Source organism: Dryobates pubescens, chromosome 2, assembly GCF_014839835.1.
Source record: "Dryobates pubescens isolate bDryPub1 chromosome 2, bDryPub1.pri, whole genome shotgun sequence".
Lineage (NCBI taxonomy): Eukaryota > Metazoa > Chordata > Aves > Piciformes > Picidae > Dryobates > Dryobates pubescens.
The window spans coordinates 51,801,520-51,862,467 of NC_071613.1; the positions used below are offsets into that span (position 1 = coordinate 51,801,520).

General features: G+C 50.1%; 1 protein-coding gene across 1 annotated transcript; it reads left to right on the plus strand.

Moving 5' to 3' along the window:
- Positions 1 to 24,061: 24,061 nt before the first annotated feature.
- On the plus strand, positions 24,062 to 60,223 carry PRPF40A (pre-mRNA processing factor 40 homolog A). The gene is made up of 26 exons (XM_054177557.1): positions 24,062 to 24,476; positions 26,932 to 27,069; positions 30,653 to 30,733; positions 31,900 to 31,930; positions 32,294 to 32,316; positions 33,560 to 33,637; positions 33,774 to 33,884; positions 35,907 to 36,027; positions 38,271 to 38,295; positions 39,107 to 39,409; positions 40,531 to 40,639; positions 41,898 to 41,962; positions 42,893 to 43,057; positions 43,964 to 44,072; positions 45,628 to 45,778; positions 47,656 to 47,789; positions 48,466 to 48,580; positions 48,726 to 48,817; positions 48,959 to 49,075; positions 50,459 to 50,596; positions 51,853 to 51,948; positions 54,561 to 54,647; positions 54,733 to 54,829; positions 55,019 to 55,080; positions 56,280 to 56,414; positions 59,632 to 60,223. The coding sequence occupies exons 1-26, from the start codon at positions 24,114 to 24,116 to the stop codon at positions 59,722 to 59,724; spliced, it is 3,039 nt and encodes a 1,012-aa protein (XP_054033532.1). The 5' UTR covers positions 24,062 to 24,113; the 3' UTR covers positions 59,725 to 60,223.
- Positions 60,224 to 60,948: the final 725 nt, after the last annotated feature.

Here is a 60,948-nt window from a genome sequence, read left to right on the forward strand (position 1 = left end):
TGAGACTTGCTCCTCTGCACACCAAGGGCACTGCCACAGCTTGTGCCACAGCTTGGGGGGCAACAATGCAGGGGTGGCAGCTGTGGGGGGGAGAGGCCAGGACAGGTGAGCCAACAAGTGCCCAACAAGGGATTGCAGCCCATGGATGGCATCTGCAGGGGCAAGCTGAGGGATGCCCAGGGCCAAGTCTCTTCTTCCCTGGCTGGTGTCCCAGCAGGACTCTGTCCCTTCTGCCTACCATCCCCATCCCTCTGTTCCTGAATCCACTTCCAGAATCCAGCTCCTGAATCCATTTCTTATCTGCTGCTGAGTCCAGTCTGGGACTTGCCCAGTGCCTGCCCCCAGTATCAGTGGTGCCAACGGTGCCCTCATTGCCATCAGGGGTAGGGTTCCCTGTTGGTTTGTGTCTCTTTGTCTCTCTCCCATGGCATTGTTCTTCTTTCCATCCCAGCTGGTTGAGTTTCTTTCCCAGCCCATCAGCTTCTCTCCCTTCCTCTCCTTCTCTTCCCTTTGGTAGGCAGAGGGCTTTATGGAGAGCCTCTGGCACTGCTCTCGTGGCCCAGCCCTCTCCCTTGGCATCATGTCAGACATAGCCATGAGCTTCAGGTATCAATGTTTCTCATTCAGCCAGTTTATTAAGACAGAGCCTAATGACCCCAAATGGGTCCCCTGCTCTCACACATTCCCTTCTGGCAGTGCCACCTCCAGAGCACAACCCTTTGCCCTTAGGCCCTGTGTCATCAGCTGAGCCCAAATTGGGATGCTCTGGCTTCAGCCAGGTGCAAACATGATGAAGTACTGCAGAGGCTCCTTGGCACATCACAAGGGGAAAGCAGGAGTGCCACCAGCACCGTCTGTCCTTCAGCCAATGCCCTGCCCACAGCTGCTGTCCTCACCCCTGCCCTCCCTCAGGCTGGAGGATTATTTTTGGGTTCTATATTTACCTCTTGTCCTCCTCCACTCCATGGGATCCATATGACAGCTTCTCCTAACTTCTGAGTGATAGGATCCCAGCTGTGTCTGTCTAAGGACACAAGGAGCAGGACCTGCTTGGAATGCAAGTCCTGCAAATGAGTCCACCCTGCCCTGCCTGCCAGCTGTCCCCAGCTCCAGAGCTGTGACAGAAGTGACAATTGTTGTTCTCCACCAGGAGGAGCTGGGATTCAACAACGACTTGAGAACAGTGTAGGGATCCTGCACCAGGGGAATAAGAACCTCCTGCACCAGTACAGGTGAGGAGGTGACCTGCTGGAAAGCAGCTCTACAGGGAAGGACCTGGGAATGCTGCTGGATACCAAGTCCCTTATGAGCCAGCAATGTGCCTGTGTGGCCAAGGAGGACAATGGTGTCCTGGGGTGCAGGAAAAGAAGTGTGAGCAGCAGGTCAAGGGAGGTCTTCCTCCCTCTTTGCTCTGCCCTAGTCAGGCTACACCCTAGAGTTGTGGGACCAGTTCTGGGCTCCCCAGTTCAAGAGAGACAGGGAACTGCTGGAGAGAGTCTGCTGAAAGCAATGAAGATGCTGAGGGGCCTGGAGCATCTCTGTGAGGAGGAAAGGCTGAGAGCCCTGGGGCTGTGGAGCCTGCAGAAGAGCAGCCCCAGAGGGGATCTGAGCAATGCTCAGCAAGAGCTAAAGGAGCTGTGGGGGGCAAGAGGCTGGGGCCAGACTCTTGGCAGTGGTGCCCAGGGACAGGACAAGGGGCAATGGGCACAAACTGGAAGCCAGGAGGTTCCATCTGAAGTTGAGAAGAAAGTTGTTTGGTGTGAGGGTGCTGGAGGCCTGGAGCAGGCTGCCCAGAGAGGTTGTGGAGTCTCCTTCTCTGGAGAGCTTCCAACCCCCACTGGCCATCGTGATGCTGGGCAAGCTGCTGTGAGTGCCTCTGCTTGAACAGGGGGCTTGGACTGGATGATCTCCAGAGGTCCCTTGCAACCCCTTATTGCCTGAAAGCATCCAAGCAATGACCACCACTTCTGGTGCATGCTGTGGATTTCACATGCAGCTCCCACTGTTGGAGCAGCGTGTCATCGCTCCAGGAGGGGAAGCGGGGTTGGCTGTTCATCTTCCAAACTTCTGCTAGGAAACAACACTGCCCAGCTGCCAAGAGCCATAAAAGAGGAGTATCTGAATTCAAAAGGCCAATCTGCAGGACAATGCATCATTCCCAAGTATAAATCATGACTGTTAATCCAGCTGAAATGGAAGAGTTTAAGGGGAAGCATCATTAAAAGCTGGCTGTTGGTCTTTCCTTATCTCCTTGAACACCATAAATGCTCTTATTGTCTCCTGACTCCACCTAATTGCAACTCAAAAGCTGTTGCCATGGATGCACCGAGGTGGGCAGGTGCTGGGTTCTAATTTTTATGAGTGTGTTTCAGTGCTTCTTTGTAGGACACAGGTGGAAGCACCTCTGGAATCCCAATGAGCAGTGAGGCGACACTCTGCCCCCAGGAGCAGAAAGCAGCCCTTCTCTGCTGCCTGCAAAGCCTCCCGTGGGCCTTCAGCTGCTCAGCCAGCAAAGGATGCTCTAGGGATGAGGAAGAGGAATTCAGAGGAAGGGAGCAAAACTAGAAATGGGGAGATTCAGCTTGGATGTCAGGAAGAAGTTCTTCCCCAGGAGGGTGGTGAGAGACTGGCACAGGTTGCCCAGGGAGGTGGTGGAAGCCTCATCCCTGGAGGTGTTTGCAGCCAGGCTGGATGTGGCTGTGAGCAACCTGCTGTAGTGTGAGGTGTCCCTGGCCATGACAGAGGGGCTGGAACTGGCTGATCCTTGAGGTCCCTTCCAACCCTGACAATTCTATGAGTCTGTGATTCAGAGGAGGACCCTGTGGGTGTGGGGTGACTTGCTGTCAACCCATGGCAGCAGCTGCTGCGTTGGGAGACCTCATTGCTCTCTACAATTCCCTGAAAGGAGGTGGGAATGAGGTGGGGGTTGGTCTCCTCTCCCTAGTATCAGGTGATAGAAGGAGAGGAAATGGCCTCAAATTGTGCCAGGCTGGCACCAGGTTGGACCTTAGGAGACTGATGGAGCAATAACTTCATTGAAAGTGCAGCCAGCAATCACTCTCTGGTGCTGAGCTTCATGTCAGGAGCTGCACCCATGGTCTAATAGCTAAACACAGCTTTGGGCTGCCATCCTGAGTCCCACCTCCTGCTCCTCACCTTGCATTAATGGGCTGGTGCCAGGGCATGGTGAAAGGAGAATCATAGAATCACAGAATTGGTGGGGCTGGAAAAGACCTCCAAGGTCATCCAGTCCAACCATCAGCCCAACACCACCATGGCCATCAAACCATGTCCCAGAGTGCCATGGCCACAGGTTTCTTGAACACCTCCAGGGATGGAGACTCCACCACCTCCCTGGGCAGCCTGTTCCAGTGCCTGACCACTCCTGCAGCAAAGAAATTGTTCCTCATCTCCAACCTAAACCTCCCCTGGTGAAACTTGAGGACATTTCCTCTCAATCTATCACCTGATAGTAGGCAGAAGAGACCAACCCCCACCTCACTCCAACTTCCTTTCAGGGAGCTGTAGAGAGCAATGAGGTCTCCCCTCAGCCTCCTCTTCTCCAGACTAAACACCCCCAGCTCCCTCAGCTGCCCTTCACCAGCCCTGTTCTCCAGACCCTTCACTGCCCTTCCCTGGACCCATTCCAGCAGCTCAATGTCCTTCTTGGAACAAGTGACCTAAAACTGAACCCAGTTCCTGGCACCTTCTCTCTGAGCAGAGCCAGATTTTCCCTGTAGCTCTAAGCCTTCTCTCAGCACCCAGCTCTCTGGAAGCACAGGGCAATGACAGTTGATACATTCCAATTGTGTGTCACCAAGAGAGTGTTGAGAGGTAAGGCTGTCATGCCTGGGGGGCATCACCATCTCTCCTGGCTTCTTTTTCACTCATTTGTGGGTTGAAAGTTGATCTCTCAGCCCCAGTCGTTCCACACAATATCATCCCCGTGGCCATGTCCAAAACATCTTTACAGAGAGGGTGCCGAGGCACCAGAAAGACAAGAAACAACAAGTTCAAGCTTGAAACATAGAAGGTTTCACCTCAACATGAGGAGAAACTTCTTTACAGTGAGGGTGGCAGAGCCCTGGAGCAGGCTGCCCAGAGAGGTTGTGGAGTCTCCTTCTCTGCAGACTTTCAAAACCCACCTGGATGCATCCCCAGCAGGAGCAGGGAGGTCATTCTGCCCTGTACTCAGCACTGGTTAGGCCACACCTTGAGTCCTGTGTCCAGTTCTGGGCCACTCAACTTGAGAAGCATATCGAAACACCTGAATATGTCCAGAGAAGGGCAACAAAGCTGGGGAGGGGTCTGGAGCACAGCCCTGTGAGGAGAGGCTGAGGGAGCTGGGGTTGCTTAGCCTGGAGAAGAGGAGGCTCAGGGGAGACCTTATGCTGTCTACCTGAAGGGAGATTGCAGCCAGGTGGGCGTTGGTCTCTTCTCCCAGGCAACCAGCACCAGAACAAGAGGACACAGTCTCGAGTTGTGCCAGGGGAGGTTTAGGCTGGAGGTGAGGAAGAAGTCATTCACAGAAAGAGTTATTGGTCATTGGAATGTGCTGCCCAGGGAGGTGGTGGAGTCCCCATCCCTGGAGGTGTTTAGGAAGAGCCTGGATGAGGCACTTGGTGCCACGGTTTGGTTGATTAGATGGTGTTGGGTGATAGGCTGGACTTCATGATCTCAAAGGTCTCTTCCAACCTGCTTTATTCTATTCCATTCCATTCCATTCCATTCCATTCTGTTCCTGTGCAGACTGCCCTAAGTGATCCTGCTCTGGCAGGGGGGGTTGGCCTCAATGATCTCCTGAGCTCCCATCCAATCTCTGATGCTCTGTGACACTGTGTGATACACTGGAACAGGTTACCCAGGGTGGTTACGCATGTCCCCTCCCTGGATGTGCTCAAGGCCAGGTTGCATGAGGCCTTCAGCAACCTGGGCTAGGGGAAGGTGTCCCTGCCCATGGCAGGGGGGATTACCACTGGATCATCTTAAAGATCCCTTAACCAACCCAACCCAACCCATTCTGGGATCCTATCCTTCGAAGTCGCTTCACTGTTCCTTCCCCGCAGAGCGTGCGAAGCCTTTCCCTGCACATCCTACAGAGTGCCCACAGGGGGAGGGGTTTTATTTCTTCTTTATTTTTTCCTTTCTGTTGCTTTTCTCTTTAATTTTTTAATTTTTAGTTTATTTTTAGGCTCTTCCAAATAATTCACAGCTTTGGATTAAACTTCCCTCTGCGTGGCGCCGGGAAGCAGTTGGCGTGCGCGGAACGTCTGTCGCCGGGAAGCGTGACCTACAAAAACTGGGTGATCATATCCTAAAGCAATGAATTATTCAGCTGCCTGCACATGCTGGAGATGTAAGGATGGCTTGGGAAATCCAGACTGAGCTTTTGATCCCACCACTCCTCCCCTTCTGGCGCTTGGCCCCTGCTACAGTCAGGGAAAGGGCTACGAGAGGGCAAACGAAAGCACAACGTGGAGAGGCTGAGGGAGCTGGGGTTGTTCAGCCTGGAGAAGAGGAGGCTGAGGGAGACCTCACTGCTCTCTGCAGCTCACTGAAAAGAGGTTGGAGTAAGGTAGGTTTTGGTCTCTTCTTCCTAGTATCAAGAGGTAGTGTCCTTACCTCCCAGGAGAGGTAGGTAATGTGTGGTAGATGCTCATTTTAACACCTGGGCTGACAGAAGATGTCCTGTACTGCAAAATGCTTCCTAAAATATTGGGGCTCTTAACTTGGTCCTTCAGAGATTTGTCTTCACAGGCTCACAGGATGTTAGGGGTTGGAAGGGACTTCCAAACATTGAGTCCAACCCCCCTGCCCGGAGCAGGAGCATAGAATCCAGCACAGGTCACACAGGAACACATCCAGATGGGGCTGGAAAGGCTCCAGAGAAGGAGACTCCACAACCCCTCTGGGCAGCCTGTTCCAGTGCTCTGTGACCCTCACAGTGAAGAAGTTCCTCCTCATGTTGTGCTGGAGTTTCTATCCATTGCCCCTTGTCCTAGTTTGGCTATCACAGTTGGACTCTGCAATCTTGAAGGCACCACAGTGAGCCTGGCTTCAATGCAAGGACCTGCTCATGGTGATGGGGCCACATCATTTGCAATTGAGCAAGGCATAATCACCCTGTGGCTACCCTGGCCTGAAACTGGGCCAGGGGAGGTTTAGTTTGGACATGAGGAACAATTTCTTTGCTGCAAGAGTGGTCAGGCACTGGACCAGGCTGCCCAGGGAGGTGGTGGAGTCACAGGTGGTGGAGGTGTTCAGGAAATGTGTGGTCATAGCACTCTGGGACATGGTTTAATGGCTGTGGTGGTGCTGGGTCAGTAGTTGGACTTGATGACCTTGGAGGTCATTTCCAAGCAAAACAACTCTATGATTCCATGAGAATTGTAGAATCATTTGGGTTGGAAAAGAACCTTAAGATCATCCAGTCCAACCATTCTCTAATTCTCCACAAGCTGGTGCTAAACCATGGCCCTCAGCACCACATCTCTGTATCTTTGAGACACCTCCAGGGATGGGGATTCAACCACCTCCCTGGGCAGCCTGGTCCAGTGCTTGAGAACTCTTTCAGTGAAGAAGTCTCTTGTAATATCCAACCTAAACCTCCCCTTGTGCATCTTGAGGCCATTTCCTCTTGTCCTGTTCCTTGGGAGAAGAGACCAACCCCCACCTGGCTCCAACCTCCTTTCAGGGAGCTGTAGAGAGCAATGAGGTCTCCCCTTAGTCTCCTCTTCTTCAAACTATACAACCCCAGTTCCCTCAGCTGCTCCTCACCAGCCCTGTTCTCCAGACCCTTCCCCAGCTTGGTTGCCCTTCTCTAGACCTCCTGACTTGGCCATCAGCCTGCTCAGGGAGCCTGTGCAAAGAGCTCAGCCTGGAAGCCATGCAGAGGACTGTCTAGTAAAATATTTCTTTAACTAAGCTGATGCCTGCAAGGCACCATTACGACTTCTAAATGTTCCTCCACTTTCTCCCTTTTCTCCTGGAAACTCAGCTTGGGGCTTGCTTTCATTTGCATTTTCTTCTGCTCATTGCACTGGGTGGGAGTGAGCAAATTGTCCTCAAAAGCTGCAGGTGAAACATGCCATGCTATTTTAGCTCATTAATTCTTCACTCTCTCCACGCTGAATGAGAATTGCTTGTTCCTTCAGACATTCAAAAAGATGCCTTCTTTGTCCTGCTTCGTCAGCAGTGAAATATTGTCTGTGTCTGTCCTGAGATGCTCACCAATTTGTTTTTCAAGCAATCAAAAACAAAAAACCACCTCAGAAAAACACCCAGTGCAGCAAAATCTGGAGAAGAAAGCAATAATGTAGCTCCTGGTGGGAGAATGGAGGGGGCTGCCCAGGGAGGTGGTGGAGGAGTCACCATCACTGGAGGTGTTTAGGCCTGGCTGGGGTGCTTGGTGCCATGGTTTAGTTGCTGAGATGGTGTTGGGTGATAGGTTGGACTGGATGATCTCAAAGGTCTCTTCCAACCTGGTTAATTCTATTCTATTCTAAATGTTGGAATGCCTCCTGCTGTACTGGTTTGGTCTTCAGCCCAGCTACCTGCTGAGGATTTCCAGCTGAGGGGTGCAGGGTTAGATATTGTTAGATGATAGGTTGGGCTTGATGATCTCAAAGGTCTCTTCCAACCTGGTCTGGTCTTCCAACCTGGTCTGGTCTATTCTATTCTACTCCATTCCATTCCATTCCATTCCATTCTATTCTACTCCATTCCATTCCATTCCATTCCATTCTATTCCATTCTATTCTATTCCATTCCATTCCATCCCATCCCATCCCATTCTATTCTATTCTATTCTATTCTATTCTATTCTATTCTATTCTATTCTATTCTATTCTATTCTATTCTATTCTATTCTATTCTATTCTATTCTATTCCACTCCATTCCTTTCCATTCCTTTCCATTCCATTCCAAATCCAAGCACAGAATGGTAGAGGTGGAAAGGGACCTCTGGAGATCACCAAGTCCATCCCCACCTGCCAAGGCAGGTTCACTGAGATAAGATCACCAGGAACACATCCAGGTTGGTTTTGGAACATCTCCAGAGATGGAGACTCCACCTCCTCTCTGGGCAGCCTGCTCCAGGGCCCTGTCAACTTTAAATTAAAGAAGTTCCTCCTCAGGTTTAGATGGAACTTCTTGTGGTCAAGTCTGTGTCCATTACCCTTTGTCCTGTCAGTGGGCACCACTGAGAAAATTCTGGTCCAATCCTCCTGACTCCCACCCTTGAGGTATTGATCAACATTGTGGAGATCCTCCCCCAGGTCTGCTCTTTTCCAGACTAAAATGCCCTAATTCTCTCAGTCTTTCCTCATTAGAGAGATGTTCTAGATGGTGCTGTGGTAGACAGAAAGAAATCCAACCCTTCTCCCAGTGGGACAATGGAGATATCCAGCAGGGAGAAGCACCGGTTGCTATCTTTCTGCTCTTGCTACAAAATAAATCATAGAATCATAGGGTGGTGAGGGTTGGAAGGGACCTCTGGAGATCATCCAGTTCAATCCCCCTGCTAAAGCAGGGGCACCCACAGCAGCTTGCCCAGCACCACAACAGCAAGGTGGGTTTGGAATATCTCCAGAGAAGGAGGCTCCACAACCTCTTTGGGCAGCCTGCTCCAGGCCTCCAGCACCCTCACAATAAGTTTCTCCTCATGTTGAGGTGGAACTTCTTCAATATAAGGAAATCATCAGAGAATGCTTTGGATTGGAAGGGACCCTTAAAGCTCATCTAGTCCATCCAATGCCCTTGCACTCAGCAGGGACATCTGCAACTGGAGCAGGTTGCTCAGAGCCCCAAACAGCCTGACCTGGAATGGTTCCAGGGATGGGGCATCCACCACCACTTTGGGCAGCCAGGGTCTCACCATCCTCATTGTGAAAAAAATACTTCTTTCTATCTTATTCCAAAATCTTTTAGTTCCAAAGCTGTGTAGATGTGGGGCTGAGGGCCATGGTTTAGTGGTGACCTGGCAGTGCTGGGTTCATGGTTGGAGCTGCGAACCAAACCGATTCTATGATCTTAAAGATCTCCTCCAACCAAAAAGATCTGATGATTCCTCAAGAGCCAGGTTTTTTTCTTGTCTTGTGAAGAGTCCAGGAGGGACTGAGATCTGTGTGACATGCTTTTGCCCTCTTGTACCATCCACATCCTCTTCATTTCACATCAGATTGGTGTGATCCTTCCCTTTATGCCTTTCGTTGGGCGCCTCAGTTTAGGAAAGATGTTGAGCTGCTGGAAGGTGTCCAGAGAAGGCCAACAAAGCTGGGGGGGGGGGGTCTGGAGCACAGCCCTGTGAGGAGAGGCTGAGGGAGCTGGGGGTGTTCAGTCTGGAGAAGAGGAGGCTCAGGGGAGACCTTATTGCCATAGACAACTACCTGAAGGGAGGGCTGCCCAGGGAGGTGGTGGAGTCCCCATCTCTGGAGGTGTTTAGGAAGAGCCTGGCTGAGGCACTTGGTGCCATGGTTGAGTTGATGAGATGGTGTTGGGTGATAGGTTGGGCTTGATGATCTCTGAGTTCTTTTCCAACCTGGTTAATTCTGTATTCAGTGTCTGGCTTAGGAGCTCAGAAGTCAGTTTGGTTGCTTCATCTCACAGGGAATTGCTGGCTACAGCCACCACAGAGTGATCACTGCCAAGGAGAGGAGCACAAATGAAGGACTGGATGGGCATGGAGACACTTTGGAAGGCAACCATCTTGGATTATTGTGTTAAAGTACCCCATGGCAGCAGGGAGGAGTGAAATATTTGTATCCAGAGACAAAATGTTCTCAGATTTCTCCAACATGCCCTAAATGCAAGCTCCTTGTCCCTGGATGATTTTGTCTCTGCTGGAGCTACTGAAGACTCATAGAATCATTTTGTCTGGAAAAGACCAACTCTGGGGCTTCCAAGACAAGGACATGGACCTGCTCCAGCAGGAGGCCACCAAGATGATCAGAGGGCTGGAGCACCTCTGCTATGAAGACAGGCTGGGAGAGTTGGGGCTCCAGAGAGACCTTAGAGCTTCTCAATATCTGAAGGGGACCTACAGGAAGGCTGGGGGGGGTCTGTTCAGAAGGGCCAGTGGGGATAGGACAAGGGGCAGTGGTTTGAAAGTGAAGCAGGGTAGATTTAGGTTGGGCATTGGGAGGAAGCTCTGCACAATGAGAGTGGTGGAACACCGGAACAGGTTGCTCAGAGATGCAGTGGAGGCCCCATCCCTGGAGACATTCAAGGTCAAACTTGACATGGCCCTGGGCAGCCTGATCTAGTTGGAGATGTCCCTGCTGACTGCAGGGAGGGTTGGGTAAGATGATCTTTGAGGGTCCCAGTGCATTCTGTGATTCTGTGACCTTTAAGATGATCAAGTCCAAGTCCAACCATTACCTAACTCTCCCCAGTCCGGCGGTAAATTGTGTGCGGCGCAGCGTGCCACGAGAGAGCCCCACAAGAGAGCCTTGGGCGAGAAGCTGATCAGTACATTGAGAAGAACAAGCAGCAATTAAACTCTCCTTCCACCATCTTCCAGCCAGCTGTAGGATCCACATTGAAAGGAGACAATTTGCAATCACTTCAGCTTTTTAATTCAGAGATGACACCGCCAAAAGCCATTGGCAGCAATCGTGATCTAAGACGGTCATGGTCCAACCTTCCATGCCATCATAAGCTGTGGCTTCAGATGGCTTTCAGATGTTTATTTATAACCTATTGTCTTTGAGGTCCTGCAGTGTACTTGTGCTCTTCACTCCTTCCCAGTCTGCAGCAGAAACAATAGCTCTGATGGGCAATCAGCACCCATCAGGGTCTTGATGGTGCCGTGTGATGATCACAATAATTCAGAAGTAATCTTGGCAGAAGACAAATTAAAGCCCCAAAACCATCTTCACTCTGGGATTCAGGGAGAAGCTCTGGCAGGGAAAACCTTTTTTTGCATTTAAAACAAGTTGGAGCCCTGGAGTCCTAAAGTCCTAAAGGTTGGTGTCTTGAAGTCCTAAATGTCAGACTCCTGAAGTCCTAAAGGTTGGAGTTTTGAAGTCCTAAATGTCAGAGTCCTGAAGTGCTAAAGTCCTAAAGGCTGGAGTCCCGAAGACATAAAGGTCAGAGTCCTGAATCCTAACAGTCAGAGTCCTGAAGACCTAAAGGTCAGAGTCCTGAATCCTAACAGTCAGAGTCCTGAAGACCTAAAGGTCAGAGTCCTGAATCCTAACAGTCAGAGTCCTGAAGACCTAAAGGTCAGAGTCCTGAAGTTCTAAAGTCCTAGAGGTTGGAGTCCTGAAGACATAAAGGTCAGAGTCCTGAATCCTAACAGTCAGAGTCCTGAAGACCTAAAGGTCGGAGTCCTGAAGTTCTAAAGTCCTAGAGGTTGGAGTCCTGAAGACATAAAGGTCAGACTCCTGAAGTGCTAAAGTCCTAAAGGCTGGAGTCCTGAAGACATAAAGGTCAGAGTCCCAAAGTCCTAACAGTCAGAATCCTGAAGACCTAAAGCTGAGAGTCCTGAAGTTCTAAAGTCCTAAAGGTCAGAGTCCTGAAGTCCTAGAGGTTGGAGTCCTTTGAGATCATTGAGTCCAACCACTCACCAGAGCGCACAATGCCACCACAACTGCTAAGCCTCTGCCACTAAACCACGTCCCTCAGCACCACATTCAGGCATCTTTTAAATGCCTCCAGGTACGGCGACTCCACCACCTCCCCAGGCAGCCTGTTCCAGGCCCTGAGAACCCTTTCTGGGAAGACATTTCTCCTAATATCCAGCCTGAACCTCCCCTTGGCACAACTCGAGGCTATGAAGTAGGCTTTGATATGTCAGGTTGGCACAGTCAGCTGTTTACCAGGAAATGCCTCACCTCTGAAGTCACCATCAAACACTTCTCTAAACCCATGTTTTGGACAAGGTGGGAGTTCTGAAGGGTTTGTGCTCCACATGAAGATGCACAGCCAGCAGAAGTGGTTGGTGGTAGCAGAGGGCTGTGGAGCAGGCTGCCCAGAGAGGTTGTGGAGTCTCCTTCTCTGAAGAGCTTCCAAACCCAGCTGGACATTGTGACGTGGGCAAGATGCTGTTGGTGACCCTGCTTCAGCAGCGGGGTTGGACTGGAGGATCAACCAGCACCAGAACAAGAGGACACAGTTTCAAGCTGCACCAAGGGAGGTTCAGGCTGGATATTAGGAAGAAATCCTTCCCAGAAAGACAGATTGGCCATTGGGATGTGCTGCCCAGGGAGGTGGAGGAGTCACCATCCCTGGAGGTGTTCAAAAAAGGCTTGGATGTGGCACTTGGAGTTATGGTTTAGTTGTCAGAAGGTGTTGGGTAGTAGGTTACAGGTTGGACTTGATGATCTCTCAGGTCTTATCCAACCTGGTTGATTCTGTGATTCTGTGATGATTCTATGATTCCATCTCCAGAGGTCTCTTCCAACCCCCACCATTCTAGGATTCCATGCTCTCCACGCTGCCCAGGCTGTGGGAAAAGAAAGAAAACAGTGAAAATGTACCTGAAAGGTTTAACTTCTAATTGTTGCCATCATTACACAGTTGCCTCCAACAGCGTTTGCCAGCCGTGCCTCAGGAAGAGCAGCGAAGCTGCAGAGCAGTGCCAACAGCAAGCAGGTGTCCAGGTAACAGTTGGTCCTGTCAAAGTGATTTTGTTTTTTCCATCCCACACTGTGCAGATTGCCAGAACATTTGAACAGGATGGGGGGAAAAAAAAAGAGAATGAAGCAAGACCCTAAAGTTTACAGCGATGCAGGGTGAAATTTGCTCTTTGCAGAAAGGTCTCCTCCGTAGCGGGGTTAGCAAACAGCTCAGTCCCAGTCAAATGAAAGGCTAAGAGAAAAAGTTAGTTAGCTGGAAGGAAGCATGGAAGGATGACCAGCTGTGAAATCCTGGCTTGTGGTCAAGGGTAAGGACTGGGCTGGCCACCAGAGGCTCTCCATGAGGGCCTCTCCATTCCCAAAGGGAAGAATGGAATGGAATGGAATGGAATGGAATGGAATGGAATGGAATGGAATAGAATAGAATAGAATAGAATAGAATAGAATAGAATAGAATAGAATAGAATAGAATAGAATAGGATGGGATAGGATGGGATGGGATAGAATAGAATAGAATAGAATAGAATAGAATAGAATAGAATAGAATAGAATAGACCAGACCAGGTTGGAAGAGACCTTGAAGATCATCAAGTCCAACCTATTGTCCAACACCACCTCATCAACTAAACCATGGCACCAAGCACCCTATCAAGTCTCCTCCTAAACATCTCCAGTGATAGTGACTCCACCACCTCCCTGGGCAGCACATTCCCATGGCCAATCTCTCTTGCTGGGAAGAATTTCTTCCTAACCTCCAGCCTAAACCTCCCCTGGCACAGCTTGAGACTGTGTCCTCTTGTTCTGCTGCTGGGTGCCTGGGAGAAGAGACCAACCCCCACCTGGCTACAACCTCCCTTCAGGTAGCGGTAGAGAGCAATAAGGTCTCCCCTGAGCCTCCTCCTCTACAGGCTAAGCTTCCCTGAGAGAAAGGGAATAATGGAGAGAGACTGATGGGGAGAGAAAGAAACTCAACCAGCTGGGATAGAAAGAACAATTCCACAGAGGAGAGAAGATTTAGACTGGAGATTAGGAAGCAATTCTTTCCAGTGAGGGTGGTGAGGCACTGGAACAGATTGCCCAAGGAGGTTGTGGATGTGCCCTCCCTGTACATGTTCAAGGCCAGGCTGGATGAGGCTTTGAGCAATCTGGGCTGGTGGGAGGTGTCCAAGCCCATGGGAAAGGGGTTGGAACTGGGTGATTGATCTTTAAGATCCCTTCCCACCCAAATCATTCCATGATTCTATGAACTAGACAGAGACACAAACCAATATGGAGCCCAGGCCCTGATGGCCATGACATCGCCGTTGTCAGCACGGGTGCTGATTAGAAACCATCCACCAGTAAACAGGATGGGGTTTTTTTGGTAACATCTAATCATCTGCAGCCTTGGTGACCTTTGTTCCTCAAAGTAAGCCTGGACAAGGGGCAATGGATGTAAACTACAGCACAGGAGGTTCCACCTCAACATGAGGAGGAACCAGCAGATCCCTTAAGAGGGACAGGGATCTGCTGGAGAGGGTCCAGCAGAGGGCAAGGAGGATGATTAGGGGACTGGAGCACTGCCCTGTGAGGAGAGGCTGAGGGACTTGGGGCTTTTTAGTCTGGAGAAGAGAAGACTGAGAGGGGATTTAATCAATGTCTATAAATATCTGAGGGCTGGGGCTCAGGAGGGAGGGGACAGGCTCTGCTCACTTGCTCCCTGGGGTAAGACAAGAAGCAATGGATGTAAGCTGCAGCACAGGAGGTTCCACCTCAAAACAAGGAGGAACTTCTTTGCTGTAAGGGTCACAGAGCACTGGAACAGGATGCCCAGAGGGGCTGTGGAGTCTCCTTCTCTGGAGAATTTCAAGGCCCATCTGGATGTGTTCCTGTTGACTTGAGCTAGATTGTATGGTCCTGCTCTGTCAGAGGGGCTGGACTTGATGATCTCTTTGGGTCCCTTCCAATCCCTGGGATTCTGTGATCCTGTGAACTTCTTCACTGTGATGGTCACAGAGCACTGGAACAGGCTGCCCAGAGGGGCTGTGGAGTCTCCTTCTCTGGAGACTTTCAAGCCCCATCTGGATGTGTTCCTCTGTGACCTGTGCTGGATACTACAGTCCTGCTCTGGCAGTGAGTTGGACTTGATGATCTTTGAAGGTCCCTTCCAACCCCTAACATCCTGTGAGCCTCTGATCTTTCCTTAAAACAAAGTCAGAGCAGGACTCACTTCAAAGCAACAGCAGAAGGCATGGCTTAATGGCCATGGTGGTGTTGGGTTGATGTTTGGGCTCAGTGATGTTAGAGCTCTTTTCCAACCCAAACCACACTGTGATTCTGTTTTCAAACAGCCCCTTTTAGGTTCTTCCCTTCTGCTTTTTCCATCCCAGTTGCCATCCACTTGGACAGGCTGCTGTTGCTTTTCTCTCAGCTCCAGTCCCTTCCTGCTGACAGGTCCCCTGAAGTGATAAGAAACCACCTGCAGAACCAGGCAGAATGTCCAGGCATTGCATGGCTTTGCCTTTTCCACCCCCCTAACTCTGTTTGTGAATTAAATGTGAGCTCTATTGCCCTTTAAGCTTTATCCCCACGCTTTTATCTCCAGCTTCATTAGTCTCTTTAGGACACATTTCAGGCAGGCTTCAAAGCCTCCTCACAGAGAAAATAACAATTTCAGTTAACCTGCCTTGCTCTTTTCTCCTGATTCCCTCCTCCAGCCCCCCCCTCACATATTGCTGCTTTTGTGTTTTGCTTTGGGTTTTGTGTGTGTGTGTGTGAGGCTTTCCCCCCACCCCTTCTATTTCTTGTAGCAAAAGACTGCTGGTGGGGAGGGCTGGATGTTGTTCAACAAATGTCATCACTCTTTGGTTTTTAAACATCTCTCTTCAGAGATTTATTGACTTATTTATTTATTTGAACAACTTTAATCCTCTCTTATGACTTCAGGATTTGGTGGTGTTTTGTTGTGGGTTGGCTGGTTGGTTGGTTGGGTTTCTTCCCCCCTCCTCTCCCCATCCCCCCCCCCCCCCCCCCAAGCAATAGTCCATTTTTATTTCTAGCACTTGCTAGTAATGAAATAGGGATTATTTGCCTTAAATCCATGAATTCATCAGCTATACAGCAGCAGGATCAAGCAGTGAGCATTACTGATCTGTGTTTCGTGGGGGGATTTTGATGAGACAAAAGAAGCATATGAGAACAATAAAGTGGGAGGCACCAAGTATTGAGCACAAACCCCCTCCTTCATTAGCTCTATCAAGATCAATAATCAGTCACTCCCATCCACTTTGAACCAGGAGGATCCTGCCAAAATGCAAAGCAGGTGGGGAAAGTCCAACATTATCCATGCCAGACCTTCAAGCACACAGGAATTATCCACCTAGGAGGGAGAATTCAACCTGGGAACGACACACACCCCCACAAGCTACCCAAGGTGGGTATCAGTTATTGGTTTCAGTTGTATTTTGCCTTGACTCTTTAAAAACTGCCTCAAATTCTTCATGTAATGGACTGGAGCAGCATGTCTGTGAGGAGGAAAGGCTGAAAGACCTGGGGCTGTTGAGCCTGGAGAAGAGCAGCCCGAGAAGGGGACTGTCATCTCAATGCTCATCAGTATCTGAGGGATGAAAAGATGGGGCCCCACATTCTTCTCAGTGGTGCTCAGGGACAGGACAAGGGACAACAGGCACAGACTGGGAGCCAGGAGGTTCCACCTGAAGAGGAAGAGAAAGTTGTTTGGTGTGAGGGTGCTGGAGGCCTGGAGCAGGCTGCCCAGAGAGGCTGTGGAGTCTCCTTTGCTGGAGAGATTCCACACCCAAATGGACATTGTGAGGTGGGCAAGGTGCTGTTCCTGACCCTGCTTCAGCAGGGGGGTTGGACTGGAGGATCAACCAGCACCAGAACAAGAGGACACAGTCTCAAGCTGTGCCAGGGGAAGTTTAGGCTGGATATTAGGAAGAAATCCTTCCCAGCAAGAGAGATTGGCCATTGGGATGTGCTGCCCAGGGGGGTGGTGGAGTCACCATCCCTGGAGCTGTTCATAAAAGGCTTGGATGTGGCACTTGGAGCTATGGTTTAGTTGTCAGGAGATGTTAGGTATTAGGTAATAGGTTGGACTTAATGATCCCTGAGGTCTTATCCAACCTGGTTGATTCTGTGATTCTATGATTCCATCTCCAGAGGTCTCTTCCAACCCCCACCATTCTGGGATTCCATGCTTTCCACGCTGCCCAGGCTGTGAGCACACCCAACACACCAGCAGGGGAAAAGGAAGAAAACAGTGAAAATGTACCTGAAATGTTTCACTTTTTATTGTTGCCATCATTACACAGTTGCCATCAACAGCGTTTTGCAGCCGTGCCTCAGGAAGAGCGGCGATGCTGCCGAGCAGTGCCAACAGCAAGCAGGTGTCCAGGTAACAGTTGGTCCTGTCAAAGCCTCTCTGATCAGGCTGCCCAGAGAGATGGAGTCTCCTTCTCTGGAGGGATTCCAAACCCACCTGGATGTTGTGATCCTGGGCAAGCTGCTGTGGGTGATCTGGGTGGACGAGGTGATTTCCAGAGGTCCCTTCCAATCCCCACCCTGCTGGGCTTCTGGGATTTGGCACCAGGTTTACAGTGTGCTGCTCCTCATGGTGCCCAACACCTAAACTCTTCCACTCCTGAGCTGACAGAGAAGTAGGAATTTTACTGATTGCCCCAGAACCTGAGTTCTTCAGGCTCCCAGATTCCCCCAAAGGATGTCAGGAAATGGATATTTCCACTATCAAGAGGCTCAGAGGATGTTTCAAACTCCCTCAAGAAAGCCCTATGAGGAGAGGCTGAGGGAGCTGGGGTTGCTTAGACTGCAGAAGAGGAGGCTCAGGGGAGACCTTCTTGCTGTCTACAACTACCTGAAGGGAGGTTGTAGACAGGCAGAGGTTGGTCTCTTCTCCCAGACAGCCAGCACCAGAACAAGAGGGCACAGTCTCAAGCTGTGCCAGGGGAGGTTTAGAATGGATGTTAGGAGGAAATTCTTCATAGAGAGAGTGATTGGCCATGAATGTGCTGCCCAGGGAGGTGGTGGAGTCACCATCATTGGAGGTGTTTAGGAGGAGACTTGATGGGGTGCTTGGTTGCATGGTTTAGTTGATTAGGTGGTGTTGGATGATGGGTTGGACTTGATGATCTTGAAGGTCTCTTCCAACCTGCTCCCTTCCCTTCCCTTCCCTTCCCTTCCCTTCCCTTCCCTTCCCTTCCCTTCCCTTCCCTTCCCTTCCCTTCCCTTCCCTTCCCTTCCCTTCCCTTCCCTTCCCTTCCCTTCCCTTCCCTTCCCTTCCCTTCCCTTCCCTTCCCTTCCCTTCCCTTCCCTTCCCTTCCCTTCCCTTCCCTTCCCTTCCCTTCCCTTCCCTTCCCTTCCCTTCCCTTCCCTTCCCTCTCCGAACCTCTCCGAACCTCTCCTCTCTTTTCTAAAGCCATTCCTGTTCTAGCTTGTTTTGTGGCACAGAGCACTCCCTAGCAATAACACCACTGCAATTTTTTAGCATTTCCAGGCAAAAAGGATGATTTGCTCTGGTTCCTTTTCCCTAATTCACGCTGATCTGAATCCAATCTGCTCCACGGTGACAGCGTGATTGGAAGCAGAACACAATCATGGTAACATCCTAAGCATAAAACACAACCCCATGGTTTTTCAGTCAAAATACATTGCTGGAAAAAATTGAATAAAGAGTCAAAATGAGGGAAAAGTCTTCAGAGGAAGAGAAGAATAACTTTGGAGCATGGGGAAAAGTTGCCTCCAGAAAGGGGCAAGGGTTGTGTGCTGAATATATCCAGGTAGAACATAATATCCATCCCTAGAACTCACAGAACCACACAATCACCAAGGTTGGAAGAGACCTCAAAGATCATCAAGTCCAACCTGTCACCACAGACCTCATGACTAGACCATGGCACCAAGTGCCACATCCAATCCCCTCTTGAACACCTCCAGGAACAGTGACTCCACCACCTCCCTGGGCAGCATACTCCAATGGTGAACGACTCTCTCAGTGAAGAACTTTCTCCTCACCTCCAGCCTAAACTTCCCCTGGCACAGCTTGAGACTGTGTCCTCTTGTTCTGGTGCTGGTTGCCTGAGAGAAGAGACCAACCCTCTCCTGGCTACAATCCCCCTTCAGGGAGTTGTAGAGAGCAATGAGGTCACCCCTGAGCCTCCTCTTCTCCAGGCTAAGCAACCCCAGCTCCCTCAGCCTCTCCTCACAGGGCTGTGCTCCAGACCCTTCCCCAGCCCCCTTGCCCTTCTCTGGACACATTCAAGTCTCTCAATATCCTTCTTAAACTGAGGGGCCCAGAACTGGACACAGGACTCAAGGTGTGGCCTAACCAGTGCTGAGCACAGGGCAGAATGACTTCCCTGCTCCTGCTGGCCACACTGTTCCTGATGCAGGCCAGGATGCCATTGGCCTTCTTGGCCACCTGGGCACACTGCTGCCTCGTGTTCAGCTAGCTGTCAATCAGCACCCCCGGGTCCCTTTCTGTTTGGCAGCTCTCCAGCCACTCCAACCCCAGCCTGTAGCTCTGCATGGGGTTGTTGTGGCCAAAGTGCAACTCCTTGCAAGGAACAGAAAAAAAAGCCCTAAACAACAAACCCCAAAGCCAGCTTTACCACAGCATCAAAACTGTTATTTTCAAAAGCCCCAAAAAAATCAATCCAGTTCCTGAATAACTCATCAGCTCTAATGGGGGGAGGGGGGGGAATAATTAATAATAAATCCTCCTGCATAACTTCAAGCTCATCTGTCAGGAAGTGATCAGACACAGAGGCAAACCAAGAAGATAACTTTGTGCAGAATCAGGATTTTTACACCTTTTATTTTTAATTACTGTCCTTTGGAAGTCCAGAGAGGTTTCTTTAACTTTAAGATGGTAGAAACCAATAGTTCTGATCTAGGCAAGGAACTGAACCCAGAGTTGCTAAGGCAACGCTGCCTTCAGACCCTCTTTGCTTTCTGCTTGGATATTCTTTCCCCAGGATGAAGCAGGACACAATTATAGAATCACAGAATTGCCAGGGTTGGAAGGGACCTCAAGGACCATCCAGTTCCAACCCCCCTGCCATGGGCAGGGACACCTCACACCACAGCAGGTTGCTCACAGCCACATCCAGCCTGGCTGCAAACACCTCCAGGGATGAGGCTTCCACCATCTCCCTGGGCAACCTGTGCCAGGCTCTCACCACCCTCATGGGGAACAACTTCTTCCTCACATCCACTCTCAATCTACCCATTGCTAGTTTTGTTCCATTCCCCCAAGTCCTATCACTCCCTGACACCCTCAAAAGTCCCTCCCCAGCTTTCTTGGAGCTCCCTTCAGATCCTGGAAGGCCACAATGAGGTCTTCTTGGAACCTTCTCTTCTCCAGGCTGAACAGCCCCAACTCCCTCAGTCTGTCCTCATAGCAGAGCAGCTCCAGCCCTCTGCTCATCCTCGTGGCCCTTCTCTGGACACCTTCCAGCACCTCCAGATCCTTCCTGTGCTAGGGGCTCCAGAACTGGACACAGTGCTCCAGGTGGGGTCTCAGCAGAGTGGAGCAGAGGGGGAGAATCACCTCCCTGGCCCTGCTGGCTCTGCTTCTCTTGCTGCAGCCCAGGCTCTGGTTGGCTTTCTGGGCTGCAAGTGCACACTGGTAGCTCCTGTTGAGCTTCTCATCCACCAGCACCCACAAGTCCTTCTCTTCAGGGCTGCTCTCAAGCCAGGATCTCTGAAATTAAAGTAGTCATATAAATGCTGATTCGTTTGTTTGTTTGTTAGCTATTTGCTTTGTTTTGGTTTCAAGGTTTTTTGGTGTTTTGGGGTTTTTTTTCCACTCCTTTTCTCATTTATTCACTGAAACACAGGAGAGCCAAGCTGGAAGCTTCCCTGAGGTTTCCTTATGGATTCAGAGCCTTGCAGCTCATTTAGTGTACAAGCCCTCACCCTGCTGGCCAGAGCTCAGATGGAAATTAGTCTGCTTCCCCGCAAAAAAATCCCACATTTATACCTAAAAGGCCAAATGTCTGGCAAATATTTGAGAGCAATTTCATATTTCATTGATGTGTAGAAAGCAGAAGTGCATCTCTGAAAGCAAAATAGGTCACACCTTGAGTCCTGTGTCCAGTTCTGGGCCCCCTCGGGTTAGGAAAGATGTTGAGGTGCTGGAAGGTGTCCAGAGAAGGGCAACAAAGCTGGGGAGGGGTCTGGAGCACAGCCCTGTGAGGAGAGGCTGAGGGAGCTGGGGTTGCTTAGCCTGGAGAAGAGGAGGCTCAGGGGAGACCTCATTGCTCTCTACAGCTCCCTGAAGGGAGGTTGTAGCCAGGTGGGGGTTGGTCTCTTGTGCCAGGCAAGCAGCACCAGAACAAGAGAAGACAGTCTCAAGCTGTGCCAGGGGAGGTGTAGGCTGGAGGTGAGGAAGAAGTTCTTCCCAGCAAGAGAGATTGGCCATTGGGATGTGCTGCCCAGGGAGGTGGTGGAGTCCCCATCCCTGGAGGTGTTTAGGAAGAGCCTGGCTGAGGCACTTGGTGCCATGGTTTAGTTGATGAGATGGTGTTGGGTGATAGGTTGGACTTGATGATCTCAAAGGTCTTTTCCAACCTGGTTAATTCTATTCTAGTCTTTTCACTCAACTGGTTGTGCTGCCATTCCACTGCTAATGAAACTTAAACACATCTCCCCCCCTCATCTTCTGACAAATTCTCTACTTCAAAACAGTAGAAAAATATCAGTACTGCAGTCCTGGGTCCAGTTCTGGGCTCCCCAGTTCAAGAGAGACAGGGAACTGCTGGAGAGAGTCTAGATGCTGAGGGTCCTGGAGCATCTCTATGAGAAGGAAAGGCTAAGAGCCCTGGGCTGTTGAGCCTGAAGAAGAGCAGCCCCAGAGGGGATCTGATCAATGCTCAGCAAGAGCTAAAGGACATGTGGAGGGCTGGGGCCAGGCCCTTGTGAGTGGTGCCCAGGAACAGGACAAGGGGCAATGGGCAAACTGAAACTCAGGGGGTTCTACCTGAAGAGGAGGAGAAAGTTGTTTGGTGTGAGGCTGCCGGAAGCCTGGAGCAGGCTGCCCAGAGAGGCTGTGGAGCCTCCTTCTCTGGAGAGCTTCCAAACTCACCTGGCCTTCCTACCCTCCTTGACACACAGACACCAGAACCCCCAAATTCCTCCTCCACACCTTTATTTAAAGCAGCAAAGCATGCAGAAAGCAGAGGCTATGATCCCTGCCATGCACAGAGGCACACAGAGAGTTAAAATCAGACAAGCTGATTGTGTCTTAATCTCTTATCCGCAACCCAAAGAGCCGCAGTGGATATTCAGAAAGAATTTTTTTCCCCTTGATCCCACAATCCAAGAAAGATTAGAAGTAAAAAGCAAAGGGTGCTCATTTGTTCCCATCATCCATGCACTCTGTAAGACACTTAAAATAGGTCCATGTAGAAAAGAGGTCACTATGGGCTCACCCTGCCCTCGCTCTAAGTGACCTGGACTTGTGCTGCCCCCAAACTGGGAATGAGCCAAGGGGCACTGGTTCCAGCTGGGCACTGCTGCATCCAGCCTCGGAATTAGCTTGAGAGTGGTGCTAAACCCTTTGTGCCACAGCTGGAGATTCCTGGGTTTGTTTCTGGGCAATGGTTTGAAACAGGAGCAGGGCAGATTTAGGCTGGACATCAGGAGGAAGTTCTGCACAGTGAGGGTGGTGAAATACTGGAACAGGCTGCCCAGGGATGTGGTCGAGGCCACATCTCTGGAGACATTCAAGGTCAGACTCATGTGGCCCTGAGCAGCCTGCTCTAGTTGGAGCTGTCCCTGCTGACCTCAGGGGGGTTGGACAAGCTTTGAGGTTCCCTTCCAACCCAACCCACTCTCTGATTCCATGATCTTTCTGTACATGTCAAGTGAGAAAGTTCACAAGTGAGTTGTGTCAGAGAGGGAGCAGATGAGTCAGGATCAAACAGGTCTGTTACTGCTTGGTGACGTCTTTATTATTATTGTTATTAACCTTTGCTATTACTTTTATTACTACCAATATTAACCACTGATTTTAAAAGCTACTCCTTTAAACAGAGTGAATGACATGGATTAGAGAAGTAGGCAGCAGTGTTCTGGGCTCCCCAGTTCAAGACAGACAGGGAACTGCTGGAGAGAGTCCAGGGGAGGCTGCAAAGCTGCTGAGGGGCCTGGAGCATCTCTGTGAGGAGGAAAGGCTGAGAGCCCTGGGGCTGTGGAGCCTGCAGAAGAGCAGCCCCAGAGGGGATCTCGTCAAGGCTTATCAACATCTGAAGGCTGAGGGTCCAGACTCGTCAGTGGTGTCCAGTGACATGGCAAGGGGCAGTGGCCACAAACTGGAAAACTGGAAGCCAGGAGCTTCCATCTGAATGAGAAACTTATTTGGTGTGAGGGTTCTGGAGCCCTGGAAGAGGCTGCCCAGAGAGGTTGTGGAGTCTGTCTGCAGAGGAGTCATCATTGTGATGCTGGGCAAGCTGCTGTGGCTGCCCCCGGTGCAGCAGGGGCGTGGGACTGGCCGATCTCCGGAGGTCCCTTCCAACCCCCACCCTGCTGGCCCTCTGGGAAGAGCGCAGGGGTCACCGAATCACGGAATGCATAAGTTGGAAGGGACCCTCGAAGGTCATCTTGTCCAACTCCTCCTGCAGCGAGCAGGGGCATTTCCAAGAGCGACGGACGATCTCTAAGGGTTCCCCCAGGGTGCCAAAGTGGCCACACGCTGTGCAAGCATCAACCCAGAGGGCTGCAGAAAGCCGTCGTGAGGTCACTGCCACCCTTCCGTCACGCCGGGCCCGAGCGGGCAGAGGCGGCTCAGGGAGGTGCCATAGGGCTACCTGAGCCTTCCGCTCTCAGGCACAGTTCCGATGACGGAAAGAACGGGCGGGACAGGCCCAGGGCCTCCTCCCGCCATCGCGGCTGCCGCTTCCCCCTCAGCCGGCATCTACCACGGCGCGCCCGGCCCGGGGGAAGCTCCCTGGCCCCGCCGCCCGCCTGCAGCATCCCCACTCGGCACGTACCATCTCGGACCGCCAAGGAAGGGGGCGCAGGCAGCGAGGCCGAGCCCCCGGGCCGGCGCCTACCACCCGCAGCACTGCGGAGGGGAGCGAGGCTGCCACCTGCCGGTTTACTCGAACAGGCGGCGAAAACCGCGCTGAACGCTTTTCCCCCGCCCCGCTTCCTTCAGACGCTCTTGGTGCCGTCCGGCTCCTCCAGCCCCGCCCGGCCCACGTGAGCCCTTTCCCAGCATCCCCTCCGCTCGGCCCCCGCCGCAGCCGCTTCCCCCCGCGCCAGCTCCGCGGCCCGGCGGGCCTGCGCTCCGTCCCCCGCCGGCAGCGGCCCAGCTTACACCGGGAGGAGCCTCTGATCGCTATCCGCTGCATCCCCGCTCCGGCCAAACCGCCTTTTTCCCGCGGCTTTCCCTCTAGCCCCCGGCGCGGGGCCTCTCCTCTCTTCATCTCGCCTGGTCCTTCCCGCCGCCAGCGGCTCCGGGCGCCGAGGCTAAGGAAGGCGGTTAAGAGCTCCTTGCGACTGGGCCGGCGATCAGGATGTCAGGTGGGGACTCGGCGGCGGCCGCGGCGACCGCCTCCCCTCAGCCGCTCCCGTTCTCCTTGCCGAAGCCCCCTCCCCTCATGCAGCTGACGCCGGGGGACGCCGTCCGGCCCGTCTCTTCCGCCGCGGACCAATCACCGAAGAGCGCTCGGCTGGCGGGCCGCCCGGATTGGCCGACTGGCAAGCCAGTCAGCTTGCTGGCCCCGTTGCTCCCGCCCCGCGGGGAGCCCGAACCACTCATGCCCTTTGGCCCCTCGTCGCGGCAGCCACTCAGAGGGAGGCTTCTTGGCAGGTGCAGCGGGGGCAGCCTGCTCAGCCCCTCGATGCGGCCTGGCGGCGTCGACCGCGGATCCCTTATGGTGAGTGAGGGGCGGCGTGGAAAGGGGGTCCGAGTGAGCCGAGATCAGGCCCCGCTGAGCCTCGGTCCGGGGCTGTCTCGCCTTGGCCACGTCCCTCAGTGGCGGGACTGATTTTGTGGTCTGAACAACACGGGGGGAGAGCGCTGAGTGCACTCAGCCTTGGCGGGCTTCCGCCTTCGGAGGCGGTGCGTTGCTTTCGAGCTTCAGGAATGGCTGAGGGAAGTGGAGGCTTAGCAAGTGCGCTTCCCTCCTTGAGAGTGCCCTGCGAGTGGCGGGGAGGCTGGTATGTGACAAGCGGCACCCCCAGAAAGTGAAGGAAAGTTTTGATCAGGCATTGAAAGAGGTTGTCCAGGAAGATGGTGGCGTCGCCGTCCCTGGAGGTGTGGACATGGTACTTGTGAACATGGTTTAATGGCCATGGTGGTCTTGGGTCGATGGTTGGCCTGGGTGATCTTGCAGGGTTTTTTCCAAATGAAACAATTCTGTGATTCTGTAGAAACACAGTTATGTTCCAAGGAGGTTCTGAGGAACCATGGTTCATCTAAGCTGAGTTACCTGGACAGCAGCTGGAGACAAGAGGCCTGTCACTGCACATCTTGTGAAAGTCAAGGATGTGCCAGTGTCGTCTTCTCTTCAAGTCTGCCTAGTTTGTGATTTCTTGAAGTGAAACACCCGTTCCCAGCTTCAGGGTGTCTTCTGGTACCAAACAAGTCATTGAAAAAACTTGGTTTTAAACAAACCAGAGAGAAGCTGTGCTTCTTGGATGGTATTTTGATTAAGAATTGTTTTCATATTGATGATTGATTTGAAGGCATCCCTGCCTGTGATGGGGAGGCTGGAACTAGATGATCTTGAAGGTCCCTTCCAACCCAAACCATTCTATGAATTAGTATCTAGCATATCTAACAGTTTCTAACACTTTTCTAACATCCTTCTGTATGTATGTATTTAAATTATATGTTCTTAATTCTATGTACCTTAGGGTACTCTTAGAGCTGTTGCTTCTGACTAGAGTAGAAAATTGTTAGCATATTTTGGTGGTTCAAAATAGGGAAAATTGCCATATCCATTTTTGTACCAACCCTGGGACTATACCAAGTGTTAAAAGAACAGGATCCAGCTGGATCCTTTTCCTGTCCAGGAAAAGAACAACAAAACTGGTGAAGGGTTTAGAGCACAGGGCTGGTGAGGAGCAGCTGAGGGAAGTGGAGTTGTTTAGCCTGGAGAAGAGGCTGAGGGGAGACCTCATTGCTCTCCACAACTCCCTGAAAGGAGGATGGAGCAGGGTGGGGATTGATCTTTTCTCAAGTAGCAAATGGTGGGACAAGAACTGGCCTCAAGTTGCACCACGGGAGGTTCAGGGTTGGGCCTGAGGAACAATTTCTTCCCTAAAAGAGTTGTCAAGGCCTAGCCCAGGCTGCCCAGGACAGTGTTGGAGTCCCCATCCCTGAAGGGCTTTCAAAGTCGTGCAGATGTGGTGTGGAGGGACATGGTTTAGTGGTGACTTTGTAGTGTTGGTTTAATAGTTGGACCTGATGATCTTAAAATTCTTTGCCAGCCTATGTGATTCTATCACAATAGAAGGGCAGGGTTGTCATGGTCAGTGTAGATGTCATTTCAGACTTGGCCATCAGGAGCAGAAGATACCTTGTTTCTCTGATTTCTGTGCCAGAGGGTTCCTTGTATCAATGGTAATGGTATGGTAATGGTGTGGCAATGCACACAGAGGTAGCTGCATTCCTAAACTGAGTGTGTTTTATGGAGTTTTGGGGTTTTTTCTCCACTTGGATGCTCAGTTGGACATTTCAAATGAATTTGTTCATTACAGAATCACAGAGTAGTTTGGATTGGAAGGAATCTTAATACTCATCTAGCCTTAACAGCCCTCCCTGGAAGTGTTCAAGGCCAGGTTGGATGAGGTCTTGAGCAACCTGCTCTAGTGGGAGGTGCCCATGGCAGGGGGGGTTGGAACTAGATGATTTTTAAGGTCCTTTCCAACCCAAACTATTCTTTGATATTTAACTAGATCAGGTTGCTCAGAGCCCTAGACAACCTGGCTTTGAACTGTTCCAGGGACAGAATGTACAGTGATGGTTCACTCTGACTCTAAAGGAGTGAACCATCTTGCTTCCTCTTTGCACTCTCTGTCTGAACTTGACTAGATCATTCTGCAAGAGTGGTCAGGCATTGGAACAGGCTGCCCAGGGAGGTGGTGAAGTCACCACCCCTGAAGGTGTTCAAGAAATATGTGAATGTGGCATCTGGGGACATGGTTTAATGGTCATGGTGGTGTTGGGTTGATGGTTGGACTTGTTTTGGTTGTGAAAGACATCTAAGATCAATTCTCTGATTCTCAGTTCAGTGCTGAGCCTGTCTTTGCTGTTAACACTTGGGTGTGGGGGTTGTGTTATTGCTCCAGGCTGATATTTTTTTCTCCTCTGTTGCTGCTTTTCAGATGGGACACCCAGGCATGCCACATTATCCCCCCATGGGAATGCACCCTATGGGTCAGAGACCCCCAAATATGCCACCGGTTCCACACGGTATGATGCCTCAGATGATGCCCCCCATGGGAGGACCACCAATGGGGCAGGTAAGGCAGTTCCACAAGGTCTCATTTATTTTCTTCCTTCCTTCCCATAATGAGCAGGTGATCCCAAAGGTGGCTAAGTCTTCTACAGCAACTTGCCTAATGGTAAGGTGAATAAACCAGGGTGGTTTATGCTACAGTTCCTATCCATGAAGGAGCTCTTCTCATTTGTAACAGGCAATTGATGCACCTTGTGTAACTTTACTTGTAAGTCCTTTTAGGTATGAAGCCATAATCTGGCTTTCATGAAAGCTTTTTGATAGTTTTCTTTTGATTTTTGAAGAAACAAGCTTTCCTTGCATCCTAGAAACACAGTGGCTCTTCTCAGAGGCAGTAACAATAGAGAGCTTCATGTTTCATTAATTCTTGGCTCTTACATCTACACAGATTAAAATTCTAGGCAGATGAGATTAAAATTCTAGGCAGATGCAAGAGAAGGAATAATTACCATTGGGATTTGTGCAGCATTCCTTCTTGAGTCCCAGGGAGTGACTTAGAATTCTGTGTTTCCACAATTGCTGCTAGTGTCATGAAGTTGTTGAGTCCGTTAACCCAAGGGGGGCCTACAAGAAAGCTGAGGAGAGACTTTTCACAAGGGCTGTAGTGCTAGGATGAGGGAGAACAGGTTTGAGCTGGAAGAGGGGAGATTGAAGATTAGGAAAGAAATTCTTTGCAGTGAGGGTGGTGAGACACTGGAACAGGTTGCCCAGGGAGGTCATGCATGCCCTCTCCCTGCAGGTGTTCAGGGCCAGGTTGGAAGGTGTCCCTGCCCATGGCAGGGGGGTTGGAACCAGATGATCTTGAAGATCCCTTCCAGCCCAACCCATTCTGTGCACCTATGGAACAGTTCTCTTTCTGGATCTAAAGAAAGCTCCAGTGATACCACTTGTGATGGTGGTTTGCCTAAGTAGAAATTGAGTGGCATCAACTAGACCACAGGTTTAGAGTAGACCAGAGCAGTGGGAAGCCTGAGAAAGATTAGCCCTGTGAGAAGAGCCCACAAGGTCATGTTGGCAACACTTTGCAGTACCCTGCATAGAGTGTGAGGTTTTGGGTTGGTTTGGGGTGTTTTTAACTGGTGTCTGAAGGCTTGATAGGAATCTTCCAGGTGGTTTTGCAGCCTGCTAAAACTCCTGGTGTAAAAATCACAGTTTTAAAGTCTGGGCAGGGTTTGAGCATTGGTGTGACAGCTAATAGTGTGAGTTCTAGTTCATTAGGAACTGAAATAGCAATTCTCTATTATGCCTGTCCTGGTTTTGAGTGGATTGTCCTTCTTTGCATCCCAGCTGGTTGAGTTTCTTTCCCAGCCCATCAGTCTCTCTCCCTTCTTTCCTTTCTTTTTCCCTTTGGGAAGGCAGAGAGCTTCATGGAGAGCCTCTGGCACTTCTCTGGTGGCCAGCCCAGCCCTGACCCTTTTCACTTCCTTTACTTAATGCTTCTTTTGTAGCTTCTTTTCCACTGCTCTCACTCTCATACTTTGACTATTTCAATCTTCAATATTTTAGTGAGCAACATAGAGCACTCAGGACTTAAAGGCAGCTGTAGAGCAAAAAGCTAAAGGTAAATGGTGTGCTGGAGGGAGCAGAACAGAGCCTCAGCTACCCAACAGCCCTCAGGATGGGACAGATGGTGATATTCTCACACCAGAACTACTGTAGTGGAAACAGCAGCCCATGTTGGCTTGTTTCCTTGAAGGAAAAGCTCTTCCTTCAGCAGATACCAGAGGTTTATTTGTGAGGCTTTGCAGGGTGGGATGGTTTGTAGCTTCTTGTCTGAGGTGAACCCTGTAGAAGACAGGCTCTATGCACAGCTAACAGCAAGAGCCTCCTGTCAGCATCGTTCAGAGGAAGACCTTTTGGTGAAGAATTAGCTCTTCCTTCCCAGTTTCTGTTCTTTTGCTGGCTTTGGGTTAGAGTTCTGCAGAAACCAAGCAGTGCACAAGGTTGCTTCAGGGCCTAAGCCAGGGCTTTGAGGAAATCTCACACACTCAGAGCTGCCTTAGTCACGAGTAGAGGTGGGGCAAGAGTGCTTTTTTCTCCTGCTTCTACAGGATGGCAAGAAATGGAAGTGGATGCCTTCCAGTCTTTCCTTCCTCCCTCACCCACCCATGAAAACCTTGTGGATTTAAGGGTGGAGCAGTAGCCCTACCACATATCCCTCTCTCCTCCAGGTAAGGAGAGTGGTAACCTGGTGCTCCCTGATGGTAGAGGGGATGGGGTCACTTGGCCAGCCTGCCAAGGACAATCAAGTGAAAGGGGCATGACTGGAAGATTGCAGAGGGTTGACTCCCTCTCTGGAGGTGTTTAAAGCCAGGCTGGATGAGGCCTTGAGCAGCCTGGTCTAGTGGAAAGTGTCTTTGCCCATGGCAAGGGATTGAAACTAGATGATCTTCAAGGTCCCTTCCAACCCAAACTATTCTCTGAGTCTGTGACTTTTTGGGACCTGTTTGGGTTGAGTGGTCAAAACTTCCATGTTCACAATAACCTAAATCATGTGTTTTGCCACTTGTTAGTTCTTCAATGCCAAGATCAGCAAAAATAATGAGAAACAGGCAAGGTTTTAAACACTTCAAGTAGCATTTTTGACACCTCCTCTCCCTGGATGTGTTCAAGGCTCAGGCTGGATGAGGCCTTGAGCAGCCTGGACTAGTGAAAGGTGTCCCTGCCCATAGCACTGGGGTGGAAGTAGATGATCCTCAAGGTCCCTTCCAACCCAAACTAGTCCATGAATCTTTTCAGTCCACCTGCCTGACTGCCTCTTTAAGGCTATAAAAACAAACATTTGAGCAAAGCCTCACTTGCCTGAGCAACAGTTTTGTGGGTTTTTGGTCTCATCAGACCACCCAACAAACCCAAATACAGGTCTAGACCCACACTTTCTCCCTTTCTGTAGTGTGGTGTGTCCTCATGACCAAGTTTCACACGGTGCATAGTTTTAATATAGAGCTATTATTTTATTCCTAATAAGGCCTTTAAAAAAGAGAGTGCAGAATTAGTTTAGAACCCTGATGGTTAATCATTTTCTTCACCTTAAGTCATTTGCAGAAATTCATTCTCCTATTGCCCCTCTAAATTGATTCTTCCTATTTGCAGAGCTAAGAAGCCAGAGAGGCAGGGTGAAAGCTCTCCCAAACTGTGAGCAGAACTAACCTTAGACTCTGCTTTTACCTTTCCTTTGCTTAGTTTGTTCTGTGTGACCTTGGGATTTGGCAGAAATCCTTCTCAGCCTTGACTTTTTTTTTCCTGCTTCAACTGAAGACTTCAGCAAGAGCTTGCTAACAGATCACCAATCTTCTCATTCACTGCTGTTCTTTTGTAGTTGAAATGGTGCTTTTCATCAGTGTTTCATCTCAGCATTTGGAATGGGGTAGGAATAGTACTCCTAAGGTCAATTTTGTAGGAGTGCAATGAAAGGAATTCTCCAAACCTGTTTTATTTTTACCTTGCCAGGTGTTTAAAATGAAGGGGTTTTTTTGGGGGGATTAAAAACTAGGACCAGATAAATGTTTTGCAACAAAACCAAAGCTGTTGTTATGTTTTATGTTCCAAACCCTGCAAAACATCTCTGAAATGCTGTTTAATTACAGATGCCTGGAATGATGCAGTCAGTAATGCCTGGAATGATGATGTCCCACATGTCCCAAGCTGCTATGCAGCCTACAGTTCCAGTGAGTTGCACTTTTTTGGCAGGGGGTCTTGGGAAGTCTTTGGTTTTGGGGTGGGGGTTTTGGAAGGTCTTTTTGGGGGGGGTGGTCTTGGGAGGTCATGAGGACCTCCTGTACTCTGCACTGGTTAGGCCACACCTTGAGTCCTGTGGCCAGTTCTGGGCCCCTCAGGTTAGGAAAGATGTTGAGGTGCTGGAAGGTGTCCAGAGAAGGGCAACAAAGCTGGGGAGGGGTCTGGAGCACAGCCCTGTGAGGAGAGGCTGAGGGAGCTGGGGTTGCTTAGCCTGGAGAAGAGGAGGCTCAGGGGAGACCATACCACCGTCTACAACTCCCCGAAGGGAGGTTGTAGTCAGGAGGGGGTTGGTCTCTTCTGCCAGGCAAGCAGCACCAGAACAAGAGGACACAGTCTCAAGCTGTGCCAGGGGAAGTTTAGGCTGAAGGTGAGGAGAAAGTTCTTCCCAGAGAGAGCTGTTAGCCATTGGAATGTGCTGCCCAGGGAGGTGGTGGAGTCACCATCCCTGGAGGTGTTCAAGAGGGGATTGGACGTGGCACTTGGTGCCATGGTTTAGTCACAAGCTCTGTGGAGACAGGTTGGGCTTGATGATCTTTGAGGTCTCTTCCAACCTTGGTGATTCTGAGGAGGGGAGTTGAGAAGGTCATTTTGGGGGAATTGAGAAGGTCTTTTGAAGGAGAGAGGTTAGAAGGTCTCTTTTGTGGGGGGAGCTTTAGAAGGTCATTTTTCAGGGAGGGGTTAGAAGATCTTTTGGATTATTTGCAAGCAGTTTGAATGCAGCTCTTGCACACCCAAAGCCTTTTCCCACATGATTTAACAGGATCTTATTAAGCTACTCCAGCAGCAATTCAGAATATTTGATTTTTTCCTTCCCAGCCTCCTCATTTGGGGCATAAAAATGGGTCTGAAAGGATGGCAAAGGATCCCTGGTGTATTCTATTGTATCTTTTGTCTTTCTGAATGCCACCTTGCTCTCCTTAATCCCTTATTTAAGGAGCAGTATTAACTGAGTGGTTGATGGGAAGGCAGGGATCCATCTTTTAGACAGCAGTTTGTTGATAAAAGCCTTTTTCACCTCTTTTCTGTATGTTTGGATGGATTTCACTCTTAACTTTTTGCTCAAGAGTTAAATCTCTGTTGACCTTTTTTTCCACAGCCAGGAGTGAACAGCATGGATGCACAAGTAGGTGAGTATGAACAGCTTGTTTCCACTTCAGAGGATTTCACCAAAACAGTTAAATAAAATGCAATCAAAACCCCAAAGAAAAGGCAACAAAAAAAATTCAACAGCAAAAACAATTCAACCAAAACCACTCCAATTCAACAGAGTTCAACCAAACCCAAGGAAATTCAATTGCAATAATGCTTTCTAGCTTTCACAAAGCCTGGTTTAACCTTTGCACCAACTGACATCCTCACTCTTTGCCAGGAAATGTTTTTTTTGCCTTTCAAACACTGATCAATTAGAGATTCACTCTTTTATTTATCTGGAAACACATAAACCCCCCTAAACTCTTGTTAAATGATTTTTATTTGACCTTTTTTTATAGGTGTCACACCTCCTGGAACTCAGGTATGTACGAAGCAAAATGGGAGAAGATCTTGATGGCAGACTGGTTGGTGTCTACTTGCTGTCTTTAGTTTTCCCTCTGCTAGAGCTGCTTTGCTGTCAGCCATGAATGTTGATAGTTAAATTAGGTGTACTTGTTGTTATTGCCACCAATTCCCTTCCCCCCCCCCCTTCTTTCTTTTCCCCCCCCTCCTTCTTTCTTTTCCCCCCCCTCCTTCTTTCTTTTCCCCCCCCTCCTTCTTTCTTTTCCCCCCCCTCCTTCTTTCTTTTCCCCCCCCTCCTTCTTTCTTATCCCCCCCCTCCTTCTTTCTTATCCCCCCCCTCCTTCTTTCTTTTCCCCCCCCTCCTTCTTTCTTTTCCCCCCCCTCCTTCTTTCTTTCCCCCCCCTCCTTCTTTCTTTCCCCCTCCTTCTTTCTTTCCCCCCCCTTCTTTCTTTCCCCCCCCTTCTTTCTTTCCCCCCCCTTCTTTCTTTCCCCCCCCCTTCTTTCTTCCCCCCCTTCTTTCTTCCCCCCCTTCTTTCTTCCCCCCCCTTCTTTCTTCCCCCCCCTTCTTTCTTTCCCCCCCCTTCTTTCTTTCCCCCCCCTTCTTTCTTTCCCCCCCCTTCTTTCTTTTCCCCCCTCCTTCTTTCTTTTCCCCCCTCCTTCTTTCTTTTCCCCCCTCCTTCTTTCTTTTCCCCCCCCTCCTTCTTTCTTCCCCCCCTCCTTCTTTCTTCCCCCCCCTCCTTCTTTCTTTCCCCCCCCTCCTTCTTTCTTTCCCCCCCCCTCCTTCTTTCTTTCCCCCCCCCTCCTTCTTTCTTTCCCCCCCCCTCCTTCTTTCTTTCCCCCCCCCTCCTTCTTTCTTTCCCCCCCCCTCCTCCTTTCTTTTCCCCCCCCTCCTCCTTTCTTTTCCCCCCCCTCCTTCTTTCTTTTCCCCCCCTCCCCCTTCTATTTTTTTTTTTGGAAGACTTTTGAGGACTGATGTTTCTTTCAGGACCTTTAGAGTTTTTTAAGGCACTTCAGAATCTCCTTAACCCAACTTCCTTAGCTTTGAAAACAAGTGGGAGGTGGGGGCTGAGAAACTCTGTAACAACTTGACACAAAGAACTAAGTCCCTTGCAAATAACGCTGTCTTAAATGTCTCTGTGCTCTGCCTTGCCCCCTTTGCTGCTGAAGGTACCTTCAGTCTGTTTGGGCTGTGTTTATTAAATACAGGCCACAAAAGATTAACCAGGATGTCTTTTCAGAGCTCTGTTTTGTTTCGCCCTCAGACAACGCACCCCGTCGTTTGCGCTGCCCAGCAAACCACCACCACCACCAGCTCTGTTAATGAGGAGCACTCTAAACAGGTTTATCTGCTTTCCATTTGGATTTCACCCCCTTGTTTTGTTGTTTTGGGGTTTTTTTTCAGTACCTTTTGATTATGCCTTAGCCAGCAGTTGTTGGTGGTTGTTTGTCACTCATGGATTCTTTGCCTTTGCCTAGAAATCTACGTGGACGGAACACAAATCACCAGATGGAAGGACGTATTACTATAACACTGAAACAAAGCAGTCCACGTGGGAGAAGCCAGATGACCTCAAAACACCTGCTGAGGTGAGCTAAATTCAGATGAACATCACTGCTGGGACATGGGTTTTACTGTTTGTGTCAACAGAAGGATTTGTGTCAACAGCTCGGGGAAGAGAAGGCTCCAGGGAGACCTTTTAGCGCTTCAAGGGCTGGTCAGAAAGCTGGGGACAGACTTTTGAGCAGGGCCTCTTGTGACAGGACAAGGGGGGATGGTTTGGAGATCATCTAGTTGGAGAAGAGGAGGCTGAGGTGGGATGTTATAAATGCTTACAAATATCTAAGAGGTGGGTGTCAGTAAGAGGTGGCCAGTCTCTTCTCAGTGGTCCCCAGTGACAAGAAGTAACGGGCATAAAGTTGAACAGAGGAATTTCTGCCTAAACATCAGGAGGAACTTCTTTACTTTGAGGGTGGTGGAGCACTGGACCAGGGCCCAGAGAGGTGGTGGAGTCTCCTCTAGAGATTTTCAAGGCCCACCTGGATGTGCTGCTGTGTGACTTGCTTTAGGTGATCCCCATCTGGCAGGGGAATTGGACTTGATGGTCCTCAGAGGTCCCTTCCAACCACGAACATTCTGTGTTTGTGTGATTGTGTGGGGTTCTGTGATTGTGTTTGAACTAAAAGAGGGAGATTCAGACTGGTGAGAAGGGAGAAATATTTGACATTGAGGGTGGTGAGACCCTGTCCCATGTTGCCCAGAGAGATGCTAGATGCCCCATCCCTAGAAGGATTCCAAATCAGGTTGTTTGGGACTCTGAGCAACCTGCACCAGCTGCAAATGTCCCTGCTAACTGCAGGAGCTGCTGGATTGGCTGATCCTTAAAGATCCCTTCCAACCCAAACCAGTCTGGGATTCTCTTGTGCCAGGAGATTTATCAACTATTTTTTTTCCAGTGGGAGCAAACTCTTCAGATAAATGTTGCAAAACTATTTATAATCCCCACTCTTAATGTTGGTGGAGCTTGAGGCTGCAAAATGGACAAAACTCGCCAGTTTTCCTCCTCAATTTTAAGATGACTTTTGCTTAGTAGAAACATGGCTTCCTTTAGTGCTTAGTTAAGGTTATCTAAGTAATAGTTATTTATCACTAGGGAAGATTTTGATTGGAGAATATTTGCCTTGTACCCATAAGTTATGGATCATTATTTCTTGGCCTCTTTATTTTTCTTGCTATTTTTTCCTCTTTCCCCCCACCCCCTTCTTTCCTCTCTCTTTTTGTTCCTTCCTTCCTCTTTTCCTTCCTTCCTTGCTGCTTCTTCTCTTTTTTCCTTCCTTCCTTGCTCTTTCTTCTTTTTTCCCCCTCCCTTCCTTCCTTTTCTTTTTCTCTTTTCCCCCCTTCCTCTTTCTTTTTCTCTTTCCCCCCCTTCCTTCCTTGCTCTTTCTTTTTCTTTCCCCCCCTTCCTTCCTTGCTCTTTCTTTTTCTTTCCCCCCCTTCCTTCCTTGCTCTTTCTTTTTCTTTCCCCACTTCCTTCCTTGCTCTTTCTTCTTTCCCCCCTTCCTTCCTTGCTTTCTTCTTCTTTTTTCCCCTTCCTTCCTTGCTCTTTCTTCTTCTCTTTTTTCCCCTTCCTTCCTTGCTCTTTCTTCTTCTCTTTTTTTCCCTTCCTTCCTTGCTCTTTCCTCTTCTCTTTTTTTTCCTTCCTTCCTTGCTCTTTCCTCTTCTCTTTTTTTTCCTTCCTTCCTTGCTCTTTCCTCTTCTCTTTTTTTCCTTCCTTCCTTGCTCTTTCCTCTTCTCTTTTTTTCCCTTCCTTCCTTGCTCTTTTCTCTTTTTTCCCTTCCTTCCTTGCTCTTTCCTCTTCTCTTTTTTCCCTTCCTTCCTTGCTCCTCCTTCTTCTTTTTCTTTTCCCTTCCTTCCTTGCTCCTTCTTCTTCTTTTTCTTTTCCCTTCCTTCCTCCTTCTTCTTCCATCCTTCCTTGCCATTATTATTTCCCATGCATGCTTAAGTTATTCCTTGGCATAGGGTTTGTGGCTTACTTTTAGCTACCTTTTAACTTTAAAGCACTGCCTTAATTGTTGTAAATAACATAAATGCTTCTGTTTTCTCTCCATTAGCAATTGCTGTCCAAGTGTCCCTGGAAAGAGTATAAATCTGATGCTGGAAAGCCCTACTATTACAATTCCCAAACAAAGGAATCACGCTGGGCAAAACCCAAAGAGCTTGAGGATCTTGAAGGTAATGGTAACAAAAATGAGCAGGGAGAGTGGGTGGTGAGGTGCAAGCTGTACAGATTGCATGAACTGGGGGCCAAAAGTAGGTACCAAAGCAGAGCAGACCAAGTTCTGTTAGAAATTAGAGCTGGAGTTCATGCTGTCTGAGATTTCTGTCGATCAGCTTTGCCTCCTGTGTCCTCATTGCTTCTTTTCCCACTATGTCTTTAGTTCTTCCTTGTGTGGCAGCAGCACCAGCTGCTCCTCATGTCCCAAGCAGGAACTGGGTCAGGATGGTAGGGCAGTGGCTTGTTCAGGGCTGTGAGCACACTTTCTGCCTTAGTGCTAGGTGATGCTTCAAACCTTTCTTCAGCTTAGGGCTCTTCCTTAGCCACCAGTCCTTTGGAAACATGTAGGAACTTAGTAGCATTTTTGGGAAGGTTCAGGCTTTGTGCCACCAATGAGACCTTGTGGCCAAGAATGACAATGGTCTCCTGGGGTGCATGAAGAAGAGAGTGGTTAGCAGGTCGAGAGATGTTTTCCTCCCCCTCTACTCTGATGCAGTCAGGCCACATCTGGAGTTCTGGGTCCAGTTCTGAGCTCCCCAGTTCAGGAGAGACAGGGAACTACTGGAGAGAGTCCAGAGGAGGCTTCAAAGATGCTGAGGGGCCTGGAGCATCTCTGTGAGGAGGAAAGGCTGAGAGCCCTGGGGCTGTGGAGCCTGGAGAAGAGCAGCCCCAGAGGGGAATCTGAGCAATGCTCAGCAAGAGCTAAAGGACCTATGGGGAGAAAGAGGCTGGGGCCAGACTCTTGTCAGGGGTGCCCTGTCAGGGACAGGACAAGAGGCAATGGGCCCAAAGTGGAAGCCAGGAGGGTCCATCTGAGGATGGGGAGAAATGTCTGTGATATAAGAGCGCTGGAGGCCTGGAGCAGGCTTCACAGAGAAAAAAAAATCTGCCCCCCCCCCCCCCCCCCCCCCGCCAAAGGAGCATTAAAATTAGTACAGACAAATAAACATCAGTGACTTAGAATAAAAAGGATCAAGTTCAGCAAGCCTGGTTTCCTGTTCCTTAAACTAATCTTTTAATGGGGAAATAATTAAACTTGGCTTAACTAGGACTTTAGATGTCCCTAATCTTTTATTTTTAATGAGATTGTAAGGTTGGGTTTTAGTCTGGCTTGATTTCAGTCCATCATCAGTAAGTTTGCAGATGACACCAAGCTGGGGGCAGGAGTTGATCTGCTGGAGGGTAGAGAGGCTCTGCAGAGGGACCTCGACAGGCTGGGCAGATGGGCAGAGGCCAAGGGCAGGAGATTGAACACATCCAAGTGCCGGGTTCTGCACATTGGCCACAACAACCCCATGCAGAGCTACAGGCTGGGGTCAGAGTGGCTGGAGAGCAGCCAGGCAGAGAGGGACCTGGGGGTACTGGTCAATGGTAGGTTGACATGAGCCTGCAGTGTGCCCAGGCAGCTAAGAGGGCCAATGGCATCCTGGCCTGCATCAGGAACAGTGTGGCCAGCAGGAGCAGGGAGGTCATTCTGCCCCTGTACACTGCACTGGTTAGGCTGCACCTCGAGTACTGTGTCCAGTTCTGGGCCCCTCAGTTTAGGAAAGATGTTGAGTTGCTGGAAGGTGTCCAGAGAAGGGCAACAAAGCTGGGGAGGGGTCTGGAGCACAGCCCTGTGAGGAGAGGCTGAGGGAGCTGGGGTTGCTTAGCCTGGAGAAGAGGAGGCTCCGGGGAGACCTTCTTGCTCTCTCCAACTCCCTGAAGGGAGGTTGTAGCCAGGTGGGGGTTGCTCTCCCAGGCAGCCAGCACCAGAACAAGAGGACACAGTCTCAGGCTGCACCAGGGGCGGTTCAGACTGGATGTTAGGAGGAAATTCTACACAGAGAGAGTGATTGCCCATTGGAATGTGCTGCCCAGGGAGGTGGTGGAGGTGTTCAGGAGGAGACTTGATAGGGTGCTTGGTTGCATGGTTTAGTTGATTAGGTGGTGTTGGATGATAGGTTGGATGCGATGATCTTGAAGGTCTCTTCCAACCTGGTCCATTCCATTCCATTCCATTCCATTCCATTCCATTCCATTCCATTCCATTCCATTCCATTCCATTCCATTCATTCTTCAAAGGGCACAAATACTGAAATGATTGCTACAACAGCAGCACTCAAAGCTCTATTTTTACTCCATCATGTTAATAGGAACTCTATAAACTTACTTTTAAAGTATTCTGACTGATTTTTTTCTTTTACCTTTTCTCCTCTAGCAATGATAAAAGCTGAAGAAAACAGGTATGTTTTGAGTGGTGTGCTAAGGATGTTTTCATGTTTTCATGTGGAAGCTGGTCCCTGGGTCCTAAAAACGCTGCTTGAATGCTAAGCAGTTGCTGTGTTTATTAAAACCTCAGGTAACCCAAGGCTTTGGAAGTGAAGTGGTTGGCTTTTCATAGCTAAAAGTGTTTCAGTAAAGCATTTCCTTTCTCTCAGCTAAGATTGACGTGGGTTCTGCTGGAGAAGGGTGGTTGTAGCCAGGTGGGGGTTGGTCTCTTCTCCCAGGCAACCAGCTCCAGAACAAGAGGACACAGTCTCAAGCTGTGCCAGGGGAGGTTTAGGCTGGAGGTGAGGAGAAAGTGCTTCACTGAGAGAGCCATTGGAATGGGCTGCCCAGGCAGGTGGTGGAGTCACCATCCCTGGAGGTGTTCAGGAGGGGATTGGATGTGGCACTCTGTGCCATGGTTGAGTCATGAGGTCTGTGGTAACAGGCTGGACTCAAAGTATCACAGTATAACCAAGGTTGGAAGAGACCCCAAGGATCATCAAGTCCAACCTGTCCCAACAGACCTCATGACTAGACCATGGCACCAAGTGCCACGTCCAGTCTCCCCTTGAGCACCTCTCTGAGGTCTTTTCCAGCCTTGGTGGTTCTGCTGGGGGATGTCCTGCCTCCGAGGGTCCTTCTGGACAGTTCTTTGTAACCAGACCTAAACTGGCCATAGGCCTCTGATTTTTGTGCTTGAGCAGCTTCTTTAAGCTACAGGTTTCTCTGAGCCACGAAGTTGTGCCGCGCTTGTAGGTGACCGCCGCCATGTTTTGGTCCTTGCAGCACGAAGCCTGACGATGCCGCTCCGGCCGCGTCGACGCCGGCTGCCGCCGCGGAAGCCACCAGCGCCACCACCGCGGCCGCCACCGAAACTGCCGCGGCCGTCACCGCCGCCGCTTCTGCAGCCGCTGCGGCCCCCGAAGCAGACGCTGCTGCAGCTGCCTCTGCGGTGGAGAACGAAAGCGGTGGCACAGCCGCGGCCGAGGAGCAGGGACAAGGGGCTTCTGCACCTGCTGGGCAGGAGCAGAGCGGAGAAGCAGCAGCCAACGCAACAGACGACTCTTCCAAGCAGGAGGCCTCAGGAGAGTGAGTGAAGTTACAAAGTGTGTGGCTTTTTGTCTTGCTTCTAGCATCTGCTTTGTCTTCAGTTGCAGGTGGCCAGCCTTCTTGGATGAATTTCTTCAGTGAAACATGGGCATGAATCAGTGGCAGCAGAGAATAATGAGGAACCTTCTCCCAAAGCTCTTAAACCCTAGAGGGAACATCAGTGGCACAAACATCTCATTAATTTCTGAGAGCTGTTAATATTTAAAGTGGAGTTGAGGAGGAAATTCATTACAGTGAGGGTGGTGAGGTACTGGAACAGGTTGCCCAGGGAGATTGTGGATGCCCCCTCCCTGGAGGTGTTCAAGGCCAGGTTGGATGAGGCCTTGAGCAGCTTGGTCTAGTGGAAGGTGTGCCTGCCCATGACAGGGGGGTTGGAACTGAAGGACCACAAGGATGAGCAGAGGGCTGGAGCTGCTCTGCTCTGAGGACAGACTGAGGGATTTGGGGCTGTTCAGTCAGGAGAAGAGAAGGCTCCGAGGTGACCTAATTGTGGCCTTCCAGTATCTGAAGGGGGCTCCAAGAAGGCTGGGGAGGGACTGCTCAGGATCTCAGGGAGTGATAGGACTAGGGGGAATGGAATGAAGCTGGAGGTGGGGAGATTCAGGCTGGAGGTGGGGAGGAAGTTGTTCCCCATGAGAGTGGTGAAGCCCTGGAATGGGTTGTCCAGGGAGGTGGTTGAGGCCCCGTCCCTGGAGGCGGTTTAAGCCCAGGCTGGATGAGGCTCTGGGCAGCCTGATCTAGTGTGGGGTGTCCCTGGCATGGCAGGGCGGTTGGAACTAGGTGATCCTTGTGGTCCCTTCCAACCCTGCCTGATACTATGATACTACTATGATATTATGAATAATCTTCAAGGACCCTTCTGTGAATCTTCCCTAGAGCTGTGCACTGAGCTACAGTTAGAAGAAAATGCAATAAAATGATTTGCTTTTTTTGATCAGTTGTGAGGTGTCTGTAAGGAAAAGTCTCCTACAAAATCTTTCTCTTGTGTAGTATTATTTTCCCTTGAGTTGCAACTTAATTCTCTCTGGTGGTGGTGTTTTATGACTGTTCAGTAGAAAAGAAGAATGCTTAAATAATGAAATTTGATCTTTTGTCCCTAGTGCTGCTTCAAAGAAAGAGGATGATGATGCCCAGCCTGTTAAGAAGACCTATACCTGGAATACCAAGGAAGAAGCCAAGCAGGCATTTAAAGAGCTGCTGAAAGAAAAGGTATTTCAGTCAACTCAATGTTTTATTGAGCTACAAAACCTTTTATTTGTCAGAAATTAACAGGGGATCATCTTTATGGCCCTCCTCTGGACCTGCTGCAGCAGGTCCATGTCCTTCTTGTGTTTAGGGGGTGCTGGAGCTGGATACAGCCTTCCTCTGGCTCTCCTCTGGACCTGCTGCAGCAGGTCCATGTCCTTCTTGTGTTTGGGGGTGCTTTAGCTGGATACAGCCTTCCTCTGGCTCTCCTCTGGACCTGCTGCAGCAGGTCCATGTCCTTCTTGTGTTTAGGGGGTGCTGGAGCTGGATACAGCCTTCCTCTGGACCTGCTGCAGCAGGTCCATGTCCTTCTTGTGTTTAGGGGGTACTGGATCTGGATACAGCCTTCCTCTGGCTCTCCTCTGGACCTGCTGCAGCAGGTCCATGTCCTTCTTGTGTTTGGGGGTGCTGGAGCTGGATACAGCCTTCCTCTGGCTTTCCTCTGGACCTGCTGCAGCAGGTCCATGTCCTTCTTGTGTTTGGGGGTGCTGGAGCTGGATACAGCCTTCCTCTGGCTCTCCTCTGGACCTGCTGCAGCAGGTCCATGTCCTTCTTGTGTTTGGGGGTGCTGGAGCTGGATACAGCCTTCCTCTGGCTCTCCTCTGGACCTGCTGCAGCAGGTCCATGTCCTTCTTGTGTTTGGGGGTGCTGGAGCTGGATACAGCCTTCCTCTGGCTCTCCTCTGGACCTGCTGCAGCAGGTCCATGTCCTTCTTGTGTTTGGGGGTGCTGGAGCTGGATACAGCCTTCCTCTGGCTCTCCTCTGGACGTGCTGCAGCAGGTCCATGTCCTTCTTGTGTTTGGGGGTGCTGGAGCTGGATACAGCCTTCCTCTGGCTCTCCTCTGGACGTGCTGCAGCAGGTCCATGTCCTTCTTGTGTTTGGGGGTGCTGGAGCTGGATACAGCCTTCCTCTGGCTCTCCTCTGGACCTGCTGCAGCAGGTCCATGTCCTTCTTGTGTTTGGGGGTGCTGGAGCTGGATACAGCCTTCCTCTGGCTCTCCTCTGGACCTGATGCAGCAGGTCCATGTCCTTCTTGGTTTTGGGGGTGCTGGAGCTGGATACAGCACTCCAGATGTGGTCTAAGCAGAGCAGAGTGGCAGAATCATCTCTCTCCATCTGCTGGCCACGCTGCTTTTGAATGCAGCCCAGAATGGCAGTGGCTCTTTTTTAAGTAATTGATTGGTTCCAAACCTAGTTAATCTGTGATTTCATGTCTTCACAGAGAGTGCCATCCAATGCTTCTTGGGAGCAAGCAATGAAAATGATCATTAATGATCCCAGATACAGGTAGTGCTTGGTTCTTTCCTCTTTCAATTCTACCCAGCCACCAGCTGAGCCACTCTGACATCTCTGACTTGACTTGGCACAGCTATTTGTGCATTTCTGACCATCTGCCATTGCCAGGGAGCTTTGTCCCTTTCCTACCTAAAAAAAAGTGCAACTCCTAGGCTTAAATTTTTCACCTGGAAAGGATGTGGCAGCTGTTGGGTGTATTTTATGGGGTTTAATTTTCTTTGGGATGAAAAAAACCATCCAAACATTTACACTGAGCTGAGTACTTTGTAGGTGACTTCTTAAATCAGTGATAGGAAAATTCTTGATATCTGTGATAAAATATGATAAAAATAATATTACCATGTGAAATGCCTGGAGAAGAGGAAGCTCAGGGGAGACCTTACTGCCATCCCTGAAGGGAGGTTGTAGCCAGGTGGGGGTTGGTCTCTTCTCCCAGGCAACCAGCACCAGAACAAGAGGACACAGTCTCAAGCTCAGGGGAGGTTTAGGCTGGAGGTGAGGAAGAAGTTCTTCCCAGCAAGAGAGATTGGCCATTGGGTGGAGTCACCATCCCTGGAGGTGTTTAGGAAGAGCCTGGCTGAGGCACTTGGTGCCGTGGTTTAGTTGATGAGGTGGTGGTGGGTGATAGGTTGGACTCGATGATCTCGAAGGTCTCTCCCAACCTGGTTTATTCTGTATGCAGCCTGAAAACATGATGATAGCTTATATTTTATTATTAAATAGTTATTTTTACTGCTTTTTTAATGATTTCTATTAATTCTGAGGGAGAAACAGGGTGGTGCCTGGACCATTTAGATGATATTTTGCCTCGTGCTTGAATGATTCAAATCTTTTACATTTTAACCTTTTGGCTTTGGTTGTTTTTTTTTCATTCTCTTGTATAACTGATGTTGTTTTCCTTTTTTTGTCTTTGCTGTGAAGTGCTTTGGCTAAATTAAGTGAAAAAAAGCAAGCTTTTAATGCTTACAAAGTTCAGACAGAGAAAGAAGAGAAGGAAGAAGCGAGATCAAAATACAAAGAAGCTAAAGAATCCTTCCAGCGTTTCCTTGAAAACCATGAGAAGATGACCTCCACAACAAGATACAAGTAAGGCCAACATTAAATGAAGCTCCAGATTTCACTGTCTTGCCAAGTTAACCAGATCTGATTTACCTGAGAGCTGGATTGCTCTCCATGAATGCCAAACTTCTTATGTGCTCAGCCTGGAAAAAGATTTGTAGCTCAAATTTGTGTAGGAACAGGAGTGTTCTCCTTTTGATAGGCTCAGGTGCAACCAACTCAAATGGGTGATGTGCTGATGAGCATGGGCTGAGCTTTTCATAACCATAAGTGAAAGAGCACATCAACTTTAATTTGGTTTTAGAAAGATATCACAGAAAAAAAATCAGAGAGTGGGAATTGAACTCCTGGGGATCGTGCAGCCCAAGCCCCCTGCTAAAGCAAGGGTTCCCATAGCAGCCTGCCCAGGATCACAATGGCCAGGTGGGTTTGGAAACTCTTCAAGGGAGGAGACTCCACAACCTCTCTGGGCAGCCTGCTCCAGGCCTCCAGCACCCTCACACCAAACAACTTTCTCCTCATCTTCAGATGGAACCTCCTGGCTTCCAGTTTGTGCCCAGTGCCCCTTGTCCTGTCCCTGGGCACCACTGACAAGGGTCTGGCCCCAGCATCTTGCCCCCCACAGCTCCTTTAGCTCTTGCTGAGCATTGCTCAGATCCTCTCTGGGGCTGCATTTCTCCAGGCTCAACAGCCCCAGGGCTCTCAGCCTTTCCTCCTCACAGAGAAGCTCCAGGCCCCTCGGCATCTTCAGAGCCTGGTGCAGGGGCTTCTCCCTCCCCAGGCGCAGGTGCATTTTTCCCAAGAAATAAGATCTGGGAGATGTGCTACACACTCATCATTAAATGTGAAGAGTTTGTTAATATTATTATAATGCAGTGGGACAGTTTGTGTTCCCCAGCCAATGGCTGTTTGCTTTTTCTCTGTTCTCTCCAGAAAAGCTGAGCAGATGTTTGGGGAGATGGAAGTCTGGAACGCGATATCGGAGCGCGACCGCCTCGAGATCTATGAGGATGTCTTGTTTTTTCTGTCTAAGAAGGAGAAGGTAACTTTCTTTCAGGCTCAGCTTCTCACATAATATCTGTGCAGAACTTTACACCTCTGAGAAAAGAGATTTTGTAAGCAGTCTGATTTTTGAATGCTGCTTCGGGACAGCATTCAAACGGGAACATGAGCCAGCAGTGTGCCCAGGTGGCCAAGAAGGCCAGTGGCATCCTGGCCTGCAGCAGGAATAGTGTGGCCAGCAGGAGCAGGGAAGTCATTCTGCCCTGTACTCAGCTCTGGTTAGGCCACACCTTGAGTCCTGTGTCCAGTTCTGGGCTTCTCAGTTTAAGAAGGACTTTGAGATACTTGAATGTGTCCAGAGAAGGGCAATGAGGTTGGGGAGAGGTCTGGAGCACAGCCCTGTGAGGAGAGGATGGGGGAGCTGGGGTTGTTTATCCTGGAGAAGGGGAGGCTCAGGGGAGACCTTCTTGCTCTCTACAGCTATCTGAAGGGAGGTTGCAGCCAGGTGGGTGTTGGTCTCTTCTCCCAGGCCACCAGCACCAGAACAAGAGGACACAGTCTCAAGCTGTGCCAGGGGAGGTTTAGGCTGAATGTTAGGAAGAAATTCTTCCCAGGAGGAGCAATTTACCACTGGATTATGTTGCCCAGGGAGGTGGTGGAGTCACCAGCCCTGGAGGTGTTCAAAAAGGACTGGATGTGGCACTTGGATCCATGGTTTAGTTGTCAGGAGGTGTTAGATGATAGGTTGGACTTGATGATCTCTGAGGTCTTTTCCAACGTGGTTGATTCCATGAGAGTCAAAAAGGTGACAGAAGGGGATGGATCTGGAGGAAAGGAGTGGAGAACCAAGTGAGAAGGTTACTGCGGTAGTGTGACCTCTTTCAAAGGCACAACTCCATTTAGTTTCTATCCCAAGGTAGGGAGGGGCAGTAATAGAAGGTGGACAAGATCTATCAGCTACAGAGTGGAAATTCCTGTTACACAAGATGTGATGGGGAAAAAGAGACAAAGAAGAGCATAGGGGGATCTCTCCAAAGCTGTGATTGACAGTGGTACAGCACTGAGTGGTTGCTTGAAGGTATGGGCAGTTTCCTGGCTGTACCTCTGTAGGATGTGCTCCATTCATGAGCTGTGTCCATACATCAGGAGCTAATAGGAGCTTGAAGCCTGAGGAGGTTAGATTTGGACTGGAGATTGTGAAGAAATTCTTTCCACTGAGGGTGGTGAGACACTGGAACAGGCTGCCCAGGGAGGCTGTGGATGCCCCCTCCCTGGAGGTGCTCAAGACCAGCTTGGATGGGGCCTTGAGCAACCTGGGCTAGCAGAAGGTGTCCCAGCCCGTGGCAAGAGGGTTTACTCTAGATGATCTTCAAGGTCCCTTCTAAGCCAAACCAGGCTATGGATCTATGAATGAATACTCCTGAAACAGTTCATCTGTGGATGCAAGTGCTAGTGGTGAGTAAATTTGGTCAAGTAACACAGAAAGGAAAGGTTAATTCTGTGTTTTGAGAAGAAACTTCAGAGCTTAAATGTCTTCATCTGTCCTACCTCAAATTTCCCAGGGCAGAAGGTAAACAAATGCATTTTCTCCTCAGGAACAAGCCAAACAGCTACGAAAGAGGAACTGGGAAGCTTTGAAGAACATACTAGATAACATGGCCAATGTCACTTACTGCACCACTTGGTCTGAGGCCCAGCAGTACCTGATGGACAATCCTACCTTTGCAGAAGATGAAGAGCTGCAGAGTATGTAAAAACCCAAATCTGTGTGGCTCTTTAGGGAAAGGGAATGGATTTGCCTTCAGCAGTGAGGATTCTTTGCTGAAAGAGTGGTCAGGCACTGCAACAGGCTGCCCAGGGAGGTGGTGGAGTCACCATCCCTGCAGGTGTTCAAGAAACCTATGGACATGGCACTTAAGGACATGGTTTAGGGGCCATGGTGGGGTTGGGTTGATGGTTGGAGTCAGTGGTCTTAGAGGTGGTTGCCAACCCAAACAATTCTCTGACTCCTGGCTGGGTGTGGCTTGCTCCTGCCCCATCCATTGCTGCTCTGACAGCCTGTATGGAGGCCCTCATCTTGTTTGGTTCCTAAGAAACACACATCAGCTTGACAAATCATTACTGATTAATGAGAAAAGATAGCTTGCAAGGGCCTTAGTAACTGTAAACCTTTGAAAATTAAAGTGTTACTTGACAATTAACAGGTTGCAAATATCTCAGCTACCTTCTGGTAGATCAGGTGTGGTCCTGCTGCTTTCCTGGGAGCTGTCAACTGCTAAAGATCCTCTCTGATCTTGGGTGGTTTTTTAAGAGACGTGGGAAGAGGCCACAGAGTTGGCTGAGGGGGTCACAGAGCCACAGAAATTGTTTGGGTTGGAATAAACCTCTCAAATCCTGAAGTCCAACCATTAAACCATATCCTGAAGTGCCATGTTCACACATTTCATGAGGCCTCATCCACATTTCTTATCTCAAAAGATTCCAAGCTCTGTGTTGGAGCATGGATTCAGGAAGGGCAGGTCCTGCCTGACCAACCTGATCTCCCTCTAAGCCCAGGTAACTGCCTGCTGGATGTGGGGCAGGCTGTGGATGTGGTCTACCTGGACTTCAGCAAGGCCTTTGACACTGCCCCCCACAGCAAACTCCTGGCCAAGCTGTCAGCCCCTGGCTTGGACAGCAGCACTCTGAGCTGGGTTAGGAACTGGCTCAAGGGCTGAGCCCAGAGAGTGGTGCTGAATGGTGCCACATCCAGCTGGCAGCCAGGCACCAGTGGTGTGCCCCAGGGATCAGTGCTGGGCCCCATCCTGTTCAATATCTTTTTCAATGATCTGGATGAGGGCATTGAGTCCATCATCAGTAAGTTTGCAGATGACACCAAGCTGGGGGCAGGAGTTGATCTGTTAGAGGGTAGGAGAACTCTGCAGAGGGACCTTGCCAGGCTGGACAGATGGGCAGAGTCCAACAGGATGGCATTCAACAAGTCCAAGTGCCAGGTGCTGCACTTTGGCCACAACAACCCCATGCAGTGCTACAGGCTGGGGGCAGAGAGAGCAGCCAGGCAGAAAGGGACCTGGGGGTGCTGGTTGAGAGTAGGCTGAAGATGGGCCAGCAGTGTGCCCAGGTGGCCAAGAAGGCCAATGGCATCCTGGCCTGCATCAGGAACAGTGTGGCCAGCAGGAGCAGGGAGGTCATTGTGCCCTGTGCTCAGCACTGGTTAGGCCACACCTTGAGTCCTGTGTCCAGTTCTGGGCTCCTCAGTTTAAGAAGGACATCGAGACTCTCGAATGTGTCTAGAGAAGGGCAATGAGGCTGGGGAGAGGTCTGGAGCACAGCCCTGTGAGGAGAGGCTGGGGTGCTTGGTGCCATGGTTGAGTTGATTAGATATTTTTAGATGATAGGTTGGGCTTGATGATCTCACAGCTCTTTTCCAACCTGGTTAGTTCTGTTCTAATTTTCCAGCCTGGGGGAGGCTTCTTTTGTGTCTTTTTTTTTTCTGCTCTGCCTAATTCAGTGCTGAGTGAAATTTCCACTCAGACCATCAACTGCCAGCTCTTATCTCCTAGTGAGAAACTCTCTGGGCTAGTGAGAGTCCCTAATCTTCCCTCTTCCCTCTGTGTTGCTAGACATGGATAAGGAGGATGCACTGATTTGTTTTGAGGAACACATCAGGGCCTTGGAAAAAGAAGAGGAAGAAGAGAAGCAGAAGAGTTTGCTGAGGGAGAGAAGGAGACAGCGGAAAAACAGAGAATCTTTTCAGGTTGGTGGCCTTCTTCTCTCCCAGATGTGTCATGTCAGTAGGTATTTGATGTGGTTTTCCTCAGGGTAGGCTCATGGGTGTGTAAAATGCATCAGTTTCCAGCCTTGTAGCGTTTTGCCTGCTGTATAATGCTGGAAGGCTGAGAGAGGAAAGTCAAAGCCAAGAGAGCTGAATGGAAGGCAAATGCAGCTGGAATGCTGGAGGGAGGTGGGAAGAAATGATGATGTACAAATGAGTTTTGAATCATGTTTTAACAAAACCCCAGAATTCTGCCATCAAAAAGTTTGAGGAGGGCAGATCCAGATTGGATATTAGGAGGAAATTCTTTACAGGGAGGGTGGTGAGACACTGGAACAGGTTGTGGATGCCCCCTCCCTAGGGGTGTTCAAGGCCAAGTTGGATGAGACCTTGAGCATCCTGGGCTAGTGGGATTTGTCCTTTTCCAAGGCAAGAGGGTTGGAACCAGGTGATCTTGAAGGTCCCTTCCAGCCCAAACCATTCTATGAAACAGTGAAGGCAAATTGGACTGTTGGCTGTGGTGTGGAGGGAGGCAGGGAGAAATGACGATGACTTTTCAATTGCATTGTAGCAAAGCCAGGGTTCCTGTTAGCTGCAGTGCTGGCAACTCCTGGTGTGATGAGTGACTGCAGTCTTCCTTTTCACTTCTCTTTGGTAGCTGTTTCTGGATGAACTGCATGAGCATGGCCAGCTACATTCCATGTCCTCTTGGATGGAGTTGTACCCAACCATAAGCTCTGACATCAGGTTCACCAACATGCTGGGTCAACCGGGTAAGAATCCTGTCTCTTCCAACCCAAGGCTTGCATTTGGGGCAGAGCAGAGCAGGGTTTCTTTGTATATTTTCTATCTGTCTGGCAAAAAAACTGCAGCTCTTTTATTAGAGCTAGCTTTTGACTTATCTAGTTTTTCCATCAGGATCCACAGCACTTGATCTTTTCAAGTTCTATGTTGAAGATTTGAAAGCACGTTACCACGATGAGAAGAAGATAATCAAAGACATCTTAAAGGTAAGAGTGGAGGAAACATGCTCCATTGGGTGGTTTCCTGAGTCAGTTCTTTGCTGCTGGGTGGTGGGATTTCATCTTGTGTCAGTATCTCAGTGTGCCATTAGCACTGAAGTGAGGCTTCCTTACTGTCTTTTCTTACAGGACAAAGGATTTGTGGTTGAGGTGAATACTTCTTTTGAGGACTTTGTTACTGTCATCAGCTCAACTAAAAGGGCTACAACTCTCGATGCAGGAAACATCAAGCTGGCTTTTAACAGTGTAAGTATGGAGAGAGAAGAGTGTTCCAAAACTTGGAAGGATATGCTAGCTCTTGTAAAAACAATTGGCATTTATTTTCTCAGCATTGCCATGCCTGACAGAGGGTCCAGGGAAGGGTAACAGCTGGGGAAGGGTCTAGAAAACAAGTCCTGAGGAGCAGGACTTGAGCAGCTGAGGGAACTGGGATTGTTCAGCCTGGAGAAAAGGAGGCTGAGGGCAGACTTCATTGCTCTATACAACTCCCTGAAAGGAAGTTGGAGCTAGGTGGGGTTTGGTGCCTTCTCCCTAGGAACAAGAAGGAATGGACTCAGTTTGCACCAGGGGAAGTTTAGATTGAATATGAGGAGCAATTTCTTCCCCAAAAGGGCTATCAAGACCTGGCCCAGGCTGCCCAGGACAGTGATGGACTTCCCATCCCTGAAAGGATTGAAAAGCTGTGGAATAGAATAGAATTAACCAGGTTGGAAAAGACCTTTGAGATCATCAAGTCCAACCTATCATCCAACACCATCTCATCAACTAAACCATGGCACCAAGTGCCTCATCCAGGCTCTTCCTAAACACCTCCAGTGATGGTGACTCCACCACCTCCCTGGGCAGCACATTCCAATGGCCAATCTCTCTTGCTGGGAAGAACTTCTTCTTAACCTCCAGCCTGAACCTCCCCTGGCACAGCTTGAGGCTGTGTCCTCGTGTTGTGGTGCTGGGTTTAGTGGTGAGCTGGCAGTGCTGTGTTAATGGTTGGAGTTGATGATCTGAAAGATCTCTTCCAACCAAGACAGTTCTGTGGTTCTATGACAATTTTCCTAACATTTGAGTGATGCTCTGCTTTAGGGTTGCTTACTCTTAATACTCTCACAGGAAAGATTGCAGAGGCATTATCAAAAGACAGGCCTTTCATAGAATCATAGAATGGTGGGGGTTGGAAGGGACCTCCAGGGATTGAGTATAACCCCCCTGCCAAAGCAGGGTCACCAAGGGCAGGTCACACAGGAAGTCATCCAGGTGGATTTTGAAAGCCTTCAGAGAAGGAGACCCCACAACCTCTCTGGGTTCCTCTGCTTTCAACTTGAGGAATTCACTGGTGGGAATGAAGTAATGCCTTGCATGGTGCATTACCTAGATTCTGCTTGAGACCCAACAGTTGCCTGCTCAGCCTGGTCTAGTGGAAGGTGTCCCTGCCCATGGCAGGAGGGTTGGAGCTAGGTGATCTTGAAGGTCCCTTCCAAACTAGTCTGTGAAGTAAGAAGAATTGGTTCATAAGTGACTGAATGAAAACTCTGAAGGTGGGCTGTTGTTGGGCTTTCCAAAAGCTGTTCTGAGCAGAGCTGTCACTTGGGTGGTGTCAAAATGAGTGATCCTCACAATCTTTGTTTGCTGCAGCTGCTGGAAAAGGCAGAAGCCCGGGAAAGAGAGAGGGAAAAGGAAGAAGCTCGTAAAATGAAGCGGAAAGAGTCGGCCTTCAAGAGTATGCTGAAGCAAGCTACTCCTCCAATCGAGTTGGATGCTGTCTGGGAAGATGTAGGTGCCATCATTTCACTAAGCAAAGCTTTCCAAGTGGATTTGAATGCTCTTTGAAGTAAACCTGGATTATTAGAGGGCTGGAGCACCTCTCCTGTGAGGACAGACTGAGGGAGTTGGGGCTGTTCAGTCTGGAGAAGAGAAGGCTTCCAGGAGACCTCATTGTGGCCTTCCAGGATCTGAAGGGGGCTACAAGAAAGCTGGGGAGGGACTTTTGAGGGTGTCAGGTAATAATAGAACCAGGGGGAATGGAACAAAACTAGAAATGGGTAGATTGAGATTGGATGTTAGGAAGAAGTTGTTGCCCATGAGGGTGGTGAGAGCCTGGCACAGGTTGCCCAGGGAGGTGGTGGAAGCCTCCTGCCTGGAGGTGTTTGCAGCCAGGCTGGATGTGGCTGTGAGCAACCTGCTGTAGTGTGAGGTGTCCCTGGCCATGGCAGGGGGGGCTGGAGCTGGCTGATCCTTGAGGTCCCTTCCACCCCTAACAATTCTATGATTCCATGTGGTGCCTGGGGATATGGTTTAGGGGTGAACCTTGTATAGTTAGGGTTCTGGGTTGGACTTGGTGATCCTGAAGCAAAGGGCTTTGCCAACATGAATGTTTCTGTGATTCTTAGTGGTATTGTTTGCATGACTTAGAGCCACAAAACCCATCCTGTCCTTTCTTCAGTGAAATTTCATATCAGTAACTTGGTTCTTTGGTTAGAAGGATTTTAGCCATCCCCCCAGCAGCAGCAGCAGCAGCCCCACTTCAAGCCACCCCCCAGCAGCAGCAGCAGCAGCCCCACTTCAAGCCACCCCCCAGCAGCAGCAGCAGCCCCACTTCAAGCCACCCCCCAGCAGCAGCAGCAGCAGCCCCACTTCAAGCCACCCCCCAGCAGCAGCAGCAGCAGCCCCACTTCAAGCCACCCCCCAGCAGCAGCCCCACTTCAACTTAAACCGCTTCCAGCCCAACTTTGAGACACCTCCATCCCCTAAAAGCTAGTCACACAAAGCCCCCAAGCTTAATTTAAATGCTGAGTGCAAGCTTTGTGACTTTGGTTGAAGGAAACCACTATGAACCTTCCCTCTCAAAGTGCCCTTGGTCTAAAACCACAGGAGAATGGAGTCAAAACCAGTCCCATCCTGCATGTCTCCACCTGGTAACACCTCTCCTGTTAGGGTTGGGAGGCTGGCTTTTAAAGTTTCTTTTACTGGCTTTGTTTCTGGCTGGCTCTGTTGCATAGCCACATTTCATTGCTCCTTTGTCCTTCCAGATCAGGGATAGATTTGTGAAAGAACCAGCATTTGAAGACATCACTTTGGAGTCTGAAAGGAAAAGAATATTTAAAGATTTCATGCATGTCCTAGAGGTAAATTTTATTCCTTTTCTTTTCTCCTGCTTTAGAACATCACCCCCCACCCCCCAAATTCTCTGTGGGAAGGAAAGAGGATTTAACAGCATTCTACTCATGCCTGTCACAGTGGTCTGTTGTTAGGTGTGAGCAATCAACATCAAAACCTAATCTTGGAAGGGAGAGTCTGAAGAAGTCAGAGTTATTTGGTGTCCTGTGGTTTGTAACTGGTCTCTTAGCTGCTTCCTTCCAAGAATTGTTTGGATGTTAGCATCAAAATGTCTTGATTTATGTCAGAGAAATTTGGCCTTGGCCTTGGAGGGAAGCTTCAAGGGCCTTGGCTTTGAGGGGAGCCTCAAGGGGCCTTGATTTTGAGGGACCTGAGGGGGGGCCTTGATTTTGAGGGGAGCTCTGGGGGGGCTTGATTTTGAGGGGAGCGTCAAGGGGGCCTTGGTTTTGAGGGGTGCCTTGGTTTTGAGGGGAGCCTCAAGGGGCCTTGATTTTGAGGGAGCTCAGGGGCCTTGGTTTTGAGGGGAGCCTCAAGGGGCCTTGATTTTGAGGGAGCTCAGGGGCCTTGGTTTTGAGGGGAGCCTCAAGGGGCCTTGATTTTGAGGGAGCTCAGGGGCCTTGGTTTTGAGGGGAGCCTCAAGGGGCCTTGATTTTGAGGGAGCTCAGGGGCCTTGGTTTTGAGGGGAGCCTCAAGGGGCCTTGGTTTTGAGGGGGGCCTTGGTTTTGAGGGGGGCCTCAAGGGGCCTTGATTTTGAGGGAGCTCAGGGGCCTTGGTTTTGAGGGGAGCCTCAAGGGGCCTTGGTTTTGAGGGGTGCCTTGGTTTTGAGGGGAGCCTCAAGGGGCCTTGGTTTTGAGGGGAGCCTCAAGGGACCTTGATTTTTGAGGGAGGCCTCAAGGGGCCTTGGTTTTGAGGGGAGCCTCAAGGGGCCTTGATTTTGAAGGGGGCCTCAAGGGACCTTGGTCTTGAGGGGAGCCTCAAGGGAACCTTGGTCTTGAGGGGAGCCTCAAGGGGCCTTGGTTTTGAGGGGGGCCTCAAGGGGCCTTGATTTTGAGGGATCTGAGGGGGGAGCCTTGATTTTGAGGGGAGCTCTGGGGGGGCTTGATTTTGAGGGGGGCCTCAAGGGGCCTTGGTTTTGAGGGGGGCCTCAAGGGGACCTTGGTTTTGAGGGGGGCCTCAAGGGGCCTTGACTTGAGGGAGCTTGGTTTCAAACAAGCTCTGGCTTGATTTCAGGTAGTGTCTGTATACAAAATAAGGTGAAACTAGAAATAAAACTTCTGCATATTTTATCCACTAAAAGTCTGGAAATTCAAGGACATTGTAAGCACTGCAGTTATTCATCATCATTATTATTATTATTATTATTATTATTATTATTATTATTATTATTATTATTATTATTATTATTATTATATTTGTGTATTTATCCATTGCTTTTATTACTTCAGCCAGGGTTTTGCTGATGGGGGAAGGCACTAGTTGAATCTCTTCACTTTGGGATGGGCCACAGCAAGAGTTAAGCTGCAGAAGCTGTGCTAACTCATTCTTCTTTAGGGTGCTGGGTTTTTTCCCAGATGAAAGTGAGGTTTGATTTTGCAGCCCCTGCCTTTCAAGGTTTCTGATAAGTTTTCTGGAGTTTAAGCCACTTTGAAATACAATTTCAGAGGTCACAGAAGCCTTGGGGATCCACACCTAAAGCTGTCACATCCTCATTCCTAAATGCTTCTTACTGCAACTGGACCATGGCAGCAGTGAGGTCTAGGGGATGACCTGCTGGGAAGCAGCTGCACAGAGAAGGAACTGTCAGTGCTGGTGGGCAAGTTCCTCATGAGCCAGCAATGTGCCCTCGTGGCCAAGAAGGCAAATGGGCTCCTGGGATGTGTTAGGAAGAGTGTGGCTAGCAGGACAAGGGAGGTTCTGCTTCCCTTCTACTCTGCCCTAGTTAGGCCACGTCTGGAGTTCTAGGTCCAGTTCTGGGCTCCTCAGTTCAAGAAAGTCTGGAGAGAGTCCAGCAGAGGCCATGAAGATGCTGAGGGGCCTGGAGCATCTCTGTGAGGAGGAAAGGCTGAGAGCCCTGGGGCTGTGGAGCCTGGAGAAGAGCAGCCCCAGAGGGGATCTGAGCAATGCTCAGCAAGAGACAAAGGAGCTGTGGGGGGCAAGAGGCTGGGGCCAGACTCTTGGCAGTGGTGCCCAGGGACAGGGCAAAGGGCACTGGGCACAAACTGGAAGCCAGGAGGTTCCACCTGAAGATGAGGAGAAAGTTGTTTGGTGTGAGGGTGCTGGAGGCCTGGAGCAGGCTGCCCAGAGAGGTTGTGGAGACTCCTCTGGAGAGCTTCCAAACCCCTCTGGCCACTGTGGTGCTGGGCAAGCTGCTGTGGGTGCCCTGCTTTAGTAGGGAGGTTGGAGTGGATGATCCCAGAGGTCCCTTCCAGCCCTGCCACTGTGTGATTCTGTCATACATTCTGCTGTAGCTCCCGATGGGGTTTGATGCAATGAGTGCTTGATTCTGTCACTAGCTTTGAACCACTGCTAGCCATGGGTGCCTTGTAGATGGTGAGAAAACACCCTTGCATGCTCCTGCTGTGTGGCCTGCTGCTAACCTGTGCCTTCTCCTGCTCTGCAGCACGAGTGCCAGCACCATCACTCAAAGAACAAGAAGCATTCGAAGAAGTCTAAAAAGCACCACAGGAAGCGCTCGCGGTCTCGCTCGGTGAGTGTCCTCTCACCCCCTCACACCTTCTCTGCCTCCTGGGGGTGCTGTGGCCTTGCTCACCACCCTGGGTTTGTGTCTCCAGGGCTCAGAGTCTGAGGATGATGACAGCCACTCCAAGAAGAAAAGGCAACGTTCAGAGTCGAGATCGGTTTCTGAGCGTTCTTCCAGCGCAGAGTCCGGTATGAGGTTTGGGCTCGGTTGGAGATGTCCCTGCTGACTGCAGGGAGTGGGGAGGAAAGTTGGACAAGCTGACCTCTGAGGGTCCCTTCCAACCCAATGCAGTCTGTGGGTTTAAGTTATTTTTTCCTGTGTTTGGGTTTTTTAATCATTTCACTGATGTGTTGTTCTGGTTCCTGTTGTGCCTGCAGAGAGGAGTTACAAGAAGTCAAAAAAACACAAGAAAAAGAGCAAGAAGAGAAGACACAAGTCTGTGAGTACAGCTCAGTTGTCAGCTTGCTAATGGATGGCTGGACTCCTGGTGGGTTCACTCATCCTTTTGAAGGTCATCATCCAGCTGCTTCTCTAGTATTGGAGACTGTGAGAGCAGGCTGGAGGGAATCAGAGAATCAATAAGGTTGGAAAAGACCTCAGGCATCATCAAGTCCAACCTGTCACCCAAGACCTCATGACTACTAAACCAGGGCTCCAAGTGCCACATCCAATCCCCTCTTGAACACCTCCAGGGATGGTGACTCCACCACCTCCCTGGCCAATGGCATCCTGGCCTGCAGCAGGAACAGTGTGGCCAGCAGGAGCAGGGAGGTCATTGTGCCCTGTGCTCAGCACTGGTTAGGCCACATCTTGAGTCCTGTGTCCAGTTCTGGGCCCCTCCGGTTAGGAAAGATGTTGAGGTGCTGGAAGGTGTCCAGAGAAGGGCAACAAAGCTGGGGAGGGGTCTGGAGCACAGCCCTGTGAGGAGAGGCTGAGGGAGCTGGGGTTGCTTAGCCTGGAGAAGAGGAGGCTCAGGGGAGACCTTCTTGCTGTCTACAACTCCCTGAAGGGAGGTTGTGGACAGGCAGAGGTTGGTCTTTTCTCCCAAGCAACCAGCACCAGAAGAAGAGGACACAGTCTCAAGCTGTGCCAGGGGAGGTTTAGGCTGGATGTTAGGAAGAAGTTCTTCCCAGCAAGAGTGATTGGCCATTGGAATGTGCTGCCCAGGGAGGTGGTGGAGTCACCATCCCTGGAGGAGTTTAGGAAGAGCCTGGCTGAGGCACTTGGTGCCATGGTTTAGATGATTAGATGGTGTTGGGTGATGGGTTGGACTTGATGATCTTGAAGGTCTTTTCCAACCTGGTTTATTCTGTTCTATTCTGTTCTGCCCTACTCTGCCCTACTCTATTTCTTCAACCCAGATCTTGCTGCAGGAATGATACTTGGGTAGCATTTAAGGTGTCCAGCATCCTCCATCTTTGTGTGCACTGAGAGTGGTGGAAGTTCTTCAGACAGCTCTCATTTTGCTCTCCAAAGCCCTTCAGCAACGTTAAACCCATCTTTATTTCTGCTGTGGGGATGTGCTTTGTTAGTAACCACTTCAGTAGTTTAGCTGATGTAGTCTGTGCTAGGGTGAGGGGTGGTTATTCTCTGCATGAGTGTGTGATGTAATTGGCATTTCCCCCTCTCTCTCCACAGGATTCACCAGAATCTGATATTGAAAGAGAAAAAGACAAGAAGGATCGAGAGAGGGATAGTGAAAAGGATAGAGCAAGACAGAGATCTGAGTCAAAACATAAATCACCTACTAAAAAACGACCTGGAAAGGACTCTGTAAGCTTTGCCCTTCTCTTTCTGTCTGCTCCTGTGGGCTTTGGTGGTCACTGGGGTGCTGTAGGGCAGTACTCAGGCTTTATTAGGGGGGTCTTAAGGTGCTAAAGCTTTATCTAGCTTCCAGTTCCATTTATATATATAAAAGGTCAAATCACAGAATGATTGAAGACCATGTTGGAGTCTCAAGGATCATCTGGGGATTTAATTTAAGGTGCTAAAGCTTTAGCTAAGTTCCAAATCCATTCCTAAAGGACCAAATCACAGAATCATTGAGGCTGGGAAATCAAGGATCATCTGGGGGTTTAATTTAAGTGCTGAAGCTTTATCCAGGTTCCAAATCCATTCCTAAAGGACCTAATCACAGAATCCTTGAGGACCAGGTTGGAGTCTCAAGGATCATCTGGGGATTTAATTTAAGGTGCTGTAGCTTTTGTCTAGGCTCCAAACCCATTCCAAAAGGACCAGATCACAGAATCATTGGGGTTGGGAAATCAAGGACCATCTGGTCCAACCTTCCTTGGCCAAAGCAAATCCTCAAGCAGAGTTTAGTCATACAGGTCTTGTCATACAGCCATAGAATGGTGGGGTTGGAAGGGACCTCTGGAGATCATCCAGTCCAAGCCCTGCTCTGCCAGAGCACAGAAACACTTCCAGGTGAGTCATTAAAGCCTTCAGAGAAGGAGACTCCACAACCTCCCTGGGGCAGCCTGTTCCAGTGCTCTGTGACCCTCACAGTAAAGAAGTTTCACCTCATGTCAAAGTGGAATATCCTGTGCTCCAGTTTGTAGCCATTGCCTCTTGTCCTGGCACAGGACACCACTGACATGAGCCTGGCCCCTTCTTGGCACCCACCCTTCAGATACTGGCATTTTGTGTCCTCTCTGAGAGTTGTGTTAGTGCTGTGTGAGATTAGTCTTTGAATTAGTGTTTGCAAGCTGATGTCAAGTGGGAGGCTGAGACATTGTTGTACAGACACTGCTGAAGCTTGGTCCATACCAGGACCAAGTGGTGTTTCTGACTTAGCTATTCATAGATCCACAGAATGGGTTGGGTTGGAAGGGACCTTCATGATCAGCCAGTTCCAAGCCCCCTGCCATGGAACACCTCTCACCAGACCAGGTTGCTCAAGGCTTCAGCCGGCCAGATTGATCTCAAGAGAGATGCACAGCACAGCTGCTTAGACATTTGGGTGACTGTGTGGCACCTGCATTCCCAAACCCAAGCAGCTGTGGTGCAGGGTGGGTGCTAGGGAAGGAAAAAAACAATCTTGGTGGAACAAGGTTCTGCTGGTAGTGAACTTCCCAAGCTGGAAGTCCTGTGGTCATGGTGGTGATCCACAGAATGGGTTGGGTTGGAAGGGACCTTCAGTAGTCTCAAGCTGCACCAGGGGAAGTTTAGGCTGGAGGTGAGGAGAAAGTTCTTCCCAGAGAGAGCTGTTAGCCTTTGGAATGTGCTGCCCAGGGAGGTGGTGGAGTCCCCATCCCTGGAGGTGCTCAAGAGGGGATTGGATGTGGCACTTGGTGCCATGGTTTAGTAGTCATGAGGTGTTGGGTGACAGGTTGGACTTGATGATCCCTGAGGTCTTTTCCAACCTTACTGATTCTATGATTCAAGACCATCTAGTTCCAGCCCCCTGGCACTGGCAGGGACACCTCCCACTGGACCACATCCTGCTGTTGTGGTGTTGGTGTGGTCCAGCTTGGAATGTTTGGGATTTTCAAAGCATAAAGGTGTCTGAATGATAAATACAAACTTCTTTGGGGGCTCCTCAGAGGGGGGCAGTTAATTGCCTGACTGTGGTGGTTGAATGGTGCTGCTGGTGTCCTTCTGAATGCCACCCCACACATTCCACCTTCCAAGAGGAGGTGGGGAAGCAGCTGTCTGCTTTTTATGGTCTTGAAATAAGCTGCTTGGAACCTCCAGTGCCTTGGGAAAATCAGATTGGGTGGCCAGAGCTGCTGAGGATGTTGCCTGAGGTGTGATTCAGAGATTCATAGAAGGGTTTGGGTTGGAAGGGACTCTAAAGGTCATCCAGTTCCAGTTGGAACTAGATGGTTGAAGGGTCCAGGTTGCTCAAGGCCTCATCCAGCCTGGCCTTCAAAACCTCCAGGGAGAGGACATCCACAGCCTCCATGGGCAGCCTGTTCCAGTGTCTTGATGATCTGGATGAGGGCATTGTGTCCATTGCCAGTAAGTTTGCAGGTGACACCAAGCTGGGCGCAGGAGTTGATCTGCTGGAGGGTAGAGAGGCTCTGCAGAGGGACCTCGACAGGCTGGGCAGATGGGCAGAGGCCAAGGGCAGGAGATTGAACACATCCAAGTGCCAGGTGCTGCACATTGGCCACAACAACCCCATGCAGAGCTACAGGCTGGGGACAGAGTGGCTGAGAGCAGCCAGGCAGAAAGGGACCTGTGGGTACTGGTGGATAGTAGGCTGAACATGAGCCTGCAGTGTGCCCAGGTGGCCAAGAAAGCCAATGGCATCCTGGCCTGGATCAGGAACAGTGTGGCCAGCAGGAGCAGGGAGGGCATTCTGCCTCTGTACTCAGCACTGGTTAGGCCACACCTTGAGTTCTGGGCCCCTCAGTTTAGGAAAGATGTTGAGTTGCTGGAAGGTGTCCAGAGAAGGGCAACAAAGCTGGGGGAGGGGTCTGGAGCACAGCCCTGGGAGGAGAGGCTGAGGGAGCTGGGGTTGCTTAGCCTGCAGAAGAGGAGGCTCAGGGGAGACCTTCTTGCTCTCCACAACTACCTGAAGGGAGGTTGTAGCCAGGTGGGGGTTGGTCTCTTCTCCCAGGCAACCAGCACCAGAACAAGAGGACACAGTCTCAGGCTGTGCCAGGGGAGGTTTAGGCTGGAGGTTAGGAAGAAGTTCTACACAGAGAGAGTGATTGCCCACTGGAATGTGCTGCCTGGGGAGGTGGTGGAGTCACCATCCCTGGAGGTGTTCAGGAAGAGACTGGATGGGGTGCTGGGTGCCATGGTTGAGTTGATGAGATGGTGTTGGGTGATAGGTTGGATGTGATGATCTCAAAGGTCTCTTCCAACCTGGTCTGGTCTATCCTATCCCATCCTATCCCATCCTATCCCATCCTATCCCATCCTATCCCATCTTGTCTCACCACCCTGCCTGGGAAGCATTTGACAACGCAGACATGGTCTTGCAGGAAGCCCTCAGCTTGTGGTTGCTGAGCACTGTCCTTGCTTCTGTGCCTTGCAGGGGAACTGGGACACTTCTGGCAGCGAGCTGAGCGAGGGAGAGCTGGAAAAACAGAGGAGGACTCTTTTGGAACAACTGGATGAAGATCAATGAGAACGTTATTTATACCAAATATGTTTACATTGTGGCATAATAAAAGAAACCAATGTCTAATGCAGGACCTGGGTTCTGATCTCCTGAGTCCCATGGTTGAGATAACAACTGGCTTTCATTTTTTACCCCATCAGTACCTTCAAGTACTCTTAGTAGAGCCTTCAGAGCTAGAGAAGTTGAGTGACTGTCCTGGAGCAGGATGGGCCCCAGGCTCGGCCTCGCCGTGGAGGGAACACCACCATGGAAGATGTTTTGGTGCTCACTGGATCTTGTCTGCAGGCCCAGGGAGGTGTTGGCCCCTTCCTGGCAAAGCTTCCCTTAAGCACAGTTGGTGGTAACTCCCTGCTTTGCCTGGCCAGATGCAGTTTCATCTTTAGGAAGAAGAGATCCTTAACATAGTTCCATTTATTGTATGGATTTGGGTTTGTTTTGGAAGAGAGAGGGGAGGGGAAAATCGACCAAACCAACCCAACACACCAAAACCCCTGGGAGCAAACAATGGTGGTTTTTTTTTTCCCCTGTGTTGGAATTGCTCTGTGAACTTCATCAGTGGCCTGAACTGATGAGGAGTTTTTGTGCAACTCTGGGACTTCCTGGCTGAGATCTGTGTCTAAGCAAACAGCAAAGCAAAGCAGCCTCAGAGGGGATTTTTGGGGTTGATTTTGCAATGTCAGGGTTAATTTTGCAATGTCAGGGTTTGATTTCCTGCTGTAAGGGTTAATTTTCCTGCTGTAAGGGTTAATTTTCCCCTGTAAGGGGTTGCTCTTCAAAGCCCTGGGAGCTGGAGTTGATGGGAATTCCACCCTTTGTAGGGTGCCAGCAGAGGCTGCTGCCTGTCACAGCCACCTCCTTGTGTTGCCCTCCCGCACCTCCAGGGGTGTCAGCTCCACCTTTTTACCCTCACCTTGAGAGAAATGTAATCACAATGGTAATGATGAAACCAATCAACTTGTTCATTAACTTTTCATGTGTTGCCTTAAGAACCTGATGAAGAATGTGCCACCACCATCAGCCATCACCACCTCTGGACAGCAGCCACCTCTAGAAACATCCTTTAAAAGGAGGAGGAAGCAGCTCTGAAGCTCCATCTCTCTCCCTCCCTCCTCTGGCCAGGTCAGGAAGGTTTTTTTTTCCCCAGCTCTGCTCCATCAGGAACCTCTCTGGTTGGAATATTTTTGTATATTTTTATCCATTATTAAACCTTTCCTTCTAGTGTCTCACTGG

Excerpts from the sequence above, each read along its gene's own strand:
- PRPF40A (XM_054177557.1), top strand. The coding sequence starts at position 24,114 with ATGTCAGGTGGGGACTCGGCGGCGGCCGCGGCGACCGCCTCCCCTCAG. Across the intron at positions 39,410-40,530 it reads AAGCAGGAGGCCTCAGGAGA|TGCTGCTTCAAAGAAAGAGG; the intron begins GTGAGTGAAGTT and ends TTTTGTCCCTAG. Across the intron at positions 40,640-41,897 it reads AAGAGCTGCTGAAAGAAAAG|AGAGTGCCATCCAATGCTTC; the intron begins GTATTTCAGTCA and ends ATGTCTTCACAG.